This window comes from Lotus japonicus, chromosome 3 (assembly GCF_012489685.1).
Source record: "Lotus japonicus ecotype B-129 chromosome 3, LjGifu_v1.2".
In the NCBI taxonomy this organism is placed as follows: Eukaryota; Viridiplantae; Streptophyta; class Magnoliopsida; order Fabales; family Fabaceae; genus Lotus; species Lotus japonicus.
In genome coordinates this window covers 33,275,950-33,348,038 of record NC_080043.1, presented here as the reverse complement: position 1 = coordinate 33,348,038, position 72,089 = coordinate 33,275,950, and the positions used below count along the sequence as shown (strand labels likewise).

The window sequence follows — 72,089 nt, the reverse complement described above, 5'->3', positions numbered from 1 at the left end:
TCTATTGAGAAACTAAACATTAGTTAAAGACATTTTTGTCAAATAAAATTTAGCCTTCAAATCGCCTCACATACATAGGTGAAATAACATTAAGTTAAAAAGAGTTTTACCCCTTATGTCTTTCTAAAATTTAAACCAAACATGAAAATTTACAAAAGGAGAAAATCTTAATTTCCTCCCTCCTTTCCATTCTCATCCAAGCAAAATAAAAAGTTTGATGGAAATCTTATAAATTATACTTAGAAGTTTTAACTTCATTGAACCGGTATACAAACAAAAACCAAAATGAAAATGGTATGTCTCCAAACAAGATCCTTCCATATCCACAGGTAAAGTATATTTGTCGGAGATTCTAATATCTAGCTACTAGTACATGAGAGAGGGTGTACCCCACGCGCCATATATGAGAAATGAAAATGATGCGAGTAACATGCGAAAGGGGTGTGTGATTGTGTGTGGGTGGAGGCGCATGGTGATGGGTTACAAGAGACAGAAACTGGGGCCACATGGTGTGTTTGTCGATCAAATCTGCGTGGCGGCATAGGGGCCCCACTGTAGTGGGCGAGTACGTGACTGCATGTTAGCGGGTCACATGCCGAAACTTGACACCTCATCACGTAACTGATTCCGCCACGAAATTACCCGCGATTAGAGATGTAATTGCACAAGCTGCTTGTGAAACGTTGTGGCATAGGATCCACTCACGTTAATTTATTTAAAAATAATGTTTCATTATTATTTTTTCAGTTTATTTTGTAATGTGTTAAAATTAAGTGTGATCGCGCTGTCTTTTCACCCAATTAATTATGGGGAGGATCAACCCTGACCGACCAACCAAGTAATTATGGATCAGTAACAGAGGCAGAAACACAGAACTCGATGATGTACTAGACACTCATGACCACTTCAAATCGTGTAACACCCCCTTTTTCCCATTGTTTTATTTAAAAACGTTTATCAGAGTTTAAAAACATATCAAGGGAGTATTACACTTCTTCACGAAAACTCATTAAAATTAACACTGATTGTGTTTGAAAATTTATAAGTTCATATGCTTTCCAAAGAATGAATTATTTCTGCCAATAAAATTTCTAAAACCAGCCAGATAATCCTAAGATGCATAAAATCACTTTTTTTAAATATGTTTATCTTCCTTGATATTCCAATAAAATTCATCATACTCAAAACTGAATTTCATAGACACTTCGGCCATCAACAGTACGACATCGCCATAATTTAGAAAATTATTCAACAACTTCCATAAGGAGAGGTTATAAAATCCTCTCAACCGAAATGTAAAAGTAACGTAAAGTATCTACCCAGTATTACATTACAGAGCAAGACACTTATTTTATTATAATAATAACATAAACTAAGACTCTCCGAAGCTACTCCTCATGAGCCACATCTCTACCTCCAGTACCTGAGCGATATCGCATAGAACATCATTCCAACAGAAGGGTAAGAACTTACATTGTATAAAATATAGCATAACAAAGAGCAAGTAAACAATTCAGATTCTACTCTATAAACTCTTTACCTTTTCTTTAACATCTGAGTGATTATAATATTTTCTCTCAAGACAGTTTCACAATTCTTATTAATGTTTAGGAAAATTATAAGCTTTAAGAAGAATAATAATTCGACTTTACCACAACAGCAAAACAATTCACCAACAATTCACCAAACACATAAAACCACTGAAAACGTGAAACTTAGTCTGTGAGACTCTAATGTATGCATGTGGTACCAATTGTTAACCTTAGCGGTATCACCGCGTCCACTCCAGACAGTTAACCACCAATGAAGTCCACGCCAGACTTCCAGAACCACTCCAGTTCCGGGACAAACCTCAGTTTTCCGATGAAAACCGACACGTTGCCTCTTGACTAAATGAAGTGTATTTCGTGCAAAAACTCATAAATTAAAACATGCAATTTGATACCACTCCAGCCCCAAATATATAACATATTTTCTCACCAAATTCCATAACGGAAATCACACCAAAATTGCACAAAATAACACTTCAATATAATTATCAAATCATTCACTATTCCACTGACAAAATAGCAACACAAAATCATCAAATGTCTCATATCAATTACTAGAACCAGTTCCAGAATCAATCACAGAAATAAGCAGAAACATAGCAAACTTGCAGATAATTCCGGTACTAAAGGTGCACTCCAAAAATTATGAAAATTTAACCAAACATAGCTTTATACTTTAGCTTTCATACAAAATTGGTTTCACCCAATTTGGAATTCTGTAGAGAGAGTTATGCTCTCTACAGAACAGGCTGTTAGGGTGTCTGCGAGCAAAACAGAGTGAACTTGCAGATAATTCTGGTATTGAACCAGCAATCCAAAAATTATGAAAATATTACCCAATATAGCCCTATGAGTTAGCTTTCATACAAAATTGGTTTCACTCAATTCGGAATTCTGTAGAGAGAGTTATGCTCTCTATAGCACAGGCTGCTAGGGTGTCTGCGGGCAGAAACAGAATGAACTTTCAAATGATTCTGGTATTGAACCAACAATCGAAAAATTATGAAAATATTACCAGCATAGCCCTATGAGTTAGCTTTCATACAAAATTGGTTTCACTCAACTTGAAATTCTGTATAGAGAGTTATGCTCTCTACAACACAGACTGTTAGGGTATCTGCGGGCAGAACATAACCGAACCCAATTTTCCCTAGAACCTCAATTTCGCTCAAAATCAATTTTGCTTACCACATGTTAACACTCAACACAATCTCTCAGTTCTGAATTTTCAAAGAAGATGGGGGTTCCTTCATGTTAAACTCAACCTCTGTTATTCTACAATTATACAAGGTAAATTCAAACCCTTACCTTCTATGACACCAGTACAAAGCCTCATAGACCCTTTTCTTCTTGAAGATCAAATTCTAGGTTTTCTCCATCTTTTCTCCTCTTCTTCACCTTTCACGTGTTTCTCTGTTCTGCTGCTTCTCTAATCCTAATTTTCTTTCTTTCCTTCTACTTATATCACTCCTAACCCTAAACTAGTAATCTTAGCGGGCTCCACTCCATATATCACAATAAAATCCAAAAATCATATTTATCTATATCACATAATTATTTAATAAAATCACTTAATGACCTTATCATCTAATTAAATCACATAATCAAATAATCATCAAATTAAATCACATAAATTATCAAATTACCATATAGTATAATAATTAAAATAAAATAATAAATAACCTAATAACGAAAAGAGGGGTGTTACAAATCGCGCAATCCTAAACTCTATAAAAGTCGGGTCTGGAGAACATAAGGTACACATTAATTTGTCACATTTCTCAGTCCTTAACCCACATTCTAACTTGAGCGTCAGAATGTCATCGTAGGGACAATCCCGAGCACAACGAACAACAGGACACTGTCACGTAGTGGCGGAAGCACAGGGGTGACTTCCCTGTGCTTAGTCACCCCTGGCTTCCAATCATTTCTAAGGAAAAAAAAATTTGAGTCTGAATTTAGTCACCCCCATGGGACACAACACGTGAGTGAGAGGGAAGGCAACATTGCACCCTTTGTTTTCTTATATATCCAGTTACTGCACCGCTGCACGTGACTACCTGAGCACTTCTTCTTCTATTTTTTTTCTTTTAATAACATGTATGTGGGTCCACTCACTAGTATATAATTTAAAACGAGTAATTTTTCATCCACACCTCTCTTTTGAGGTGGAGAGGTGGAATGGTGAGAGAGATAAGAAGAAAAGAAAAAGTATGAGAGAGAAAATATGAGATGTGATAGATGATAAGATAAGAGAGATAGAAATAAAAAGAGGTGGAAATGAAGTGTTTAAAAAATGAGGTGTGTATATATCATTACTCATTTAAAACAAAGACACTACCATCTAAAAAAGAAACAGAAGCGTGGTAAGGAAACAGGAAGAACAGAGAAAGGAAATAAACAAGGGAAAAGGCCAAAGGCAAGGAGAATAAAACTTCATTGTCTCATTGGATTTATGACATTGAAGAAACAACTCAAATAAAGCAAAGAGAAAGAACAAGAGATTTTGCTGGTATAACATTTAGAACCTCTCTATAATCTACTTTCTTTCTTGCTAATACTTTTTCATATATCACTTTCTATGGATATTCAAATTTTCATGTGTTCAAACTCAAATTTATTGGTTTAATTCTCTTTTTTGTTGCTTAATTGGTCTGATTATATGAGATTGAATTTGTGGTGCTTGTGTTTTGCTTGAAAAAAAGTGATAAAATATATGCACACCAAGTGTTTGTAAAAAGTCTCCTTTAAGATTTAGCCTTTAATAAAGAGTTTTTGCTTTCGTTGCTTCCTTCTTGTTATGTTATTGCTTTAATTTGTTGTTTTTTGATGAATTTGTTAGTGTTAATTGTTTATTTGAATGTTAAGAAAAGGATTAAATATAGAAAGAACTTCGAAGTTATAATCAAAGTCATGTATTGTGTTATTATAATCAATTTTGTTCCACTAGTGATAACTTTATTACTATATAATTCATTTTTTATTTGCACATTCTATTGTTTTATTTAAACTTTATTGTTTTACTCAAATTATTTATTTTATTAGCTTGAAAAATGACGAAGAAGAAAATGATTGACTTTTACTTTAAGAGAAAAGAGAGAGATGATGAAGAAGCACAACCTTCACTTTGTTTCACCAACTTCAATAGATATTAATGTTTCAAATATCTTTGAAGTTGGACAACCAACACAATCAACCGTAGAGCAACTTGTCCAACCACCTCCTTCAAAAGCTTTGAGAATTGAACAAGAAAGAATCAATATTGATGCTTTGATTCGTGAAACCGTAGAGCAACTTGTCCAACCACCTCTTACTAAAATACTTATGAGCCGGTTAGTATCTTTTTCACCCAAACTAATCTTATATTTTTTATGCTTTTATTAAATATGTCTTGCACTTAAACTAATTTTTTGTTCACACCAAAATACCTATGTGTTTTTTTTGGCAAATTTTTTATTTGATAAGAATTGAAATTTTCATACAAATTATATTCCTTTACATCCTAGTCCCCCCTAATGAAATTCCTGGCTACGCCCCTGCTGTCAAGACCTTCATCTCACCACCCCTCATCGGAGTTTTATCGTTCCTCCTCAACCTCTCCCCGGGTGATTTGGTCGGCTTCCCCAATCATTGAGATTATTTAGATTTTTTTGTAGAATTGTTATTTTTATTTAAAGATTTAAATGTATTAGTTAGTCTATTGTACCAAAAAAAATTGCACTAGTCTATATATAGATTTCACCTACTAATCTAATTAGAAGTAAATTTATAATGTATTTAGTTATGCCTTATTATTTTTTTTTATAAGTTATGGGGTAGTGTTAATCAGTGTCAATTTGGCCTAAACGATTATAAATAAATAATTTATTTTTTATGTTAAGAATAATAACTATAATTTGAATAAAAAAAAAGTTAAAAAATTCAATTTAAAAATAAAACTTTACATTCATATTTCTATCGTTAAAAATAGTTTTAAATTATTTATATTTTATAATCCCCATTGAATTATATTTACAAAATGAGGTTTAAATTTGCTTTAAAAATTTGAGTTTATTCTATTCCAAGACATAAAAAAATTGGTCACAAGAGGAAGACTATTCCAAGAGAGTTTTAAAATTTTCCATATATGCATATTTTGTTTAAATAAATATTTATATCCTTGTAGTTAATACTATTTCTACAACTATTTTACAAAGCTAATTTGGGCAATAGGATCAATGTACAAATTTGAAAATGACAAAAATGGTCAAAAGTGAAATGCAGATAATGTGAAAACTTTTTTCGGTTACATGTGGAAAGCAAGATAATGGGAAAACTTGCAAGCAAAGGATGCTTAATCAAGAAGACGAAAGGCAATAAGGAAGAAAAAAAAGGATAAAAGCAGAATAGAAATCCTATATTATTATGCAATAGAACAAGGGTGCAGTGCCAGGTGGAGACCATATGACCAAATCAGTGTCCCAAATTTAAAATTTTGCGATGAAAAAGATTTCACAGTTTTTTTTATTATAAATAAAAAATAATTTATTTTTGTTGCTTTTTTACGTGGGCCCAGAAAGCAGTGCTGTTTGTGTGTAGTGTGCTGCTTGCACAATGCTTCAACCGCTATACAAACGAGAGAGGGGTGAGGGGGGCAACTCAGTCACGTCGTGGTGCCGAGTCACTCGTTTTTCATAACTTCTCGTGGTTGTCATCTTCGCACCTCACCTCACGTGTTTCACACCTTCTATATCTTTTTTTTTTTCGATACACCTTCCATATTGTTATGAAATTATCTTTCTAAACCTCATGGTCGGGTTCGGGTCGAACCCGGTTGGATTATTAGATCATGTTATAAATGTAATTATTTATATGTATTTATACAATAGTTTAAACTTTTAGGATTATTGACTCGTGCCGGGAAATCATGTCAGTACATTTATATTTAAGTGGTCTAGAGTTCAATAATTATAATTATATTGTAGCCTCCAAACACATAGTAGGTGATATGTTTATAAGTGTATTGTTCTCGCATCAAGTCTAAGTAGAATTAACTTATTAAAAATATAATCATTCAAAAAAAAATACAATCATTTATATCATGTGCTTACACAATCTAAAATTTTGAGATAATTTGTGAGATGCTCACAACAATAATTATCTAAAACAAAAGGTAAAAAATTACAAAGATGAATGGATTTTCCTATTTGATAAAAATCTCCAATAACTAAGTTTTTTTATTTATATTTTGGCATAATTCCACTTTGAGCCCCTGATGTTTCACAAATGTGCAGTCTGCATCCCCTGTGTTTAAAATGTGCGGTTAACATCCCTCATGATTCCAGAACGATCTATTGAGGCTCTTCCGTTAAGTTCCGTCAGTTGACTAAATAGAACTCGTTAACGGTCCATTTTTTTTAAAGCGGAATTATTAAATTCATTAATTATGAAAAAGCAAATTAGTGACGGAAATAATCTGTCACAAACTTAATTAACTTCGTAACAAAATTGATCTTCATCTTCCTCAACTGAACATCTCAAAACAAAACATCAAACACCAAAAGTACGAGAAGATTGAGATAAGAGGATGGGAAAATGATGCTATCAACGCAGAGAAAGGGGGCGACATTAGTTTTTTTCATCAAACGTCCCTTGCTTCATCAATTTGATTCTTCATCCATGTGCTTCTTCATCAAAAAAGTAGAAGAGGTTGTGGATCTGGGTCTGGAAGGAGAAGAAGAAGTAAACTGAGAGAGGCCGAGCTCGATTGTCCCCTGGCCTTACCACTGTCGTCCCTTCTTCGTCGATCCAGTGACATCGGTGGTCCAATTCGAATCTCGCACCGCCGAGCTTGAACCACTTCTTCTGTTTCTCGATTTGGTCTCAATTGGTTTGTATTTTTTCATTTACTACTCCCATCGCATTCCTTTGTTTCCTTTGCGTGAAATTTTTTGAAGGTTTAGTCATGGTGTTTTGGGTCTGGGTTAGATTTGAGAATTTTAATTTTAGGGCTTTTATTTTTTACGGTAGGGTTTAATTTAGGTTTTTCTTTACAAACATTACATTTTATGGAGGACCAAAATCGTGGTTTTGGTAAACATGGGGGACTAAATTTGCAATTAAGCCAAAATATATTATACACGTGGTGAGGCCACGTCATTTAATGAACGCACCGTCAGCAAGTTCCGTTTACTCAACTGACAGAACTTAACGGAAGGGCCTCAATAGATTGTTCAGGAATCATGAGGGATGTTGATTGCACATTTTAAACACAGGGGATGCAAACCGCACATTTGTGAAACATCAGGGCCTTAAAGTGGAATTAAGCATTTATGTTTTAACTTTTTGTATTTAAAAACAGGTTTTAGAAACAACTTTGTAAATGTGTTTCGAAAGAAAAAATCTTGAGATGAGATATATCTTACAACGTTAAAAATAAGAACGACTTTTGAAAAACATGTTACCATAAATTTCAAGGCTCGTTCGGGGTGGATGCCAGTATTTCAGTTTATCATTTTCAAATGTAATTTTGAAAATAAAAATGTATGGCAAAAATGAAGATGAAATAAAATTTTAACTTAATTTCAAAACAGTTTTGGTCTAGTTTTTAAAACCACAAAATATGATTTTGTGATATGGTTTTCATTTTTAATGACATGTAACATTGTTGGTCAATTCGCAAGTGTACGAATACCTCCGGGTTTTAAAATATCGAACCACAGGGATTGTGAGTGAGAATTGTTGATTTAAGCCTAAAGTTTGCAAGTTCTTAAAACAGTAAAATTTAGAAATTGATTTTGGTTGATTTAGACAAAAGATTTGCAGAAGAGCAAAGTTGAAAATGATGTAAATAACAAATGATGGAAAATTGCCTCGGGTTGTTGATCATCTAATCCATTTTAGTCCACCTATCCTATGCATGTGAATCCTTGATTTAACTCTTGTTGATATAGCCTATGTACTTACTAGTTGATTCCTCACAAAAGTAATTCTCTCAAATTGAAAGTTAAGCCCAATTCCTTGTGTACTTAATCATTCATAAGAGGTATAATATCATGTATAATCAGGCCAACAAAACCCTACCCTCACTCTATGCCTAGAAGCAAGTATAGAAGGATCTATTCCAATTCATGTCCCTAAATCATAAGAAATTTCCATTTGATTATAATCTAGCCTATAGCAAAGGTGCACCAAAGCTAAACATGCAATAAGGAATTGAAATACAAGATTAAATCAAGACTCATGCATAGAGATAGGATTTACAAACTAAAATTTCATAGAATCTCTTAACCCAAAGCAAAAAAGTAAACTAGCCACTCATGGCTAGTGAATTCATAAAGGAAATGTAAAGAAAACCTGAGAAGAAATACAAGTTGGAAGCCTCCCTTGGCCCCAAAGTTCTCCTCAGCTCTCAAACTTGATCAAAAATGAGTAAAATGTCCAAATGTATCAAAGAAATTGGCCTAAGCCTTATTTATAGGCAAAATGAACGAAACTGGGCGCTCAGGCGCCAATTCAGAGCGCCTGAGCGCCAATTGCATGTTGAAAAAACATGCCTCTGACCCTATTGGCGCCTAGGCGCCCATTCCCAGCGCCTAGGCGCTTAAGCTCGCCTGAAAAGGACTTTTTGGCTTCTGAAACTCCTCTTTTCAATCCTCTTTAAGTTCTTCATCAATTCCATGCTTCTTGGTCTTCTTTCTCCTTCAGTTTCTGCTCTCCAAACCTAACCAACAAGTCAAGGAAGATTCTAGAAGCTCCAAGAGCTCATTAGCACAAGAGGTCCTTCATAAAACACAACAAAACCATGCAAGTCCTAATCTTTACTTAAAATGCAAGGAAACTACCTATAAAACTACTAAATTACCAAAACAAAATAAAGACTAAAGAAAAGAATAAAAATGCATGAGAATGCATGAAACACTACATGAGACTCAACAAAAAGACTCAAAACAACCAAAGAAATGACCCTAAAAACACTACTAAAACAGGGTCATCACACCACTATACTCAACGACAGCTCGTCCTCGAGCGTGAATAACACTCGCTTGCCCTCAAGCGCAAGAAATGCTCCCACACAAGTGCTCTCAACAAGGAATACTTCACAAAAACAGGGGGACAAAGTAATCACAGTTAGTTTCAAGAGAAAGACTCGACAACCTACTTCATGCATCTTTTGAAAAGAGAAGAGTGTAGAGTCCATTCATGAGAAGCATATAGAACTAAAAATCCTAGGACAAGATGTTCATTTAGTGCACTGAGCACACAAACAAGTTCATAGATCCTGAATGTCATTCACTCAATAGCAACAAAGATCAAACAAGCAACTATTCAAAGAGACTTCCAAAAGGGTTGAAACATTGGCTAGGTAAAGCATGATGGTGGTTGGTCCCTAAGGGAAAACTAGGCTTTCAAGCACATTGAGTGTGGTCCTCTTCTGTTAACCCCGGAGCTTTTCACAACAAATACTTTAGCACAAGTCTCTTGCACCCCCTTTTCAAACTCTTTTTTCCTTTTTTCCAACTCCAACTTTTGTTTAGGAGTTCTTTTTCTTTCCCCTTTTTCTTCACTGATTTTTCTTTTTGGGGCAAGAGACTATTTCTCATTTTTCCAGCTCCATACAACACAACAAGGACCATCATTCCCCAATATTCCAACCAAACATCCGTCCCAAAAACTTGGCTACAACAAAATCTCCAATAAGGCTCAAATGGGACAACTAAGGACAATGTTCAAACAACAACATCAGAATCTCAAGAAATCCTACAAGTCTCCAGAATAAAGCAAGAATCACAAAGCACACTATGAGTGAAATTAACGCAGAACCAAGAATTGCAAGTGAGTCAGGATCCTCCAGGGAATTTTTCTGGTGAAGGGTCAAAGATAGACCCTTAATGGACTCACCTCGACTCCTTTCTCAATAAACACTCGGAAGACCGAAGTCTCCTCCTCTCTTCCCCAACATGCAATCACTCATCCCCAAAAACAACAACAAGTATTCACAAAGCATTTTCAAAAACAGCACAAGTAGGGAAGCAAATCTATAGCTAAAAGCATGTGAGTATAGGGAAGTAAAGACCCAAAAATAAAAACAAGACCAGCTAAAACAATGCATGATCAAAAGAAAACAAAATCTACAAATTGAAAATATGCTAAAAATGCATGACCTAAACTAAGAGTAGAGATACCTCAACATAGTCACTCCATGGGGTCATGGTCACCCCTTCTATCGCCATAATCCGGATGAACACCGGCATCATGCATCAAACTCAAGTCTATCATCCCCTGCTCCAAGGTATTAAAATCCAAGGGCCCATTATACCTGATGTCTGATGTGCTACCTCCCCTCCAATGGAGATCAAGATCCCTGTGTAGGCGATCTTGCCTCAAAAACATCCGCCCGAAAGAGGCCTCCATCCAAGCAGGAGAAGGGTCAGCACGTGGTGGAGTAACCACCTCATTCACCACCTCAACATTTTCTTCTTCCTCCTCTTCTTCTTCCTCTTCCTCCTCTTGAGGCATCCTTGCCGTCCATTCCTTATAAAGTTGAGCGATCCTCTCCTTACTGAGTAGAGGTGCCACAGGCAACCTCTTCTCAATAACATGGACTGGCCTCCTAGCTCTGTCCCTCACCGCATGAATCAAAGAGCAAATCAAGTGAGGAAAGATGGGCCGATGTTTGTCTTTACTCATGTTGTAAAGGGAATAAATCCGACCAGCAATGATGGTAGCCACATCCATAGGATAACCTCTCACGATGCAATAGATAGCAACCAATGTAACCTCTCTAACTTCAGACTTGTTAGAGCTAGGAATGAGGGAATCCTGCAAAAATTCAGCCCAAACTCTAGCCAGCGGCGTCATATCCTTCCTTCTCACAAAAATGATCTCATCTTCAACTGCTTCCCAGTCCCGCCCAGGCCTAACAATCACTGCCTTCATGTCTTCCAAGATCTCCGGTGACTTCTCCTCTAAGAGCTCATGATAAGTGGCCTTCTCGGGGAAAAGCTCCTTCTCTTGCTCCTCCGTGAGGAGGCCAAGATGCCTGCGAATGACTGCTGGATTGTAATCAATCACATCTCCCCTGAACCAAGATGAATTCACCGGTGGCCTGGACCTGTCCTCTTGATTCTCACAGTAGGTGTTCACGTAGAACTCCCTAACCATGACCTCACAAGCGAACTGAATGGGGTTGACCCAATTCTTCCACCTCCTAATCTCCATGGCTTCTTGCATGCCCAAGAGGTCTCTCCTTCCCTCCCGATACAAAACTCCCCGCTCCTTCACACACTCCTTGTGTGCTAGGTGAGCTCGGTAAAACTCCTCCTTAATCGCTGATAGGAAGCGGGAGCGATCAAAACTCCGGGAGGTGGAGGAAGAAGCTGCAGCTCTTGTGTTGGTTCTTGCTCTTTTTACAGGCATCTGCAAAATTGTTAGCCCATACACAAGCCACAAATGTTAGAAATGTTAGTTCGAAAATAAAAAGAAATGAGAGGAGAAACTTTGTACAAACACAAAAATAGAACAACCTAAGAGCACCCAACAAGTTTCTTAGTGATTTTGGCAAAGAGAGAAAAACAACCACAAGCACTCCGGCAAAAATCGACTAAGAGAACCCATTGAGGCATTCTATCAAACACCTTATAAGCAAAAGCTAAACTAAACTAATCCACAAAATCCTAACTACCCATTCCTCACAAATTCACAACCCCTTTCTAATTAAGCACAAAATCAACCCATAATGAACAAATACAACCCAAACCCAACTTGCACTAACACAAATTCACTCACCCTTACCCAAAAGAAGCATGCATTGCCAAACTCATGAACTATGATGAAGGAAAGTGGAAAATGATACTTACCTTGACTTGAGAGTGAGTGGGTGCAAGTGGAATAGACTTGATGCAATGCAGAACTTTGAAGTAAAAGGAAGAGCCAATGTGTGTGCAAGTGAGAAATGAGAAGTGGAAATGGGGTATGGAGAGAGTGGGGTGCGTTTTTTATGGGAGACTGGGAATTAAGAGTGGGAAACTAAAAGGTTGGGGTTTTAAAACCCAAAATCTGGCAGAAACAACGTATAGGAGCGCTCGAGCGCTCATGGGGAACGCTCAGGCGCTCGTGCCAGATACAGAGGCAGTGCCTCTGCCACTAATTGGCGCCTAGGCGCCCATGAATTGGCGCCTAGGCGCTCAACCCAGTTTTTTCTACAAAATTTTTTACTTTTTTTCTTTTTTTTTGAAATTAAACACCTAAAATACTACAAAATTAAAAGATAGGAAATAATAAAATAAAAAGAATGGGTTGTCTCCCATTTAGCCCTAGGTTATAGTCCTAGGTGGACTCTCCTTCCGATGGTGTTAGGAAGGAAATTCCTTTCCATTGATTAACTTACCACAAGTGCAAGAAAGAAACCTTGCACAAAACCTCTGGAGTAAATCCTCCCATGAGGCTATGTCCTCTTGCTCATCAAACCAAGCTCTAGCCTCCCTCGTCAAAGAATGAGGGAAGAGTTTAATCTTCACTTCATCACTTGAAACACCCTCAATCTTAGCAAGGGTGCTAGCTTGGGTAAACTTCACCATATGAGCATGCAAGTTCTCGTACTTGGACCCCCCCATACTTGTTACCATTAACAAGCTTGATGAGAGCCGGATGGAACTCATCAATTTGGGCATTAACTTTGGGGATCTCTTCCGAAACCTCCGACCTGCTTCTAATCACATCACAGACAAAGTCATTGTCATGGTTAGTCTCAATCATAGGATTAAAAACAGAAAACCGTACCTTTTCCTTACCAACACGGAGAATGAGGTGACCCTTGTCAACGTCAATCTTAGCTCTACCAGTAGCTAAGAAAGGTCGACCAAGAATGAGAGGAATCTTCTCATCCTCCTCCATATCAAGCACAACAAAGTCCACGGGGAACACATACTTGTCCACCCGCACCATTACATCCTCCAATATCGCATATGGAGTCTTGAGGGATCGATCTGCCATTTGCAAGGAGAGCATGGTTGGAGTAACCTCTCCTAGGTTAAGCCTCTCAAACATGGTGAGCGGCATCAAATTGATGCTCGCTCCAAGATCACACAAGGCTTCCACATCCGCCATGCCTTCAATTTCGACCGGAATAGTGAAACTTCCGGGGTCCCTTCTTTTCTTAGGCATCTTCCGCTGCAAAATGGCACTACATTCCTCCGTCATCAACACCGTCTCATCTACTCCCTTCAATCTTCTTCTCTTATGCAGAATATCCTTCATAAACTTAGCATATATAGGCATTTGTTCCAAAGCATCGGCAAAAGGAATACTAATGTGGAGCTTTTTGAAAACATCAACAAATTTTGAAAACTTTTTATCTAAGCTCTTCTTAGCCAATGCTTTAGGGAACGAAACCTTGCTAGTTTCAGGAGTAAGATAAACTTCCTCTCTCACCTTAATAGGTACAACTACTTCTCCTCCCACTATCTCCTCTCTCTTTTCTCCCTCTGTTTGTTTCTTCAATTCATTCATCACTCTCCCACTTCTAGTGGCTACAACAGAGGCATTTTCTTGCTTAGGATTGGGGATACTGTCGGAAGGAAATTTACCTTGAGGTCTCTCGGCTATTTGCTTGGCCAGCTGGCCAAATTGATTCTCAAGATTCTTGATAGCCGCCTCTTGATTCTTGTAATTATTCTCCGTCCGGTTGATGAAAGTTTCCACCAACTCTTCTAAGCTCTTCTTGGAACCACTACCTTCACCTTCTCCTCGCTCTTGAGGTTGTCTTGAGCTTTGGCCTTGGAATCCTTGGCTAGGAAATTGTCTTTGAAAACCACTTCCTTGCCCATTATTACCTTGCCTCCAAGAAAAATTAGGGTGATTCCTCCATCCTGGATTGTAAGTATTTGAAAATGGGTCATTCCGAGCTTGACCCATAGCCTTCACTTCCTCCTCCGGTCTAGTCTCTGTGCATTCTTCGCTGTCATGTGGCCCTCCACAAGTCACACACTCCGCCTTGGCAACTCGACCACCAATCTTGGTGGTCTTCATTTGATTTTGAATCTCATTCATTTGCTTGGAGAGTTGCTTGTTGGAGGCCATAAGTTGATCATAAGCTTCAACCTCAAGGACTCCTCTTCGGGCTTGGCGATCATTACTAGAGTTCATGGCTCTTATAGCCATCTTTTCAATCAACTCATACCCCACTTGTGGAAGTAAGGCATCGAACTCTCCACTTGAAGCCGCATCCAAGCCAAACCTCGAAGAATATTGGAGACCATCATAGAACTTTGCTACTTGCTCAGCTTGAGTAAGGTTATGTTGAGGACACCTCCTCAAGAGCTTCTTGAACCTCTCCCAAGCTTCATAGAGATTCTCGTCGGTGGATTGAGCAAAAGTCATGATGTCGTTCTTGAGCTTCCTCAAGAGGGCTCTTGGAACAAACCTTGTGGTGAACTTCTCAGCCAAGTCTTCCCAAGATGTAATGCTACCTTGGGGCTGTGAATTCAACCACTCTTCAGCAGTATCCCTCAATGAAAAAGGGAATAACCTCAAGCGGATGGTGTCCGCTGAAACATTCTGAACTCTGTAGGTGTTGCAATTGCGGATAAACCGCTCCATGTGTGCATGAGGATCTTCAAGAGCACCTCCACCATACTGATTTTGGCTCACCAAGTTGATGAATGCCGGCCTCAGCTCAAAGTTTCCCGTGCCATCGGGGGAAACTATGCTGCCCGGATAATCGTAGCTCATGGCAGCCGAGGTGAGGTCTCTAAGAGAACGATTGACATTCTCCAATTCTTGCTCTTGAAGTCTTTGAGCAAGAGCCTCATTCACTCTTTCTTCAATGTGGGCTTGCATCTCCTCTTCCGTCATTTGAGCAGCCATGGCTTCAAGCCTTTGCTGGGCTCGACGACAGCGAAGAGTACGTTCAGGCTCCGGATCAAACAGCAATGGATCCGTGCCAAGCCTACTGTGCATAAACTGAAATCACAAAAACAGAGAAAAGGTTAGTAACACCTATTCAATGCAATGCTTAGTAAAACAAACAAAAAAACTCTTTAACTTAAACCGAAAACCACAAACAATCCCCGGCAACGGCGCCAAAAACTTGTTGGTCAATTCGCAAGTGTACGAATACCTCCGGGTTTTAAAATATCGAACCACAGGGATTGTGAGTGAGAATTGTTGATTTAAGCGTAAAGTTTGCAAGTTCTTAAAACAGTAAAATTTAGAAATTGATTTTGGTTGATTTAGACAAAAGATTTGCAGAAGAGCAATGTTGAAAATGATGTAAATAACAAATGATGGAAAATTGCCTCGGGTTGTTGATCATCTAATCCATTTTAGTCCACCTATCCTATGCATGTGAATCCTTGATTTAACTCTTGTTGATATAGCCTATGTACTTACTAGTTGATTCCTCACAAAAGTAATTCTCTCAAATTGAAAGTTAAGCCCAATTCCTTGTGTACTTAATCATTCATAAGAGGTATAATATCATGTATAATCAGGCCAACAAAACCCTACCCTCACTCTATGCCTAGAAGCAAGTATAGAAGGATCTATTCCAATTCATGTCCCTAAATCATAAGAAATTTCCATTTGATTATAATCTAGCCTATAGCAAAGGTGCACCAAAGCTAAACATGCAATAAGGAATTGAAATACAAGATTGAATCAAGACTCATGCATAGAGATAGGATTTACAAACTAAAATTTCATAGAATCTCTTAACCCAAAGCAAAAAAATAAACTAGCCACTCATGGCTAGTGAATTCATAAAGGAAATGTAAAGAAAACCTGAGAAGAAATACAAGTTGGAAGCCTCCCTTGGCCCCAAAGTTCTCCTCAGCTCTCAAACTTGATAAAAAATGAGTAAAATGTCCAAATGTATCAAAGAAATTGGCCTAAGCCTTATTTATAGGCAAAATGAACGAAACTGGGCGCTCAGGCGCCAATTCAGAGCGCCTGAGCGCCAATTGCATGTTGAAAAAAACATGCCTCTGACCCTATTGGCGCCTAGGCGCCCATTCCCAGCGCCTAGGCGCTTAAGCTCGCCTGAAAAGGACTTTTTGGCTTCTGAAACTCCTCTTTTCAATCCTCTTTAAGTTTTTCATCAATTCCATGCTTCTTGGCCTTCTTTCTCCTTCAGTTTCTGCTCTCCAAACCTAACCAACAAATCAAGGAAGATTCTAGAAGCTCCAAGAGCTCATTAGCACAAGAGGTCCTTCATAAAACACAACAAAACCATGCAAGTCCTAATCTTTACTTAAAATGCAAGAAAACTACCTATAAAACTACTAAATTACCAAAACAAAATAAAGACTAAAGAAAAGAATAAAAATGCATGAGAATGCATGAAACACTACATGAGACTCAACAAAAAGACTCAAAACAACCAAAGAAATGACCCTAAAAACACTACTAAAACAGGGTCATCAAACATCACTACCATCATCTACCGCCACCACCCTCCACCACTTCACTGGCATCACCTCCACTGCCACCACCACCACCGCTACCTCCCCACCCCCACAACCAACTCCACTGCCACCACCCTCCATCGTCGCCACCACCACACCATATCCGTTGTTGCCACCACTGTTGCTACCTTCACCGCTAGCACCCTTCGTCCTTTGTCAGCTCCTTCATCGCCATTACCGCCATTGCTACCTCCACAACCACCACCACTTCTACCATCACCAACACCACCCTCCACCACTGCCACCCCTACCGCCTTCACTACCACCATCATCCTCCAACACCACAATTTCCACTTCCACCGTCGTCGCCACCATCACGGCCACTACTGTGACCTCCACCGCCATCATCGCTCCCACTGCCACCTGTAAGACCCGGGATTTTAGAATTAAATAATTATTTAATTTCCAACTCACGCATAGGATTCTGTGTAAGCGTGAGAGGAACTTGACTATGTGTTTGGTGTTTTGACAAGTGTTAGGAAGACGAAAGTTCACAGTATGTTTAAGGATGACATTATAGTCATTTTGTTTGATAGCACGAGCCATATTCACACCCGACTTAGGTCCAGAGTGTCCGAAGAAGGCTATATCCGCTCCTAGAGCATTTAGTAATTTTATCATTATTAGTATTCCAATACGAAACCCTGGACTGTACGCACGTTAGGTTTTGCTTCCCGGAGGTCCGTCGAAGCTAGACTATAACTTCTCAAGGACTTTAATTAAGACCCTGAATGAAGAGTTTCTCTATTCGGAGCTTCTAACGAATTTTCCATCCGCTTTGTCTCATTCCTTTCGACGTTTGTGACATTTCTTCAGAAGGAAGTTTCTTCATCTGACGTCGACAGCGAAAAGTAGTTTTTCGACGTAAATCGACCCATACATTGTTTGAGACGTTTTCTTCAATTAAAAGAACCTCGTTCTGAGTTTTGGCATTCTGTTGTCAAATACTCACTTAAAATCAGCAGATGAAAGTACCAAAACGACCAGAACCGCAAAATCTCGATTTTTCGGATTTTCCCCTCACCTGTAAAAAGCGAAAAAATGATAATTTTCTCATTTTCTCCCGAAAGTGACCGCAGCTTAGAGAGAGAGAGAGAGGATCATAGCTTTTTCATTCCTTGCCCGATCGTCTTGATTTCAGTTTCTTTGGATCGGCACCGAGGTAACCTTCATCATCCTTACCTCTGTTTCTACTTTCTATTGGGTTCTTTCTATGTCTTTCTGTGCTCAAAGTTTGGAGCAATATGTCAAAATGTCTGATAGCTTTGAATTTTCTTTTCAACTACCTTCCCTACTAACTCAACATGCTATATTCATCGTCGGTGCACTCGGATTTCCACCGAGTCGCCGTAGATCTGAGTTTTAAGCCTGAAACCCATTTTTACCTCTACTTTGCTTTTTGATTCAAAAATTCTTGATCTTGCTTAGTGCCCTTGAGATTAGTTGTTGCTAAGGGCCTTGTTTATTGTTATTCAAAATATATTTCGAAAAATATCGACTTTGAGATTTTAATCATTAAATCTTGACCAAAGTACTCCTATTTCACATTTCAAGTCCTTAAATTTTTCTGCGAGTTTCCCTGACCTAGATATCACCTAAGATTGCCTAGGAATTAAATTAAATCGAAAAAATTTGGGAAGCTCTATTTCTAGGGGGTGGCCGCGAGCACCATTGAGGGGGGGGGGGAGATCATTTTCTTTCTCGCGTTTGCTTAGGGACTAGGCGCGAACTAGGTTTAGTTTTACAATTGTTCGCTTCGTGTGGAGTTTTTTTTATAAGACTGTGTTTCCTTATTTTAGGTTCGCAACTTCCATGCACTACTTCTACTCACGAAGGTAAGGATAATTCGGTTTAGAAGCTTCTTCAAGTCTTGCATGTTTTAAATCACGCTGCTTGCGTTTGAGATGAAGGTGTTTAATTTGATTGGCGTTTGATTGAAATATTGGTATGCTTGCAATGTTGTATGCTTGCTTATGTTGACTGTTTTTGAGGCTTGTGTCAAATGTTCTCTGAGGCTTCGGCCATTGTTAAACAATAGAGACATGCGACTCTGTTTTCTGGGGCTTCGACCATTGGTTATTATTGATACTCTGACTGTTGTTATGTTGAAATATGGAAATGAGTTAGTATGCATTTAAATTGATTTATGTTTTGTTCAGATTATGAATAACATGTGGTTACTCTGACATGACTATTGGATTGGAAATTGTTGATTGATGTTGGCATATAAGGCTGAAAAGTGGCAATGGAGTAGTTTCTTTCCACACGACTGTCCCGTCTATCAAGAGCGTTATTAAGTGGAATTCAGGAGTTATCATTCTCCGTTTGTCCCGTCTATCATGGGTGATATTAAGTGGCAGTTCTGTGGTTATCGTTCCATGTATGTCTCGTCTTGCGAGAGGTCATTGATCGATCCATATCGGTACTAGCATATAGTCGCATTATAGGACACTAACGTTCGATTATAATGATATTTGGTTTGATGCTATGTTGTTCAATGGTTCATCATTTAACTTGATATAAGTTGTTAGTTTAATTATCATGTTATATAATTAAATTTGAATAACATGTTTTCTCTTTTATATGTGGTAATTGCATGGAGTTAACCTTTTATGTTTGCTACTTGTTGTTTGGGCGCCACTATTAGGCGATGAAGAGCCTTCCGACGATGTTTAGTCATGCATGAGATGGAGGAGGGATAGTAAACGACGGAGCAAGATGGAAGAAGTTGTTTGGTTTTCTTTTAGTAGTTTATGTTTTGAGTCTTCTTCGTCATCTGAAAACTCTATTACTAAAACCTTGTTTCCGCCACTGTTTAAGTGTGCGCACTTACTTTGAACTCTGCTTATGATATTGTAAGTAACTATTACTCTATGTCGGGAACGGGTTGGTTAATAAAGGCTATGTTATGTTTAAAACCCTATGGTGGAAGTGTTTAGTTTGTTTTCAAAAAAAAATACCCTTGTGTTTTAGGATTTGCAAAATAGTCCTTAGACTTTGTTATGTTACTAATGTGATTCCTCAGTTGAGAAATTTGGGCATTACATCACCACCGTCGTTTCTACCACCACTGCCTCCACCTGCTAATATCTACCTTTATCACTGATGTCCAGGGTTTGAGGCTAGTTCTTAACTATGTCTCCCAATTGAGAAGTGGATTGCCTAAAAAAGGGAAATAAAGAAGAAAGGATTGTCATATGTGTGCTTGCTCATAGCAAAAAGACTGGTGGCCATTATTAGTGGATTCCCAATATGGGGTTGGGGGAGTTAGGAATTGATTGTAAAACCCTCAATCTTGGTAGTCTTTGTAATTCTCATTTACATCTATTGAAGGTCATTTAATCTCTTCACTTGACTGTTAGCATGAACTATTTTGAGAATCTCATCTCATGTATCTTGTGTTTGGAAAGTTTGTGCTTGCATCTGACTTAGAGTGTTGTGTGCTTGAGGACAAGCTATCTTGTTTTTACGCTTGAGGACAAGTTGTTGTTGAGTATAGGGGTGTGATGACCCCAGTTTGAGGCTAGTTTTTTTGTTTCTTTTCCATGAAGTTTGTGTGGTTAATGATCATATTTTGATATTTTTAGGACACTTTAATCTTATTTCATGCATTATTGATATTCTTAGTCATTTTAGGATGTTTTTAGCATATATTGGGTATTTTTATGTGTTTCGTGCTAGAACATAGATAGGGAAGGTAGTACCCAAAGTGTAAAGAAAGCGATGTGAATGCTTAGAGAGAGGAACTCTAACCGCTTAGCGAGAGAAAATATAACTGAATTTCAATGCTATTATTTCTCAAATGAGCTAAGAGTCCCTTACAATTGGTATTTCCCTCCTATTTATAGAGGTGGAGTTGGGCTTTGGCGCCCTTAGTCTGTCCGTATGGGCCAGTTGGGCCTCGGGAAGGGAGACCCAAGGTCATGACGCGTCCCATGCCCAAGGTCGGGTCTCCTGGGTGAGGGACCCTGGGGTCTCGCCCAGTCCACAAGTCCACAAGACACCGAGCTCAAAGCATGAGAGCTAAGTGTGTCTTTAACCAAGAAACAAGGCGAGAGCCCTAAGGATGCCGACTAAAACTTAGAAACTTAAAATCTAGAAGTAAAAAACGATGGCCAACATAGCCTGATAAATAAAGCCTTTTGCAATCGACACTTTGGACCTTCAACTGCGCCCTCTTCTTTCGGGCGACCCTAGTCCACAAGCAGGCTTGTGGCGGCGGCTTCTAGTTCGCCCGCCTCAGCATAGTTATGCACGTGCCTTGAATCGTGACACTCTGTCGCGTGTTGTGTCCATCCCACACGTCGAGCCTTGAAGTGACGCCAGGGTCAGTGAATCCACAAAATCTCAACCGCTACCTTTGACATGTCCCTTCCAGTCACGTCACAACTTTGACAATTTGAATTTTAACCAATCGGCAGCAACCGTTGCAGCTTTTCATTTAATGCGTCTTTCTCACTCCCCAGAATTTCGCAGCTGCAATCATGTCATTTCCTGACGTCATGTGGCACAACCTCTCTTTTTCCTCCACATCTCTCGGTAACCGTCCACAACTTCTTCCTACACGTTCCCCTCTGCACGTCACTCCTCGCTTATAACAGCATTATCTTACTAACCTCTTTCGTTCCTTTACGATTACGAACCTTTGCTTCTTCACCCTTACACGAACTTGTCCAGTGTTAAAATTACCTTTATTCCTTGCAATCCCTCTTCAATGACTCCAAAGCGCCAGACCAAAAGTTCCAAACGTAATGTCGTCGCTGCCACCCCTCTCCGGTGCGTTCCTCCTGTTCTCTCGTCCCCTCCAGGAGGCGTTCCTCTTGAAGAAAAGACGTCATTGCCTTCCGAACGAGGACTTGGAAAAATTTAAGTGCTCCCGCCACGAGGGCTTTGCCCGCCGGGACAATGCCTAACCAATGGCCAAGTTTGGAAAAAGAATCGTCCATTTGGGGGATTTCCACAAAATCCGGCGGATTTTGCCATGAGAAACCTCTTGACAAGCTTCTGTATGTCAGTGCCTGCTCACCCCTTGAACGCCCTTGGCTTCATCCCAAAGACGACTTCGTGGGTGCTCCTCACTTCTTTTACGTGTATGGGTATATGTTCACAAATTTGAAGATTAAATTTCCTTTTTCCCCTTTTATCTGCTCCGTTCTTCACAATATCAATGTGGCTCCTCGTCAACTTCATCCCAACAGTTGGGCCTTCCTCCGGTGTTTCGAAATTCTCTGCGACGCGATTCACCAGGAACCTGAACCTTCGACCTTCTTTTATTTCTATCGCGTATCTATCCAGCCCTCCCCGCAACGCAGCTGGGTTTCCCTGGAAGCTAGGCCTGGTCGCCAGCGCTTCAACCCTATCTGGCCTAGCATCACCGTCGATTTAGCCCAGAAATTCTTCAGGGTTGTGGTGTCCCACGAATATCCTGAGGTTTTCACACACAGAGATGGCACCACTCGATTTCCTTTCTACTAGACTAAGGGCGCGCGCCAGATAATTGACCTGTCCGAGGACTCCCTCACTCCTGAACACAAGGCTGTCGTCGACTTTCTGGCCCGTCTCGCCGTTTCAGACTGCTCTCGCGTGATTGGTAAATCTTCCTCTGCTACGCCTCTCGTTCTTTCTATTTTCTACCAGCTTACCTTTTCCTTTTTTTTTTTTTATTTTTAGGGTAAACTCACCGTGCCGATGAGGAGCTTCTGGCGGCCTTTGAGAAGAAAAATAACGTCTCCTTTCCCCCTCGAATAAATTTGAAAGGCGACAAGGCGTCTCTGCTGAGAATCCAGGCGGGCGGAAAACGGCCCCTTGGCGAGGAGGATCCTCGCCCTTCCTAAAAAAGGTTGAATTCCGGCGAGCCTTCAGGGACCATTCCAGCCCAACACGGTCTTGTCGACGGCTCACTTTCCCGTCCAACAGTTATCTTGTCGCCGCTTGGTCCAAACCTGACGTCTTCCGCCAACGCCCCTCCTCCACCTGTTCATACTTCCACCCTCTCCTCAGGTTCTGTGAGTCGAGGATTCCCGTATTCTCTAACTTTGACATCAGCCCAAATGGCGCGAATGGATGAAGTTGTTAAGCAGCGTGGTTTGGATAATGTCTCTGAAGGGGCTGTGGCGGGAGTGCTCCACGCGTTCCACTGCTATAGGCGCTCCGCCCAGGATGCTGACGAATTACGATCCGAAGTGGCGCGCCTCCGCGCTCTCAATTCTCAACTTGCTGAGGATTGCGAAGTGCTCACCGCTCAACTGATCGCCAAGCAAAAATCATTTTCCAAAGAACTAGCCGAGCAGTCCGCTCGTGCTGAAGTTAGCTTAGAGTTCCGAGATAGGAGGATTTCTGAATTAGAGAAAACTCTTGCAGAGCTGTGGCAGGAGGCGCAGCTAGAATCGAGCGCGAAAGCAGACCAAATAGCTTTGATGGAGGCCGACCTTGAAAACCTTCGATCTGACCTGGCGAAGAAAGATGATCTTCTATCTTCAGCGAAGACTTAAGCCCTTCTTGACGCGAAGGCCTTAGAAGAAAGATTGAGGTCAGAGGCTGCTGTTGCTGCCGCTTCTGAACGCGGCCGAGGCTTCTTCCTTGCCAAAGCCTAAGTCGAACATCTCCATCCTCTGATTGCTCTCAGCCAGATGGGAGCATTTAAGAGGGTTACACCCACAGGATTGGTCGGGTCCAACGATCCTCCAGGCTTTGTTGCCGAGCGTTTCCTGACGGAAGAACACGTAGAGCCAACTCAAAATGTTAGGAGTCCTTAGATTATCTTTGTTATCTTTGTACCAAGGGTCTTCCTTTTCTTCTCTTCTTTTTTTTCTTTTTTTTAACGAGGACCCCAAGTTTTTACTGCTTTTGCTATGAGTCTTAATTGTACGCCTCCCGCCGGGAAATAAACTATGCGGGACGTTCCTCTTAGGGAATTTCAAACGTCTGCCCAAGTGCTTCTTCCCCACGTTCCAATGGTTCATTGTTGACCACCGGCCACGAACGCTCAAGCCTTTATTGCAAGTCGCTCCTTTTCTAAGAAAAACTCCTCGAGAAACTGCTCCATCAATAACTTCCGGAGACTGAACCGGGCTTATAAATAAGAACCAAAACGCACAATCTTCACATCTCATCTGCTTTCTAAAACATCAAGGAAATGGCATCCTACATTGCCTGTTTGGAAGAGCTCAGGAAGAAAGTTTTTGATGAAGACCTCTTCATCAACGTCAGGCATCCGGAAGATCCCAACGTCTACGACCTGACCAACAAACTGTTGGGAATGGATCTGAGTTCTGAGATGAACGCTATCCTCAGAGATTTTCTCTGCTTCGTGGAGGAAATTCAAGAGCTCTGCCGGCGGGAGCTGGATCTGCTAGAGGAGAAAGAAACGGTTCGATCCCCACAGACGGCGCCAAATGTTCCGTGCTAGAACATAGAGAGGGAAGGTAGTACCCAAAGTGTGAAGAAAGTGATGTGAATGCTTAGAGAGAGAGAGAGAGGAACTCTAACCGCTTAGAGAGAGAAAATATAACTGAATTTCAATGCTATTATTTCTCAAATGACTCAAATGAGCTAAGAGTCCCTTACAATTGGTATTTCCCTCCTATTTATAGAGGTGGAGTTGGGCTTTGGCGCCCTTAGTATGTCCGTATGGGCCAGTTGGGCCTCGGGAAGGGAGGCCCAAGGTCATGACGCGTCCCACGCCCAAGGTCGGGTCTCCTGGGCGAGAGACCCTGGGGTTTCGCCCAGTCCATTATGTGTTTTTGTGGTTTTTTGGTATCAGGTTACTTCTAAACAATATTGTTGTATCTTGCGTGGGGTGGTTCTCATGGCACATATTATTATTTTGACAATTTGACCTGTCAGATTGAAGATCAATGGTTCTTGAACAACATATCAAAATTTATGCCCGATCCAATGGTTAACGATTTCATACGGGTTTTTTTAACAAATGAGGTCAAAGTTGTCATCTGCATGAAACGAGCACCAGAGAAGCTTCTGGCAATGGAGGGCCAGTGCAGCTGTGTCAGGCCACTAGTCTTCAACACATATGCCCCACTAAGCCAGCGCAACTGCGTTGGGTTTGTGATTTTACACCAGATTTCACCCATGTTCACTATTTAACCTAGTTTTGCAAGAGGGGAAATGGGCAACAAAATGGATAATCAAGGAAGGATACTTTGGAGATAATTAAGCTCTTCTAGGGCAATGATTTTATCATTCTAGTTCATTTATGATATTCTCTATTTCTTTTGCTTTAGTTCCATGTTTGTCATGAGTAACTAAACTCTTTTGTACTAGAGATGATGTAGTTTTCTATTAGTTATGCTTTGATACATTCTTGGATATATATCAATCATTCTTTTTTATCTATGGTTCTCTTCTTTATTATATTGAACATGAATGCATATGAGTTACCTTTCTATTTTCTACGCAATTGGGACTGGTATAATTAGGGATTTGGGAAGATATTGAATAAGAGAATTTCTATACCTTAGGGATACAGGTGGAATTATTTGTGTTGGTCTGAATAAGAATCGTGTTTTATCTTCAATTAACTAAGATTAGGTACTGAGGAATTAGTTATCACTAGTTAATTGAAAGGTGTGCTTACTTAAGGAATTAGTAAGTGTATAATTAGGCAAAGCACCTTAGATGAATTGAACTGATGTATTATATAATCAGAGTGGGTAGAAGCATAGCGAGTAGTTAACGAAGTCAATTCTCTAGTAAGTTTTCTCCAATGTTTTTACCAACAAGTTTAATCACTTTCGTTTTATTTTCTACAATCTTTGAAACAATCAACATTTATTTTCTCTTTAATTTTTGTCCTTTCATTACGAAATGAGTGAATTTAGAGTGTAAGCTACTGCAATCCTCGTAGATCGATATTATTACTTCAAGAAAGTTTGTACACTTGTAGCTAGCTATAAATCACCACCTTTATCACCACCACAACCACATCCATTGTCGTTGCCATCACTATCGTTGCCACCTCCACCCTCTATCACAATTGTTGCCACACCTGCCGCCCCTAGGTAACATCGACCTTTACTACTTGCCCCTACAGAATCTTGTCTCTTCTACAACCCACTGTCGTTAATTTACAAAGTTGATGATTGTAGTGACTAAAATGACGCCATAAGTGCTTAATAACAAGAAAAAAACGCAATTGAACATATATTCATGGTTTCTTTTCCTTCAATGAGGTTTTAAAACATATTTTCACTATCCCAAAAGGGAGAAATGGGTTCCCAGACAGAATGACACTTCATTTCATAAAATAAAATCATACTCAGAAGGAGAAAATATGTTCAAACAAGTGCTTAGTGGATTTCCATTTTCCCACAAATACAAGAGACTGTTAGGTGGGGGTATATGCGTATTTTGTTTTATAATTTAAAAACTGACAACTTTTTTTCAATGATCTTGAGTACTTTTTACATGATTAAATCACCCAAAAATAGAAATACTCAGGGTCCCTATTGAAGTAGGAAAAAATAGAATTAATTGTACTCCACACTACACCCAAAAATAACACTTTGGGCCCTATAAAATCTGACTCACATACTCTCCTTCGACCACAATATCATACTCACATACTCTGTAGTTAACATTTCACCCTCAACCATTCACAACAATTCCGGGCCCTTTCCTTTTTCATTTTCACCTCCTCCTAGACTCTACGGTTGCATAGACGCAGCCTCCGCCACTAACCCTTAGTTTATTTTAAAGGACATGATTGAGTTATCATATCCTACGATACAACAATCACTAGATTAGAGTAGGGTATATATGTTATTATATTTTATCTTTTTACCCTTCCCAACAAACAAGTTACAAAAGAAACTACACAATTATTAGATCATTAGTCCTGAATTTTGCATGGCAAAAGATTCCAATCTAACTAACTATACTATTTCACTATAGATACATATTGGGCTGCTCGAGGCTTTAAGCTACTATGACATGAAATTAAAAATCATTGTGTGGTGTTAATTTAGGAAATTTTGGTCATTTGTACACAACTTCTACACAGTTCCTGCACAAGCAAAACCTAGTTTTGAAGCTAGTGGATAACTTGAGTGTTTGTGAGAAGGGTTAAGACCGGTTGTGCTTGAATTTCATCTGGCCCTAAATATTGATTGTGTTAGATTTTTAAACCAAAACTCATTCCTAAACCCAATGAAACCCAATGAGGTGCTGGTTTAATGGACATGACCCACGACCAAATAATGGTAGGGTCTTGTACGCCCCTATATTTTTTTTTTTCACTTTTTACCTTGATTTTAAGTTTCATATTTTCCAATACATATTTGTTTATTTTATAAAACATCACTCATTATAATTATATGATTTATACTTAAATTTTAAATAAAGGAAGTTTATCATTTCCTTTAAACATTTTCCATAAAATAGGTTAACTAGACTATATCATTTGTTTGTTTGTGTACTTTTAGATATATATATATTAAGGCACACTTATTATTCGTATTTGTAATAGTAATTAGTATTCAGTTACATCAGTTATAAAATAATTGTTAGTTTATTCAGTTTTCAAATATTTACCATAAAAAACAACTCAAAGTCCACAATTATCTGAGAAAGCAGAAGGTATAAAGTTCATGCAAGTATAACATGAAATAAAAAATCATTGTGTGATGGTAATTTACAAAATTCTAATCATCCGTTCATAATTTTGGTACATGCAAAGTCTTATTTCGAAGCTAGTGGGCAATTTGAGGTGTTTGTGTGACGCGTTGGGATATGTTGTGCTAATTTTTCACTTGACCTTGAATATTGGACGTGTCAAATTTTTAAATCTGAACCCATCCCTAGATTTATTGAAACCTGACATGTGTATAAGGAGCATGCAACAATGATATATACATACCTCATTTTCTAAACACTTCATTTTAACCTATTTTTATTTTTATCTCTCTCCTCTTATCATCTATCACATCTAATAATCTATCTCTCTTACTTTTTCTTTTCTTCCTATCTCTCTCTTCAATCCACATTTTTCCACCTCAAAGAAAGGTGTGAAAGAAACATTATTCAGGAGCATAGCCACGATAGATTAATTGTCAGGTCATGTACACTCCTTTAATTTATTATGTCACTTTTTTTTACCTTGATTTAAAATCAATAACTACTAAATTTCTTGCTTGCGAATATAAATTTATTTATTTTATTAAACCTTCACTCATTATAATTATATAATTTGTATTTAAATTATAAATAAAGGAAATTATCATGAAAAATGTTAACTACACAATATTTTTGTTGATTTTTTTTTATTTTTAGATATGTAATAATTAGTATTTGTTATAATTAGTTATCAGTAAATTATTAAACATTTGTTAATTTTATTCATTTTTTAATATTTATCATAAAAAAACTCATAATCAACAATTATCTAAGAAAACAGATGGTGTAAACTTGATGCAAATATGACATGAAATTGAAAATCATTGTGTGATGTTTTTCTTTTTGAAAGACATCATGGTATGATGTTAATTTATGAAAATTTTAATCCCATATGCACAATTCCTATACATGTCAAGCCATATTTTAAAGCTAGTGGGTAACTTGAGGTGTTTGTGAGACAAATTGATTTGAATTGTGTTTGTATTTTACCCGACCATAATATTAAACATGCCAAATTTTTAACCTGAAACTATCTCTATGTATCCAATGAATCTTGATAAGGTGCATATTTAGTGGACATGAATCATGACCGATTAACGATGAGGGCCAATACACCCATATCAATTACTATGTCACCTTTTACCCTGATTTAAATTTTTTTTGTACATCAAAGATATAAATTATACCCTCCAGGGATTGATCCCTGGACCTTCCCCTCCCAACCCACATGTCCCCCAACTTTTACCACTTGAGTTATCATTTGGGGACACCTTGATTTTAAAATAAAAAAACTTCTAAACTTTATTTTTGCGAATATAAATTTGTTTCTTTTGTTAAACTTTATTTTTGCAAATATAAATTTGTTTCACTTATTTAAACTTTAACCAAAGGAAGTTTATAATTTACTTTAAACATTTTTTCATAGAAAAGATACCTAGACTACATTATTTGTTTGTTTTTTATATTTAGATATATTAAGGCATGCAGATTATTGCTACTTGTAATAGTAATTAGTAATCTTTTTTTTGAAAAGAAAAGATTGTATTAAGAGAGAGTACAAGTGTTATTTTATAATTTTTTTGTTTTTTATTTTTCAATATTTATAATTGAAAGCAACCTAGAATACAAGATTACCTATTAAAATGGGAGGTATAATTTTTTTTTTGAAAGACAAATATATTAGGGTTAATCGTCTACTTGGTCCCTGTCTTTGTCTCGCCGTCTGAAATTAGTCCCTCCCCGGAAAATTTGCAAATCTGGGTCCTCTCGTTTGCAATAAGTCTGGAGCAGGTCCTCGCCGGAGCTCCGGGCTCCGGCGACTGGTGATTTGGCTAGCTGACTGGGCTAATGTTGATTATGTGGATTTTTTTAAAAAAATAATAAATAAAAAACAAAAACAGGTCAAAAATTTTAATTTATTTAAAAAAATAAAAACAATTATTTTAATCTAAATTCAATTAAAAAAATCTAAATTCATCTTCATCAACATGAAACTTCTTCAACATCATGTTTTTCATCTACTTTTTTTTACATTGATCTCATCTTCATTTTCTTCATCATCTTCTTCAAAACATTATAACCCTAACAATAAACAAAATAAAATCCCAAAAACACCAAATCTAATTTCCCAGGGTCTTCATCATCATAACCAAGAGTCCAGAAATAATCAAAATCCAGAAAACTAAACTCATCCCCACCATAACCGCCCCAAACATGTACATAACATGAAAAAGAAACTCAGGAGAACCCAGAAGTGGTGGGGGTGGCCGAGAAACCTAGAGATGGTGGTGGTTCTGTTCCTCTTCCTCACTGCACCATAAATCGTCTTTCTTTTCCTCTTATTTTCCCCAACAATTTGCAGAGCAAAGAAGGTGAAGTCCAAAATGAACCAGTTGCAACATAAACCCAGAACACCAACCCCAACAACATCAACCCCAATCCCCTCATTCCCCTATCTCCTCCCACTCTCCCCAACCCAAACCCATCAGCAGCAACCTCTGACCCAAAGCAAATCATAGATAAAAAAGGGAAAGGAGCAAAGGAAGAAGGTGAAGAAACGGTTGCTGTGTTCTCTGGATTGAAGGAGAAGCGGAAATCTGGATCAATGAAGGTGAACCCAAAAACTAGATCGAAGGGGGTGAAGCTGAAATCTGGACCAAAGCAGCCAATCCCTCGCACTATCGATCTCCTCGTCACCAACAAGGGATCCGACGCCTCTAGCCTCCATCATCGTCGTGAGCCCCTTGGGTCGAATCCTTGCTCATCTTCCCACCCTTGAGTCAGTGATCCGCCACACCTCTGATCTCATGGTTGAAGGCGTCGACAAACCCTCCGCCGATGGTCATGGAAGGCGCCGTCAAACCCTCCGCCGCGAGCGATTCGCCCTCCGTCGCACCAAGCCATCGCACCCAGCCTATCCCTCTCATTTTCTTCCTTCGTCCTCCGTCGCACTCAGATTCAGATCCAGATCGTTGTTGCAGTGGTGGTGGCTGTTGGGGTTGGTGGTGGTGAAGAAGAAGAGAGGATGGAGAAAAAGAAGAAGAAGAAGAACACGATCTATGAATGAGGAAAGGAGATGACATTGAAGAAGAAGAAACTGTCAAATTGAACACGATCTATCTAATTTGGGTTGCAGAATGTGAACCCTAATTTGATTGGGAATTTGGGTTGATGGAAATTAATTTGTGGAATTAATTTTGTTAATTAATTTAGGGTTATTTTCATTAATTGGAAATTGTATTTTTTTTTATTTTTTTTTCCTTGACACGTCAGCCTCATTTATCCAGTCAGCATGCATATTCATCACTCGCCGGAGCTCCGGGCTCCGGCGAGGACCTGCTCCAGACTTATTGCAAATGAGAGGACCCAGATTTGCAAATTTTCCGGGGAGGGACTAATTTCAGACGACGAGACAAAGACAGGGACCAAGTAGACGATTAACCCAATATATTATATATATATATATATATATATAATATTGAGAAACAATCCCTCTCAAATGGGTATAGTTATCAAGCCAACAAAAGCTGACATAAACACAAGCACTATAGTCAAAACCATCAAAAAACCTCTAAAAACCCCCCACAAAGCGCCAAACCAAACACAGCTAGGAGAAGTCTCTATTAAAGTCGAAAAAAACTCTAGGCTCAATCGAACGGGGTCCTACTAGTCGCACGACACCAGGCAAGATAGAGAAACAACCCAAACATGCAAAGCACAAAACCCAACCACAACACCCAACAACTGCCATAGAGTCCGCCACCCGAAGTCTAAAGAACCTAAAACAATAAAGGTAACAAGAAAACTAAACGTCGCGACCATACGAGTAGAGCACTGGCAAAAACTCCAACACAACCTCCAAAGCCTCAAAGCCCAAGCAAAAAAAATTGCCACATACAAGACAACCAAAACCTACAAGAAGTCAAATGCCTTGGTCGGAAGGGAACCACCGCCTCAACGATCTTCGAGAGGAAATGGGAAAGCCGAAGCGCCTGCCATTTCCGTAACCACTCAGAACGAAACCTCAGCTAACGAACACCAGTTCTGTTGTCGAAAACGACGACGGGAACCACAAACAACAACCCACCAGCCAAAACCACGGGACAAAACACTATGGCGACACGCCAAGAAGCACACCCAAACACAAATCTGAGAATCCGGATCTGTTGGGTAAGCGAAGAGTCACTGAGAGGAGTAACTGCTGAAGGGAAATGGGAATGGAAGAGCACGTCGACGACACGACAAGTTGCGAAGCCGAAGGGAAGAAGCCGCCACACCTGAACCGGAAGAGGTCGGAGGAGAAGAGGAAAGGCTTCATCTTTCTAAGACACCAGAACCCTACCTCCTCGCCAACCAAAAAGCCAACACGAGCACGAGAGCAGATTTGGCCTCAGCAGGCTAGCACAGATCTGGGCAAGGCAAGGCAAGGCTTACCTGCGACAGCGCGGTGGCAATGAACCTGAGGTCGTGGTTCGCCGGAAACACTAGAGAGCCCTCAAATGCAAGCTACAAGGCGGAAAGGAGAGGAAGGACCGAAAGGAAGGGGTTTTCTCCGCGCCAAACGGCGGCCTGGTGGCCACCCAGTCGAACAGAGAAGAGAACCCGTGAACAGGAAGAGGAAAGAAACAGGGGCGGGTATGGCAAAGGTAACAGCGAAAAGGAAAAGGAAAGGAGACGAAGGGAGAGGAAGGAGGTTGTTGCCGTGCGCAGAGGCGGCGCGACGACCACCCTGGTTTAGAACCCTAAAAGTCAAACCAGAAGTCTATAGAGGTTAAAGAGAGGAGTGTTTTCTCCCCGCAAAATGGGGGATGATATAAGAATGTAAAGGGATGGTGCGAAAATTAGTGACAGGATGTATAAATATCGTGCAAATAATTCAAAACAACGATTAATAAATAAATATTTTTTTTCAAAAAAAAACATTTTATTATCAGAGAAATATGAGAACAATCCTCTCGTATGAGAATTAGATGCAATAATTCCATGCAATCCAAATTAATTGTTTTGTTATGTTATTTCTTTGAATTTTTTATTATTAATACTTTGAGGTAGACAAAAAAATTTCACTTTTCTTTTATGTCAAAATAAAGTATAAGTGCTACTAATAATTTCTATAGGTGTCACTCCCTCATGCAATGTTTTTTTTATGTTGTTTTCTCTCTCATGCTATTATTAGTATGTTGGTGATGTCATATTTATGTTTTCAAAGTTTCTAATAATTTCAAAATTCATTAAGGCCTTGTTTTCAGGACAAGTATTTAATGTAAAATAATTAACAAAAGGTCAAATATTATTTGCTTTAATTGCTTTGGTATTTAATGTAAAAAATTATCAAAAAGTCAAATGTTATTTGCTTTAATTTCTCCAAAATCTTATCTTATCTTATACTATAAACTAAATTTGAACCCAAAAAGTGGCAAGTCCCTATAGGTGCCACTACCATGTGCAATGCCTAATTTCACATTATTTCTCTCTTAGCCCAATTAGAAAAATGATGCCACAAATCATCCTAAGCTGACATTTAAATCATTTACAATAAAAAACTCTATACAGCTATATTAAAAAAAAAAATTAACACCTATTTATTCTAATTTGAATTCAAATTCACTTCTAATACTATATTGTATTAACACATTTAAGTCATATTATTTCAAATACAAATTTCAGGATAAATGCAATTATGGAAATATATTACACTCTCAAATAAATTCTATTTATTATAGTTTACAATTTAAAAAGAAATAATCAATTGTGTATTCAATTTAAATGATTATCTTATATCACATTCCCAAATATAATCCTAACATAATTCGAAATTTTAATTTTCCTAATTTTAATACTATATAAAATTATGATCTCATATTAATATATACCTTCAAATATTAGTATTAACCCCTGACCAATTGTACGTGTAGCTTTCTAGAGTTACAAGCAGGAAATGGTTGGAGATTTTTGCATAAAGGAAATTCATCTTCAACAGCAAAATGTAGTTTATAAAGATGATTTTACCAACATTTGATTAACGATTAATCATGTTATGGATTTATATGCGTGTTCAATTTAGCTTTTCTTTATTTATTTGTGTCCTTCATATATCAGTCGTGCATGACGCGAGCTCAATACTAGTATTACATTTATAATAAAATAGTTATAAAATTTCATTGCTCTTAAAAAATAATACATTTTTTACATAATCTATGAGTCAATGCATATGCATAAATCTTTAAATCCATGAAAATACTGGTTAACAAATTGAAATCTCTAATTCTGTTGAAGCTTTTTGAACAGTCGAAATTAACCATTCTGCCATGTCATGGTGGTAGGACTCTTGCCTCGTATCATCCTTTGATATATTGATGGTCATCTTTCTCAAGACTCTCCCATTAGTGATGAAATAGGTAAGTGCACGAATCTCATTCACTAATCCTTTAAAGCCCTTAATTTCCACCTCTCTAAGAGTGTATACCATGCAAGAATAAGCTCTTGCATGATCAGTCCAAAACCTCTCCATATTAAGGTTGTCTGGTGACTCATAACCCTACAACATGAAAAATAAAAACTAAGCAACTAAAATTCACACGCAGGAGCGAAACTACTTAATCCAAAAAGGGGCAGTCGCTTCGCCATGACATTTATATAACATTATATTTGTCCAGCTTAAAAATTTTATATCACCTTCTCCTATTAGACATTGTTGATTTAACTCAATTTGTTAAATTTTTTCTTCAACACATGCTCCATTTTTTCAGATCCTTATCAACATATGCATAGGATTACAAATTCTATGTATGAAATACTTACCATAAAATTTGTTGGAAGACCCAATTCAATAGTGAGATGCTCTAATTCAGAGCATCTATTAAGTAAGAACGTGATTCCTAAAAACTCGCTATGATCCAAAGAGGTCTTTATTATCAGAGTCCTCACGCTAAAGCTACGTGGCATTCTGAGAAAATATCCTCCGGTGGGAACAACCTTTGCATACAAATCAACCCAAAATGTTAAATAATGAATATATATACTAAATAAACATATATCATCTTCTTATCACATGTTTTAGTATATTCAAATAGAAAAGTAGCTATATTGAAAAAATAGATATAAAATACCTGGAGGAAGTAGTTACCCACAGTCAAAACATTAACACCAGAGATATGTTCCTCCAATTTGTAGAGAAACAAAGCATGTCCTTTAAACTCAATGCAAAACTCAAGAACTTCCTCTTCCAGAACTAAGGAACGTACGTCTATGACCAAAAAGTTATTATTCAACCCAGAATAATAGAAGTATTTTAAATTTGGAGCATTGACTATAAAATAAGTACTACTAGATCTAAACATGCATCTATCCACGACCAACTTTCTTAACTTTAGGTTCACCTCCCCTAAATCAAATTCATCTGAATTCCAACACCTCTTGAGACTTAAACTCTCAAGTGCTTCACAATTTGACAACAAGGTCTTAATAGTACTGAGCTTCACTTCCATCCAACCCAAAGAAATTTCTTTGAGTGCATTATAGTTTAGAAACTCAGCCTCAACAAAGTTACATGAAAACAACTTCAAAGATTCAAGGCATGTGTGACCATAAACATGTGCAGGCAATTCAAACAAGGCCACATGATTAATATAATTAGTAGTAAAGTAAGAATCCAATGTTGGATCACAAAAGTCCAAATTCAACGCCTTCACCCTGTGTGTTGTGGCGAATGTAATGCATTTTCTCACAACCCTCTTAACATTTTCAGGTATAGATAATTTCAAAGAGAACTTATCAATGACAGTTTCTGTGTGATTAGAAATCCAATACATCATGAAATCTAGAAAAGCCTTTCTTTGGGCTCGTTGGATTTCACATATTTGATCACTTTTCACAAAATAAATTTCATCAAATACTATGTTGGATGTAGACTTAAAAATGTCTATCCAACTTTTAGAGAGGATTGAGGTTCTTACCGCTTCCTTGAACGGTATCAAGGAAACAATGGTGGACAGTAAAGACTGAGGCAATGAACTAAACCTATCTGTGTTAGGTGCCATGGGTATAATATTGGAATTGCAGCAAGTTTTTTCTATAGAATTACTCTAAGGTATGTAAAATGAAGAAAACAGGAGTCTGCAATCTACAACTTTATATAAGGAGAAAAAGAAGAGAGAGGAGAAGAAAAAAGAAGGAGAAATAGATTTAGAAAATATGTGTAGTATACAACAGTCATAAAAGTATATTCATATCTTCCTATTCATACTTTCAAATTAATTTCAAAATTCTAAGGAATTCAAATCTGAAAAAATAATTTTATTTGGAATACTTTTCTAAATATATCAAATATTTCATTAAATAAGATATATAAAATATTCTAAATGTAAAATAAGAAAATTAAAATTTAGGATTAAAGATTAATATTTTCAAACAACTAAATAACTAATAATAAATAACAATAAAAAGTAAAATGAATTTTGTAATAATAAATAACAATAATATGTAATATCAAATTCAAATTTCGTCCAATAATTTAAACATCCAAAATATTTTGAAAAAATCATTCAATATAAAAACCTATAAAATGAATTTTTATAATTAAAATATGAGAAATTTAGTAGAAAAGAATATTCAATAAAGTTTAAATTAATTCTTCCATTGACTTTTGGATTCATTAGTTAGTTTTAATTTATTTTAATTCTGAGTCTAAAATTAAACATTATGACTTTTAAATTAAAATATAAATTTAAAATTAGACTAAATTTATTTATTTATTATTTATTTTTTATTTATTTTTTCTTTATTATTAAATACCCAATATTAAAATTAATTCTATATTTCTGATTCAATGAATTCTTTATTATTGATTATTTTTAATTAATTCTAAATTATGATATAAATTATGAAATTCAAATTTGACAATAATTTTTACTTGGAATAATTTTTAAATATATCAAATTATTCAGAAAATATGATATGTAAATGATTTTAAATGTAAACTAGGAAATTTAAAATTTAGTAATAGAGGTTAAATAATTTTTATGAAACAACTAAATAACTAATAATAAATTAAAAAATTAAAGAAACTTATCCGAAAATAATATGTAAAATAAAAATAAAATTTGAAACTAAAATAAAAAATTAAATTAATCCAATAATTTTTAAGATTCCAAAATATTTTAAAATCAATCAATATAAAAACTATAAATGGAATTTTATTTAGTTAAAATATAAGAAATTTATTAGATAATTTAAATTCATTCTTTCATTGACTTTAATATTCATTAGATAGTTTGAATTAATTTTAAATATGATTTTGACATAATTATTATAATTTTAAATTAGGATAGAAATTTATAATTAAGCTAAATTTATTTCTTTTTAATTCAACACTTTCTTTCTTATTAATTAATCAATCTGAATATTATTACTTTAATTCTTATTCTAATGAATTATTTCTTACTCATACTTTTTAATTAATGCAAAATTCTGAAATAAATATAGAAATTTAAATTCTATAATCAATATATTTAGAATTTTTTTAATAAATATTATATTTAAAATTTATGGTTGTAGATTAAATTTTTCTAATTCAACTAAATAACTAAAAAGAAAAAAAGAAAAACAAATTAGAGAAATTTATCAAACAATAATATGCAATAAAAAATTAAATTTAAACGCCCTGTAATAATTTTTAACACTCAAAATATTATAAATATATCAATATAAAAACTATAAAAGGAATTTTATTAAATTTCAATATGAGAATTTTTTTTAAAAATAGTATTAAAAAATAAATAAAGTAATTCCTCATTGACTTTAAGATTCAATATTTGTTAGTTTTAATTTTCCGATGAAGAAAAAAAATTGTTAGTTTTAATTAATTTTAATTCTAATTCTGAAAAAAAAATATTTTTTTCGAAAATGAAAGTATTATTATAAGGATTCAAACATGAGATAAAGGTTCCCGTAGCATAGTACAAAACAGTGGTTCCCAGACAATAAATAGAAACAACACCCAAGAGCTTCCTCACAAAATGGTTAAAACAAAATTCTAAGAGTATGCCTCATTAAAACGTTGCTAGGAAAAACTCATTGAGATAAAAATTTAATAAGAGAAAAAAGTACAACACCCTTAAGAAAGCCAATTTTGCATTCCTAAAACAATGCCACTTCCTATGAGCAATTACAAACCCAAATACACCCAACAAATCCCACAATACATCAATATATTAGCAACATTAAAAACACAGCAGCAATAACTCCTAATGCACCCACAGCAGCAGCAAAATTAAACTTCAGACAATCTGCCGGTTGAGGGACCCATTCAAAAGAACGAATGTGGACAACGCTAAAAAAAAGATTAGCTTAAAATTCAGTAGAACGTTCTATAAAGCATAGGGACATTCCTTCCACCAAGTTTTAACCCACCATAATATCCTAATTTATCTCAATAGTTAAAATGCTATCACATACTTTCATATTTCAAACCAATTTTTTTTTTAAAAAAAAAACACATTCAGCCAAAGAAATCGGCATTGAAGCCAATACATACATCTAAAGAAATTTATTTCATTAAAAAGTAAGAGCAACTCCAACGCTGGTTTCTTAACCAGTTGGAGGTGCTAAGAAACCAAGGGTCAGTTTCTTACCCATTGGAGCAGGGTTCCTAACGGTTCCTTAGCTAAGGAAAAGTGGGCAGAGTTGCTTAGAAGCAACTCTACTTTATCAGTTCATTAATTAAAATATCATACTTTCTCTCACATTCACTTCCAACAGATTTCAGAGGGAAGAAATAGTAGAAACAGATTGCATGAACTACCTACAATTTTATTCAAACAATAAAAATAGAAAACAATTACAAAGCTTCAGAAGATTAAATTTTTACAAAGAAAAATGAAAAAAAAAAAATTACAGAAGCTGAAGGGTGTAAGGAAAGTTTGATCCGGTTGTTTTTCTCCGATCTGGTGGCGGTGGCGGTGGGTGGCGCTTGAGGAAGGCCTGCATGTCTCCGATCCAGTGCTTGAGGGGCGATTTGGGTCCAGATTGAAGCTTTGGTGGCGGCTGGGGTAAGTTTTGGTTGCGGTGGTGGGTGTTTGGTGGCGATGAGGAGGCGGTGAGGCGGGTTTGGTGGCGGTGAAGGTTGTTTGGTGGCGGGTCAGTGGCGGTGAGGTGGTTTTGGTTGTGGTTGTGGGTGTTTGGTGGCGGAGAAGTGGGTTTTGTTTGAGGTTGTGGGTGTTTGGTGGCGGTGAGGAGGCGGTGAGGAGGGTTTGGTGGCGGTGAGGTGGCGGGTCGGAGGCGGTGAGGAGCCGGTGAGGAAGAAGAGAAGAGGAAGAAGAAAAGAAGAGAAGAGGAAGAAGAAAGGGGAACGGTGCTAGGGTTAATGAGGGAGGGAGTGATAAGGAAGTATTTATAGTGGATGACCGGGTTAGCCGGTCATCCAACCGTTTGGGACCGGTCCAGACCGGTTTTGACCGGCTGGACCCGGTTTTCTGCCCGTTTGGGCTTTTTTTTTTAATTTTTTTTGAATTTACCGGTTTGACCGGTTTTCTTACCGTTTTTCTTCAATCTTTGATTTTCCAGCTTCTATATAGTGCAGTAGACCATTTGAAACACCAACCTTTACTCCCACAATTTCTCTCTTGTCAAAAAATTCTCAAATTTCTCAAAATGAATAATTCTTTTGAGCAATATTATCCACTCATTCAAAATGAAACTCCTCCTACTAGTGAAGGTTTGCAACCTTCGCCTATGTTTCCACCACAAAACCAACCTCCACAGATGATTCACCCGCAAAGTCAACAACCTATGCCGGTGTTCCAACAACAAAACCAACCTCCGCAGATGATTCACCCTCAAAGCCAACCTATGCCGGCGTACCAACAACAAAACCAACATCCGCAGATGTATCAACCACAAAGCCAACCTCCGCAGATGTGTCACCCTCAGAACCAACCTCGTCACACCGGTGGTAATTTTCAAAATCCTTCATATCAAATGTTTCCACAATCGTTCCACCATCAAAGCCAACCTCCATGTCAAATGGGACCATATTCACCACAAATGCCTTATCCAAACAATCCACAATATTGCGTGTATCCACCACAATACCAATTTCAAAACCAAGCACCTTCTACTGGTAGCAGCAGTTCAAAAGTCTCAGATACACAATGTGAGGCTATGCCTGATGAGCCTGAATTTTCTACTCAACGGGGTCTAGATGATATTGAGCTTGAAGAAACCGGAAAGAAACGCACCAAATGGAGTGGTAAAGATAATATACTTCTTCTTCAATCATGGCTCAACGTTTCTACCGATCCGGTCGTGGGAAATGATCAAAAGGCAGCATTGTTTTGGGATAGGATCCAAGCCCAATATGAGGAGTACCGCGACCCTGCCTATCCTTCGAGGTCAGCAATCTCCTTAAAGTCTCATTTTAATAAATTGAATGCTGATATTCAAATATTTGTCGGTTGCCACAACAAGGCTACTAGTCATTGGAAAAGTGGACACTCAGATAAGGACATCATGGCTACGGCGCATTCCATATATCACGTAGATACGGGTAAAGATTTCAAACATGAGAATGCTTGGCGGTTGGTGAAAGATGAACCAAAGTGGAAGGGAACATTTATGACAACCAGTTCAACGAGACAGAAGAAGTCAGGAGATGGGGCGTATGCAACATCGTCTGACCCGAGTGCATCAATTGAGGGCGACGAATATGAGGCCACACAACCAGCAACCCGCCCAAAGGGAAAGAAGAATATCAAAAGGAAAGCCAAAGTAGGAGACACTGCTTCAAGTGAGCCGTTATATGTTCCTAATTCTGATATGGTAGCCATCGGGAATGCTAAAATAGACTTACTGGCGAGTTTCAAGGAGCTGAAGACCCAAGGACTGGAGATGAAGAAGGAAAAAACCAAAATTAAAAAGGAAAAAACCCAAATTATGAAGGCGAAGTTGCTTAGGGAATACCGGGATATCCTTATGCAGGACACATCTAACATGAACGAGGTGCAGTTAGCAGCGCATCAGCGCCTATGTCAATACGCCATGAATGAACTAGGAATGTCTTAGTTCTTGTTGTGTTTCTTAATGTGTACCAATGTTGTGATTTTAGCATTTTTACTTATGTGTACCGCATTAGTGTTGTAATTTTAGCATTTCTACTTATGTGTACTTCATCAGTGTTGTAATTTTAGCATTTCTAATTATGTGCACTGCATCAATGTTGTAATTTCAATATTCGAGTTTTTCTTACTGTGTACTTCATCAATGTTGTAATTTCAAGAAAATAGACGTTGGGGAATATAGTCGTTGAGGAATATAGTCGTTGGGGAATATATCCGTTGGAGAATATAGCCGTTGAGTAATATAGCCGTTGGAGAATATAGTCGTTGGGGAATATAGCCGTTGGAGAATATAGCCGTTGGAGAATATAGTCGTTGGGGAATATAGCCGTTGGAGAATATAGTCGTTGGGGAATATAGCCTTGTTGTTTCTCTTATTTATACATGTCATATTTCACTCATCTCAACATTCCAAAGTTCTTTTGTTCCCTCATCTCGTCTTCCTTCTATCAAATTACACCGATAGTTTCTCATTGTGTCATAGAATGGATCCAAACAATATGGCCGAATGAGACATTTACGACGTTGTCATTGACGAACTTATCAATGACACGACTATAGAAGATATGATGCAGGAGGAGATGGAGTTTTATCAACAACATGCGAACACTGTTAGGCCCAAGCGAACAAGAAAAGTGATAGAGAGAGATCGTGAAGCTGGGCACGAGCGGTTGTGGATGGACTACTTCTCTGAAAATCCTGTATACCCGGAGGAGCTTTTCCGGCGAAGGTTTCGAATGCGAAAGGATGTGTTCCTCAGAGTTGTAGACGCCCTTGGGTCTCATAACTCGTATTTTTTACAGTCTGTTGATGCAGTTGGAAGACAAAGTTTGACACCATTACAAAAGTGCACTGCCGCTATTCGTATGTTGGCGTACGGATCACCTGCTGACAGTGTTGACGAGTACGTTCGAATTGGTGAAAGTACTGCAATTGAGTGCCTAAAGAATTTTGTAGAAGGTGTGTGTGCAGTATTCGGTGAAACATATTTGAGGCGCCCGAACCATGAAGACATTACCCGCCTACTTCAATGGGGGGAGTCTCGTGGATTTCCAGGTATGTTGGGTTCTATTGATTGTATGCATTGGGAATGGAAAAATTGTCCAGTTGCGTGGAAAAGTCAATACACTCGAGGTGATCATGGAAAGCCCACAATCATGCTTGAAGCAGTGGCATCTCAAGACTTGTGGATTTGGCATGCATTTTTTGGCATTGCAGGTTCTAACAATGACATTAATGTGCTAAACCAATCTCCTGTGTTTAATGATGTTTTGAGTGGAAATGCTCACATGGTGAACTTTAGCGTGAATGGAACAATGTATCACATGGGATACTATCTAGCAGACGGCATCTATCCCCCGTGGTCTACATTTGTGAAGACCATCTCAATGCCACAAGGAGAAAAAAAGGCAAAAGTTTGCCAAAAGACAAGAAGCAGCAAGAAAGGACGTTGAACGTGCATTCGGCGTTCTCCAATCTCGGTTTGCAATAGTTCGTGGTCCATCACGCTTTTGGCATCCGAATGACATGAAGTCAATAATGTATGCTTGCATCATATTGCATAACATGATTGTTGAAGATGAGCGCAACACGTACCAAGGTAATTTTGTTTATGAACAGGTCAATAATGACATATTGGATGCTGAAGTATTAAGTGGTCCTATTCCCGCTTTTAGAAATATCTTGGAAAGAAGAGCACATCAAATTGAAAGGTCAATCCATCACCAACTTCAAGCAGACTTGGTGGAGCATATTTGGCAGCTTCCCGAAAACGAGAATAATGAAAATTAATCTTCAAGTGTTATTATGTATTTCATTTAAAATGTATTGTTCTTTATTTTTCATTGTCATGTATTTTCTTTCGTTTTTATTTCTATCATTCAATAAAATTGTTTTTGCTATAAAAAACACAATGTACTTTTTTATTTTATTTTAAGTTAATATGTCGATATTTAAATTTAGTTGTTTTAAATATTAAGTAAATTTAAATTAAATTCGTATAAATATTAATTAATTTATGTTGTATGGTGGGACACGGGTGAGACCCTTCAAATAGTAATTTAAGAAATCACGGGTTGGAGCAAAATCTGGTTCAGTTCCTTAGGAGTTTCTTAAGTCTGATGTGGCAGTACGGACCCACAAGAATAGTGCAGAATAGTGTGTTAAGAAACCAGATAAGGAACCAAGGGTTGGAGTTGCTCTAATAGGTAACACCAACATTTTAGACTTAAAAATGGCTTAATACATCAGAAGGCCCCTGAAATTGTAAAGGGAATCAATTCCAGGGCCTGTAAAATTTTTGCATCAAATTGGGTCCCTAAGAATTTTTTTTAATTCAATTAAGGACAAAGTGTGCCAGCCGCTGATGTGGCTCGATTTTTAGCCCGTCACATTATCCACGTGGCTTTTATAATTTTTTTAAATGACAACTTATGCCACATGTTTTAATTTTTTAAAATCTTAAATTATTTTTTATTCCAACTCATTTCAATTATAAAAAACTAACCTATCTTTAAAAAAATAAAATCCTAACCTAATCTTCTCTGGAATTATCGATGAAGAAGGAAGAGGGAAGAAGAAAAGGAAGAAGAGAAGGAAGAAGACCATGAAGCCGCCCTTGCCTACGACGGCGTCGCTCCCTCCCTCCGTGGCCTTTGCCTCGACCTTAACGCCCCCTCCTCCGATCTCCACCACCATCACTGGCCTCTGCTCGACCTCAACGCCCCCTCCCCTGATCTCCACCATTACCGCTGGCCTCTGCTCTACCTCAATGCCCCCTACTCCGATCTCCACCACTACCGCTGGCCTCTGCTCGACCTCAATGGCCTCTCCTCCTATCAAGGTCAGATTCCATTTCAATTTCTTCTTCATAACTTGTTTCTCAATTTCCCCCCAATTTTTGATTTTGGGTTTACATGGTTATGTCTCATTGGTTTGATTCTGGGTTTGGTGGGTTTTGCAGGTGGGGTTTTATGAAAATTCTGCTGGTTTGATTATGGGTTTGGTGGTTTGATTCTGGGTTTCATGGTTTGATTCTGGGTTTAGTGGTTCTCCAATCCAAGAGTATATTTGATTTTGGTTTGATTCTGGGTTTAGTGGGCAAAAAAAAAAGAAGTTTTCCTTCACAGTATACGAATGGATTTCCAATCCAAGAGTATGCTTGGCCAGCCTATGAAGCTTTCATCTGCATGTTCTATGCGTGTTTCTAGTTCTCAGTGGAAAGGTGGGCATCTTTTCTACTATTAATTGTTGCTGGAAATCTTGTTGATTGTATTGAAGGCAACTCAAGGAATTTTGCTGTATGCGTGGAAAAGCTAGGGAGTTTAGTTAGTCAGATTGGAGGTAGTTTGGGGGTTCTGAAATTCAATGGCCTTGGGGGTTCAATTTGGGGGTGAAAATGTTTAAATTAGGGATTGGTTATAGGGATTATTAGATTAGATTAGGTTATTTATTAAGTTTTTAAATTTTTTTTCTAATTATTTAATTGAGTTGGAATTAAAAATAATTTATTATTATTTTTTTAATTAAAAAATAATAATAAAAGCCACGTGGAATTGATGACTGGGATAAAATTGAAAGCTGGCACACTTTGGCCTTAATTGAATTAAAAAAAAAATTCTAGGGACCCAATTTGATGCAAAAATTTTCTAGGTCCTGGATTTGATTCCCTTTATAATTACAGGGGCCTTCTGATGTATTAAGCCTAAAAAAACACCCGTAATATTTTTCCTTTAGAAAAAAAAAAATTCACCATCAGTAGACTGTAATGTGAGAGGGAATCTGAAGTGAATCCCCCCTCCCCTTCACATGCTCTCCCATTGTCACATGTTTGTAGACGGCAGAAAGGAAAAGGACCAAACGCCAAACACACCCTAGCCTGCATGGAAAGCGCGTGCTTTCACCCCTACCCCACCGCGTGTACCCCCAAAAGCACCGCTTTTTTCTCTCTCCATCCTTCTACAAATACACGCTTCTTCCCTCTATCACTCTCTCCCCACTCTATTTCTCATTTTTAAAATCCCAAAGTTAAAAAAAATAAACCAATAAACCGTTTCACAGTGCTTGAGTCTCTCACACACTCACAGTACAAAATGAAAATGCTTTTCTCCTCCAAAACCCCCCTCAGATCGCTGCTAATTTCCCTCTCTTTTTTCATTCTTTTTCTCTGATCCCTCTCCTTCATCATTTTCACTATTAAAACCCCAAATCTAAACCAAGATTCAAATTCAAAACAACACTCTCGTTATGGCTGATAATCTAGACGACGGTGAGTTTTGGCTCCCTCCTAAGTTCCTCAACGACGACGACACGTCGTTTAACCTCCAAGACGTCACCGTTTCGAGGGCTATGTTCCCCTACCTGATTTCTCCGGTGGACTCTTGTGAGACCGAGAGCGACGAGGAAGAACAACAACAACTCGCTGAGTTGACTCGCCAAATGGCTCGCTCCTCACTCGGTCTCGATCTCAGTAACCACCACTCCTCCGCCGCAGAAAAACCCAAGGTATTCAATCAATCACTGGTTCTTCATTGTTTGATTTTGATTTTGATTTTTGATTTTTTTTTTTTTGAATTTTGAAGGGTTCGGTGAAATCTGGTTCGCCGCAATCGACGCTGAGCGCGATTGGAAGCAGCGGGAAGGGTTCGAGCCCGAACGACGCCGTTTATGAGGCGAACTCGCAGGAGGCGACGTGGGATCTGCTGCGTGCGGCTGCAGGGGAAGTTGAGAGGATGCGCCTCAACGAAGAACAGCGTTACGCGTTTGTGAAGCAGCCCTCACATGGTGTTGGATTTTACTCTCAGCAGCAGCAGCAGCAGCAGCAGCAATTGCAGATAGCACAAGTAAGCAGCAAAGAGAACAACAAACAATGAATGATGATAATCATTGTTTTGTTGATTTCATTTCACCGTGTTTGTTGATTGGTGGTTAATTTTGTTGTTTTGTGTGCAGTTTGAGATGTTGAGGCAGCAACAGATGGCGAAGAATCAGCAGCAGCAACAGGATGTGGTGTGGGCCTGTGGTGGTGTGCAGGGGAGGAATGACCAGATGGTCCCCAACAGAGGAAGGAACAACAACAGCAACAGTAACGTTCGGGGTGGTGGTGGCGTCATGGGTTTGTCTTCATCTGCATGGCCTCCACTGCAAAACGCCAAGCATCACCAGAACCAGCAGCCATTTGGGTCTGGCATGAGAGCCGTTTTTCTTGAGAATCCCTCTGTCAAGAAGGAAAGAACTGGCACCGGTGTCTTCTTGCCTCGTTCTGCTAATGCTCCCTCTGAATCACGCAAAAAGCCAGGTGAAATGAAAATCCAACACCCAACACGTTTTTTCTCTTCATTGTGGTGATTCTTTTTTTTTTTTGTTTGTAAATTGTAATTCATTTTTGTTTTTTGTATTTTTTGTTTCAGGGTGTTCAACTGTGTTGGTTCCGGATAGGGTGGCGCAGGCTCTGAATCTGAATTTGGACGGCGGCATGGTTGGCCGTCAGAGACCCCACCAGCATCATCATCATGTCAATGGGGTTTCAAATATTGAAAATGGTCAGTGTGAAATGGACTAGTGTGGTTAATTTTTTTTCAATGTATTTTCTGTGTATGTTCATTGATTTTTGGTTTTGGGTAGTACAAGTTAATTGTGGCGTGAATTTCTGATTTGTTTGAATTTTATTATTTTGCAGTATCATCTGTGGTACCAAGGGTTCGGAGCAGCAGTTATGGTGTTTCTCAACAGAAGCGGAATCTGAGGCCGCAGCCACCGGTGAACCATGAGATCCATTTGCCTAAGGAATGGACTTATTGATCTTGGGTACAACAAGTTTTCTGCATTGGATGGGAAAAAAGGGTTTTTTTTAAGGGACTGGTTAGAAGATAGGACAAGTTTGATGACAGTTTTTTGGGGTTTTCTTCTTTTAGGGGGAAAAGGAATATAGAAAGAAGAAGAAATAGTTTTATTTTGTTGTTTGGAAGGAAGGAAAATTAGGGGTGCTAAAAGAAAGAAAGCACAATAGGGTTTTTGGTATTTTTATTTGGTAGTTAAAGCAGAAAATAATTCTGGGCCTCATGAAAAAGCAATGTGTGCAAGCAAACAGTCAGCATTAGCAGCAGAAAATGGCAGTGATATGAGTAGCTTTTTTTCTTCTTTTCCTGATGGCTTGGGAAATGCAACAGCTGTGTAATGTGCTGGATGGGTTAATTTTTGTTTTTAGTTTAAATAAAAAAATAAAATTTGGGAAAGTTGATCAAAGCCTTCACAAAGAAGGTTGGGGCCTAATTTGTAAGGATTACAGCCTATCATGTTACTGAATTTCTCTGTAATCATTTGGGGGAATTACTTTATCAGTAAGATCTGATTACAGCCAGTCCACCCTATATAGATAATAATGAAATGAAATGTTTGAATCTCTTTTATTATTTTTCTGAGTTTAATTTATATTTAAATTTTTAACTTACGCGGTCACACCCATCACTAGTATGTTTGATTATTTGGAAAATTAATGAGAGTTGTTAATTGTGATTAATTACCGTCTTAAATAAGGCTAAATGATAGGTTTGTGAATCATTGTGACCGTCCTTAATGGTATAAATTAAAGTTGCACTTTTACTTACCCAAAGAAGCGGTGGCAGCTGTTCAGCTGGATTTGTTATTTATACAGTTGTTCTCTTTGGGCTAAATTGCTTTTAAAACAATTTTGATTTCCGTTTATATCTGATGAGTTGCGACTTTTTACTTATCGAATACTATTATTTAGTGTATTTGAATACGAGTTCAGCTAATATGGAAGTATCTCAATTCACACACTTGGACATTTGCTTACACACATTTGCTAATAATGCAATGCACATACTTGGACAAAATATTTGTTATAGATTCTTCTATAATAGGTCATAGGTGAGTCTATTTGGATATTAGTTTTTTTTGTATGATTGGACCCATAAGGTACCCGTAAAATGTACCAATTATAGGTAGCGTAAAAAATAAAAATCTACTAGATGGGTTGGTTAAATAAAAAGTACTGTAGTTGATGAGTACCACACACATTATTTTTATTAATTATTATTATTGTTATTATTATTAATTATTATTATTATATTATCACATTTGGTGATATATTAACATTTTTATGACTGTCAAAAAAAATATTAACATTTTTAACTTAAGATATAACTTTTTAAAAAATAGCTGATTAATTAAGGTGTTGATAATCGTTGTTAATATACTTTCATTTATATAATAAATAAGTTTATAACCTATAATTTTAGGACTATATTGAAAATTTAAAATTTAAAGTTATAATGTTCTCGTTTATTCCTTGTAAAAAAATATGTATAATTGAATAATTTTACATATTAAATATTTGGATATTTTTTTATTATAAATGTTATTGCATTTTTAAAAATAGTGAAAACTATATATAGGTTAATCTAAATTACTGGTAAGTGGGTAAGTGGTATAAGTACAGACATATAAGAAGTCAGAGGGTACCAAGACGTATATTCAAGTTGCTACTCACTCGAATATGAGAATGAGAATGGATAATTTTAAAAAACACGGATAAGAATAAGTACTATAGTACCATACCCATCGCCATCCGTAACTCAAAGATCAGAATTGTATGGATAAACATCATTTCTAAAGGAATATTTTTCACAAGGAATCGAGTGAGAAACTTCCTTTATGACTACTTCTGTACACCCTTTAGGCTGGATGTTTTTTTTTTGGGTCCTTTAGGGAATATTATATTGTGAAGTTTTACTTATAAGTGATATAGCTCTCAGTTGACAATACAAGTTGAATGGTTGGCCGCGTAAGTTGATTATGCGAAGAACTTATGGGTTTAACCTCATTACAAGGGATAAAAAGTCTTAACTAGTATTAAATGTAAGATTCATAATAATTGGCATACTAGTGGTTTATATAAAACAAAATAAAATAAAATAAAAATCTATTTGCCGATATTTTTATGATGTAAATGGAAAATTAAAAACAACTTGTCATAAAAATTTATAAATGAAGATTTTTATTGAATTAAGAAAAGCAAAGTAGTGAGAACTGGACCTATTTTATAGCGTGACGACCCTATAGTGCCTTTTTTATGTTGTGCCCCTTTACTTGGGAGGGAAGTTTCTGTCAACTAGACAGTCTACACTAGATGAGTGGCCATGTAGGCGTTGATGTTAAGTGGGCCAGTTTAGACACGTGTAATATGGATAGGGTCTGTTATATTTCTCCTTTTTTTTAAAGAAATGTCCATTACATTGATTTTAAAATGTTGCTTCCATTAATGGCAAAAGATATCAACAAAAAAAATGGGAAAAGATCTTTCCCTATCACGGAACTCACTCTGCAGTGAGAGGTTGCTGTTGATGATGGAAATGGTGCTATCTATCTATGTTTTTCCTGCGCCTGTGCCAGTGGCTCGGGCATTCCTCCTCTGTTCTCAGGACATGGACACATTGTTATCATCATTTATATATTCAGTAATGATGCTTATACATCTTACCTGTAACAGTAACACTAGGAATCACTTTGGGTGTGTTTGGTAAGGTTTTTCTCATAATTTAATGTTTATTTAACTAATTTAAAAGTTTTTTAAAAAATGGTTGATAAAAGAGTTTATTTCATTACTTTATAATTTTTTAATAATCTTTAAAAGTATATAACTTAAACCTAAGTTCAAAAAAAAACTAACCTTAATGAATTATTTTCATTTTAATAAAATTTCATCATTAATTTTTTATATTTAAAAAAAGCAATTTCTAACTACAAAGTATAAAATTAGATATAGTAGTAAGCTCATTTCGTCCCTTAACTATCGGGAGTTTCATCTTCATCCACAGGAATGAAGAGCATATTGTGCTCAGTCATTTATCACTTAGTGCGAGCACTTGTGATGAGAGATTAGTCATTAATAATGTTGGCGGTAAATACCCTGACCTAACACTAAGACGATTTCTTTGGTACATACTCAAAATATAGTGCTTGGGGAACATAAGGTACGAATAATCCATCCATCTCTCAACCCCTAAACCCACGTTCTAGCTTGAGCATTTCATCGCAGGGACCACTCCCGGGCATGACAGACAATGCAGCACCGTGAAAGTCATCATCTCGCCATCCCCTCCTCACCGAAGGTTCTCCGTTCGTCCTCAATCAACAACCCTCTAGGTGATTTGGTTAGATTCATCTGATCTGAAACCTTCCAAATTCGTCTCAAATCAAGTATGCCTGGTTCAACTCTTGGGACTCAATTGCAAATGTTCACAAATGTCATGTTGGTACTTTGTATCCATTAACCAGTAAAAAATATAGACCATGAATTGTTTTTAATTGTATCCAATACCCATAATTGCATTTCACCTAACTGAATCATTGTGGATCAGTTTTTAACTAACCCACAGTAAATAAAACCATAAGGTAGATGTTGTTAAAGAGAGCCTATATTTTACCTTTATCCAGGGGTGGAACCATGATTTTAACACCGGGATGGCCAAATATCAAACAAAAAATTAATTTTGTTTTCCTTTGTCTAAACAATGTTTATTTTTTATACTTACTTTTACGTATAATTTCTATACACAGTTAATTTTTTATCCTTTATTTTATCAAATTTTATTATATCAAACATAATTTTATCAAACAATAATCCAAATGTTTCGACATGTGTAAATCCTTCAAAAAACTATATGTGTAAGTCAATTGATATAATTGATATGAAAATGTGACAAATTATCATATTAGTTTTATGTATAAGTACATAAAATTGTCAAGCATGCTTTTAAAGTTCTTCTAGTATAGTGGGAAATATGCGTATGAAACTTTTAGCTTAGGAGTAGAAGGTTCGATTCTCATTCCCAACATTTAACCGTTTTTATAGCCTTTTTGGTCTAAAAATGAAAATAAATGGGGCTAGACAGATTCAAACCCAGGACCAGGAATGAAACCATTCACGCGTAGACCACTACACCATTGAGTGTTATTTGATCTGTTCATATACATAGTATCGAGATGAATATCGAAAAGATTCGGGGGTGCGGAGCACCGGTGAACCACCCCGGTGGCTCTGCCACTGCCTTTATGCTTTATCTCTTTATTTCTTTTCTTATATTTTTTTTTATAGACAAATGTTAGTTGTTAGTTGTTAGTAAATTAGTACAAATTATCCCTCCTCAGGGTTCAAACCCTGAACCTTCACCTACAATTACCCTTAGTTCAATCATGTAAGTTACTCACCCCATCCTATTTCTTTTCTTATATACTTCACTATGCATATATCTCAATAAATGATTTTCATTTTTACAAGTGATAATACATTAATACTTATACCACTAAATAATGCACATATACGATTTTTATTTGTTTCATTGCTTCCAATGTAGTATTAATGCTCAATACACCAATCTTTTTATTGAATTTTTATTTCATCCATTTTTTACTTTCTTTTTTCTCTAATCCTATTTTTTATTTTATTTATCTTTTCTATTTCTGTCTATTTGATAAAGATGTGGGTTGTGTAATGTGTGTGAAAATAACCTCTTATTTCATAGTTAGGGGGTAGCACAAGTATATGGGTGGCAGGGAGCAAGGCGCGTGCAATTAACAGCAGTTATGCGACGTGCCTTACTTTTTTGGGGACAGGGAAGTTGGCATGGGGGCACGCCACGCGCGTGAAGGACGACGGTTGAAGGATTCGATGCTTTGGTGGAAATGTGGTGGTGATGGTGAACGTGCTATGTGTAATGCTGTGTCATGTTGGGTTATGTGTAAAGTGTATTTGACTCGGTCCTTTCTTCGTCATTTCGTGCCTGTGTCTTTTTTCTTCTTTAAAACTGACTTCAAAATAATAGATGTAATGTACACTGAAAAAAAACTTTATTTCATTTTCAACTTAAAAATTTTAATAGATATTCATTAATATTTTTCATATAATAGTTTCATGAGAAGAATAAATAAAAAGTGATTTATTTAGAACAAAGAAGTTCGCGGAAGCCATGGCTCTTCGAGATGGCTTGCTTATTGCTTGGAATCATGGGTCTCGCAACATCCTCTGTGAACTGGATTGTAGGGAGCTGGTGAATATCCTCAAGTTGCCATACCATATTGACTACCATGCTCATGCGTTGATCCTTCAGGAGGTCAGTTGTCTGCTAAGGCGTAGCTGGAGAGTCGAGCTTTTCTTGATTTATCGCGAGGGAGCTGATTGGCTAGCAAAGAAAGGAAGTAGAGCTCAGGTTGATGGCGTTTGTTTGATAGCTAAGCCTCCTTCCGAGTTAGAAGTTATTCTGCTCAAAGATGAGCTAGGCATCTAGTAGTTTTCTTGTTTGGTTTTGTCATTTTCTGATGTATCAAAAAAAAAACAGAAGAAGAACACAACACTAGGACCTAAAAAACGAGGTGTCATGGTAGTAATCCGTCAACAAAGATCGGATGACCAACAAATGAACCTCAAGAAAGCTCAAATAAATAGACCACTGCGCTTCGTCCTTCGCAAGACAGTCTGCCATTGCATTGCCCTACTGAAGAGTGTGCTTTAACTCAATGCATCAGTGCTACCTAAGAAGATCTCGGGTCGAACTAATGATATGATCATAAACATGAAACCGAGACTCCCTGTCCTGGAGCAACGAAAGAACAACCATGGAATTAATGTATAGAACAATCTGCCTAAACTCACGATGTCTTCTTATTCACAAGTTGTTCTTTAAAATTGATTCAGACTTTAGAATTAATTGTAAAAAGATTTGTGAATTAAATATGATTATGATTATGAGCAAGGTTTAGAGAAGAGATGTTTATTTTGTTGCAAACTTTAAACTCTTTAGAAAGGAACTCTTTTTATTAGTAGTGTTACATTAACTCAAACCAGAGCCGGCCCAAGGGTCAAGCCACCCAAGCAAGGGCTTCAGACCTCCAAAAAAAATAATTTTTTACTAAGTAAAAAAGGCCTCCAAATATTTTTTACTAAGTAAAAAAAGGCCTCACAAATTTTAATAAACAAATATTTCTTTAGGTAAAAAGGCATCACTCTAAAGTTTGTTTTAGGCCTCGTTCAGTGTTGGGCTGGCCCTGGCTCAAACTCGTAACTTTGGTGGTTAGAATTCGATATATGTGTGCTGCATATATGTAACTTTTAAGAGTTAAGCTACCCACAAATCAAGTTTAAACTAAATCTATTAATATTATCTCTGATTGATTTAGGTTTACTAGGCCTTTTACTAATTTTGTTGAACAGAACAAATTGAATATCTTTTTCTTATTTATAATGGAAAATGCTGTGTGGCACGAGGTGGGTTCTCGTGCACCACACACGAGGCATTTTCTGGCGGTTTGAAACCGCCAGAAACTGTAGCTGTTCTATTTTTTTTTTACCGTTGTAATTTTGTGGAACCGCCACTAAATGAGACTCGTGCATCTCTTGTGCTTCTTTTGTCGTGCCACGTAGCATTGCTCATTTATAATTGCACGGGCAGGACTGCTATATCCCACGACACATAGACGCACTACACTGCACGAATAAGTTTCTCAACCAATAAGAATTAGGTTTTCCCGGAAATCATGGGAGTAAGTGGTGAAAGGGTGAAAGTGCACATAAACTTCTACTGGTCGTGCCTTGTCGTTGGTCTATTTGTCGTGCAAAGTAGCAATTCTCTTGCACGGGGCTTTGATCTTTATCAAGTTGCGAGGCATGGAAATACCAAATTGTAGTTAGTAATTCACGAAAAAAACACAAAAATGAAAAAGATTAGAGTCGAGTGATGTATGTATTAGGACAATGTATTTTATTTTTTATTTTTAGAACATTTCAATTTTATTAAATTATATATCCAATTAAGATTTAAGTTAGATTCAAGAGTTTATACAGACAAATAAAACAATTATTTTGATAGAAACTCTGAATTAAACCACCATTAGAGTTCATTATACAATACCTAAGCCTGGATAATACGACTAGAAATGTAATTTATTTTCAAGTAATAATACATTGCAGTTATCCAACTTCATCATCCACCATTCATTTTTTTTTTAACTAAACCATTCAATTCACTACAAAGAAATGTTGTATTATTACAAAATCACCAGTAATTACGTATTTTACTAGAAATTAAACCCGTGTTTAAGTTATGTGTCTATTATTTGTTAAAATAATTTGTGTAATATGAAATATTATTAAATAGTAGATAGTTAAGAATATGATAAATATATGTAATGTAATTACATTAATAAAGCTCAGTAAAAAAATTATTGTTGTTTACACCAAATTTTGGCAAACACAAATAAAGAATCCAAAGATCAATCTGGGACTGGATTCGAGTCCTCTTGGGTTCTTTGGTGAAAATGAATTAAATTTAATCAAACAAAACTAAAGAAACTTAATAATAAATTAGAAATGAACCAGTAAACTCGACTTAAATGAATAAAAACATAAGTAAACTTTTTGAATCTGAATAGTAATAATGAACTATAAATGCAAAGTGTTACACGAATCCCTACTTTTTCACTCTAACTTGGCTTGTAATCATTATGATCGATTGTAAGCGCTTGAGAGTTTTCGAGTAAAGATTGTGAACCCCGTTTCTTTCTACAAACCTGCTATTTATAGACTTAAAATGTAACTAACTTCTAACGGTCAATTAATACAACTATTACAAGTGTCTTCTGAACACGGCTTCGTCTTACACGTGTCTTTCTACTCCATACGTGTCCCTCGTGAATTATCTTCAAGAGACAACCGGCTTCTCGTATGGAATTTTCCGTGTCTCGAAAAAATACTTTGCAGTCGAAGTCGTTGAACACTTGATAAATTTCCTTGATTCTCTTCACTTTCGACTTCTTAGGTCGAATCTAGAGTAAGTCCCAATCGAAATATGCGAACATAGGTCGAAATTATATGCAATTAACAGATGCCCCCCAAAATATCATTTGTTCGATCAGAAAAGTGATATTTTCGTCTTACATAATTTCGACCACATACTATATGTCAGTTTTTCCCTTTTTCATTCCTGACAAGTAAAAGTCTCTTTTAACCTTTAGCAACTTCCACACTCCACTATCATAAATGTCTAATCATGTCAGACACGTTCTCCAAGGAAAACTGCCATACCCCACTCAGAATTCAAACGGATCACAAATGAATTCTATTGAACAAAAGTTTGGCATCCGGTCTAATCTCAACCGTTCATCTTGCTTTAGCTCCAGACTTATAAATAGGTGGCACTACGCCAGAAATGATATTCTAAAACGCCTCATTTAAAGCGCTTATTAGACAGAACGCTTTAAAATTTTGATGAAAACATTATAAAGCGTTTCTGATAAAAGAGCGCTTTAAGTATAAGGCTAATTATAGCGTTTTTTACGAACAAATGCTTTAAATAATCGGGGAAAAATCCATAGACGGTTTAAATCATTTTCTTATATAAACGCTTTTAAGTCTTTTTCTCTTAATAGCGTTTATCCTGTAGAAGCGCTTTAGAATTTATAGGTTAGGTTCCGAAAATAAAAATCTCGAAACCTACTCATCACGACGCACCCCCACTCCCCCCTCACTTCCACCATCATCACAGGAAAAAAAAGACCCTCCCCACTCAATGTCCTCCGGTCCCCGATCCCTCCAACCGCCGTCAACGACCCATGTATTATCAGAGGCGCCGACCCACTTCGCAACATCGCAAGTTCTCCTTCCTTCTCATTCGCCTCTTGCTCCACTCTCCCCTGTTTTCAGATTTGTCTCGTGAGAAGCTCCAAAGTCCAACCGCTCAAATTTGCCTGCTAGTCAGGTTTTCTCCCTCAACATCGACCACCTCTCTTACGGCGCAGAGGTCTCGTGTGCCATTGACAGAAGCACGTGGCGCAGCAGGACGCGGAGAGGTGAATGATTTCAGACGTGAAAAAAGCCACCATCATACACGCTGCGATTGCGAGAGAGTGATGTTGCGAAGCTGATTTCAGATGCGATGCTTATGAAGCCTCGCAATGTGGCTTACCTCCGTGGGGGAATCAACTTGCTTATGGCTCTTAATGCTCGGTGTTGATTGGTGTGGGTAATTTAACTCTATACGTTCCAAATTCTCTCAGGTTCGTTCAATTTTGAAAGTTTAATCCACTAAGGAAAAATGTCATATTTACGGCTACAAGATAGTTTATGATTTTGTTTATGCAGGGATTAGGCAAACTATGTCAAAGGTTATGATTCTGGGATTAGAAAGTGTTGGGGTATTATAATTGAATTAGTAGTTGCTATAAGGAGAAGACCAAAGAAGAAGACCTGAAAGCAATGGTAATTCATGTTTATTAATTTATTAAGATACTATAAGTTTCAGGAATTTGATTTAAGCCTAATACTGCTTCATCATTTAGCAAGTGGATGCGACAATTTTAGGCCTTTCATACATTTCTTCCATGGGAGTGTACAGATTCTAAATGGATATACTTCTTAATCTGTTTTAGGATAGACAATTATTTATAAAACTGTGATAGATTTTTTTACAGTTAATGAACTGAACTATAAGAAAATAATATGATCCTGTTTCTAGCTAGTCATTTCATTTAGGTGACACTTTCCAATTGCAAATGACTTTGGATTAGGGGACATTCATGCGTCTGTTAAGGAGTTCTAAATGAAGAAATGATTGGAAATGACTTTGGAAAATTCAAATAATGTGATGGTCTGTAAATTTACTCATCGTGCTCATCAATAACATGCTTAAGTGTTCGATATGGAGTTACTTGATTAAACTGTTACTTGTTAGCCTCTTTGTGGTTGGAGATTGGGTTAGCTTCTACAAAAACCTTTGAGTAATTGGTTTGTCACATAAGGAAGGTATTCTAAAGTTATGATTTCTCATTTACAAGTCTTCTTGGACATTATTCATAGGTAACATCAATGCTATCTCTAGGACATTGCTATTTAGGATAGGGATTCCCGGAGTATCAGATTTCAGTTGTATTAGCCTTCTTGAGAGCTAATGTTTTTTTTTTATAGGCTCTTGAGAGCTAATGTAATATGCACAATGTAATGATAAAAAGTTGGGTCATTGAATGGGAACTTGGCCACCTTGGTCATTTTCTATAAGCAGTATTATAAAGGAAGACAAAGGATTCAGGTTTCATCCAACCGTTGAAGAGCTCATAATTTACTACCTCCCACAGGAAGTTCCTGACAACTATTTTTGTGTTATAGCCATAGCAGAGGCTGATTTGAACAAGTGAAAACCATGGGATTTGCCTTGTGAGTCTCTTCTCAATGAGTTTTAATTCTACTATTGTTTTTATTTTTCAGCATTTTGGTTTATTATGGTGCCTTCAAATTATGCAATTTTCTTTTCCTTGCTTTTCAATGTATGGAGGGCCAAAATGGGTGAAAGGAGTGGTATTCTTTTCTGCATGAGAGATAGAAAATACTGAACTGGTCTAAGGACAAATAAGGTTGCATGCATGGACAAAGAGATGTACAGGGCAAAGACACTAATTGGTGGAATGAAGAAAACATTGGTCTTTTCCTAATCATTATTTAACCGTGAGTTCTTGTTTGAGTTATCTTTTTCTATATGCTAGATTATTATCATATTCATTGTTTGAACTCACTTCATGTCTATTGCTAATGTTTCTATGTTGTGATGTTGTCGAATGCATGCTGCTAGGCTAGCACGCTGCTCTTGTTATTGATGCAAGGGAGCTTCATTTTGAGTATCTTGACAGATTTTTTGTTTTCCCAATTATATGTGAAATATTAATTCAACTCTGTCTTCTGCATTCAGTTTGTGCTCTGACTGAAACTTTTTGAGCTTCTTTTCTCTTTCCTAATACTTGTTTTAGTAAATAAGAGATAATTTATAGATTAATCAATAGCAGAAATAATATGTATATACACTTCATGTGATGTGATGCTTTTGGCTATTGTTATGCAGGCTAGTTAGAGCTGCTCATAGAATGGGTGCAAATATCGTTCGTATTCAGGTCCGCATACTAAACTTGGGATGCATCTGGCAGTGCTTTCTACTTATTTTATGTATCAATAATATAACATCTAATGTTTGACAACCTTTGTTAACTTTTTCACTTTCAAGGCAGCATGTTGCATTGGAAGGAAGAATTGTTGCTGGCTTTCTGGTGTTGCTGGTACTATTTCTCTTTTCTTCGAGTAGCATGGTGAACTGATGCGATTGTTGATCCTATTCTGTTTTGGTTCTCTCTCTGATATGGTACTGGTATGCATTCTTTGTTCATGACTGGGGCTGTGTATTTTTTCCCATTGGATTCTTTCTGCAAATCTGATTTGCGAATGGGAGGGACCTCTTGTGCTCTTTGACAGCGTCTTTCAAGGCTTCTGGAGTCTCTAGTCCTTGCTGTTTACTCTCTGCCTTTGTTTTTTCTTCCGCTTTATGTCCTAGTTGCCATTGTATTCCTTGCTAGTGTCTTAGCATGTTTGTGTGCTTTTTATTTTTTCTTTGTTGTAATGTCTGCACCTTCCCTTGTATTGTTTGTTGTACAAAACTCTCATGCTCATTTCAATAAATCCGTGCTTTGTCGCAAAAACTTAGGCCAAGGAATAACAATAACAAACCAACCTTATCCATCTATGGATTATAAATATTTTGTTAGTTTTGTACTTTTGTTTGGTGAATTGGAACTGTCACATGTGTTTTGACAATTGATATAGTGCTGCTTAATAGTATCATCAATCTCTAAATGTTTATACTTGAATTTGGATCTAACTTACCATTTTTTGTTGAAATAGGTATAGTTGGCAAACCTGCATTTTTTTTACAGGACACGTTATACTACAGCGCTTCTTTTAAGAAAGCGCTATGAATGCTAACATGCTACATCGCTTCTTTTAAAAATGCATACACGCTACAACGTTTTCTTTAAGGAAGCGCTGTAGAACTATACATGCTACAACGCTTCATTAAAGAAAGCATTATGGAATGTATACATACTACCACGCATTTTACGAAAAAGCGTTGTAGGATATCTCATTTTCTACAGCGCTTTCTAAAAAAAGCGCTGGACAGTACTAAAGCGGTACATGCTACAGCGCTTTCATAAGCGCTTTAAAACTGAAAAAATAAGCGCTGTAAAATGCAATTTCTGGCGTAGTGTGGCAAAACCTTTCCACTTCACTTCTTCTTCAACCTCTAGCTTTTCTCTCTAAAAGAAAAAACCATTTCCAAACTCTGCAACTCCTTAATATTTCAAAGCTCTACCGGAACCGTTTCGGTTTGCGCGAGCTTTCACCGTCACCATCATTGCATCATCATCTTCTTCCAGTTCACCGGCCACCACCATGACTTCTACATCTTCTTCTCAGGTTCCGTCTGCGGTTTCTCTTTCAAAACCCATTGAGGTTGAAGGAAGGACCTTTGTTCCAGAACCTCCCAATGAGGAAGAAAAGATTAAGATCTGGAATTCCCAGGTACTTATTCCCTTCTCCATTGGTGATAAGTTGCATGCATATCTAGGGCCTTACCAAACTATTTTTCCAAGAAATGCATCTGCATTCTTTCCTTCACCTTTACCAGATGAGAAAATCTTGGCCTTTAGGGATTCCTACAATCTGTCCTTTTTAGGTGACCCCCCTCGAGCTTTCCGTTCTTCACCTCCAGTGAAAACGAATCCTTACATTGAATGGTTAAACAAAGTCGAAAAAGTGAAAGGAGATTTCTGGAAAACTACAGGAATTTTCGATATAATTCAATTATCCAGATCGAAAATTGTTTACCATCCGGCGATGTTAGCCAGTTCCTTTTTCTTTTGGGAGCGTTCGACCAATACCTTTCACACTCCACATGGAATGATTACCCCTACTCTCCTAGACGTAGCTGCAATCGCCGGTCTTCGACCTACAGGGTCTTCCTTCACATTCGACCGGCCTGTCAAGAAAGAGATCAAACTGGACTATAACCATCTGACTTACAAAAGCTTCATCTTGAGAAACCATGACAAAACCTCTGCAAGTGTTTCCGACTCGGAACATGTAGCTTTCCTGTTGTTCTGGTTATCTGCCTTCTTCCTTTGCTCCAAGTCTCTTCAAGTTCCTCAGAAATTCGTGCTTCTTGCTCAACTCCTCCATGAAGGTGCTGATGTCTGTCTAGGTAAAGTTTTGTTAGGCGAACTTTACCTCTCTTTGAGTCAAGCCATTACTTCTCTTCAGAAGCCCTCTGGAGCTGAGAAAAACATCCTGTTTGCTGGACCTTTATGGTTTCTTCAACTTTGGCTAAATGCCATATTTGAGACCAAACTCTCAACTCCAAGTCCATAAAATGTTTCGACTTCTATTGCTACTTTTCGACTGAATTGCCTGACTCCTTCTAAAGATAAAGTCGATCCAGAAACCACTTTCCGTGAGTTTTTTTACTGCTTTTATGGAAATGACCTCTTTTACTCCCAACCTTGCTCCATTTGCCGCTCCAACTACTGGTCCTAAATGGCTTGTTCGACCTTTTCCATGCGAATCTCCGGGCGAACAGAGTGAAACTATTAGCATTTGGAGGGAATTTTTCCGACCCCAAGTTCTTCCCCTTGGTTTCAAAAAATCTGAGGTAAACGTGTTGGGCTACCAGCCTCAACTTGTGGCTAGACAATTCAGCCTATGCCAAATTGTCCCTCTTCCTCTCTTCTCAAAAAAGGATGCCATCTGCAATGAAGGATTTTGCGACAAAGATGTCGACTCTTTTTATGAACCCCTCAGCTATTATGACAAGAAAACGTCTGCTCTTCGTCTTGAGCCTTTGTCTTTCGAACCATCTTTTTATTGCACTAGAGAATTTGAAGTTTGGTGGTCGACCTACTACAAGTCTATTCAGACCACCTTAGGAGTTTGTATTGGAAAGATGACTGAAGCTCTTCAATCTGTGCAGAAAAAAGCTACAAAGAAAACTCGAGGTACGCTCATCAAAGATATCCAGTCATTTCAGAGATTCTTCAAAACTGTTTATCTTCCAGGTCGATTGAATTTAACCCTTTCGGAAGCGGCGGAAGTTTTAAAAGAAAAAGTCAAAGCCAAAGTTTTAAAAATTAAACTTTTTCCCCTTTTTGTGGATAATTATGTTTATACTCTTCGACATTATTGTCCAAAATTTCCAGCTTTTCCTACCAGTGATATGGCTTTGGCTTTACCTGTTATTTACCCAAAGTGGCTCGACCATTTTACATACAAATGTTTTATACAAAGTCTTTTACCACTTCCGAAAAGGGTTACTTCGACTAAATATTTCTTGCACAACTACCCCGGACACATTCATGTTAACTCATGTCACGTTCAAGTCCTTACACAAATTCGTCAAGGTTAGATAGACTCGTCTTACTTTTGTTCTCTTCTCATTATTCTCGTACTTATACACTTTTTCCTCAGCCGAACCAATACCCAAAGTTCCATGCAAGGAAGACGAGGGTTCTGACAATTCGACAGGCATTCCAGTTCAACAAAAGAACGTTCCTAAGGTATATTCATTAATGCGTTGTTTACCCTTTATTCGACTCCGAGTTCATATCTTATATATTTTCCAGGCTCGAAAGAGAGGTTCTCAAAGCTCGACTTCAGATGCTCGAAAGAAAATGAGAATTTCATCCGAAAAGGATAATTCAGAAAGAACTTTGGTAATCTTATCTTCCATTCTTCTCATTTCATTTTCCTATTTTTTACTCATCTTCTTCCCCCATATTTTGCAGGTAGATCCAATTCCTGAAGACGAGAACATTTCTTCCAAGCCTGTCGATCCAAATGAAGCTGTACAAGATAAGACCCGCTCTAAGGCCTCGGACGTTAACGAAGAAGAAGAGAATCCACCAATTTCTTCTGCAAAGAAACATGCTAGGGCTGAGCCGAGTCAAGAGGAACCACAAGCAGAAACTGGCCAAGAAGATTCCGGCTCCTCTCAAAGTGAAAGTTCGGGAGCTTCTTCCCCGACCAAACTTCAACAAGAACAGGTATGTATTTTTCGTTCGACACTTCTTTCTTTGTAATCCCTTAGTCTCTGTACTTACCTTTTTTCATTTTTACACTTTTCTTCAGGATATCTCCTCGAAATCAAAGCCTCCTCCTCAAGTAATCCATTTGTCTTCGAACTCTTCTGATTCCAGTTCTTCTGACTGTCAAAGTCTTGATGACTTTTTAAACTTTCAACCGTTACGAATTCAATATCCTTCTGGTCGAATAGTTAGTTATGTTTCATCTGACAACGAGTCCTTTACGCAAGACCTTGGTGCTTCGGCCGAAAAGACGGATACTGATGAAGACCGCCAACCTAACCCTTCACCCATTGCCAAAGTCTCGAAGACCCATGAAAAAACTCTTACAGCTTCGAGCCCTGTTGTTGGTAGGAAGTCTCCTCAGTCCATTCCTATCGAAGACTTTGATGCTCTCGCCATGAATGACCCCGTGTTAGCTCTTGAACAACTCATAAGCGGTCAAGTCTCTTTTAGCACCAGTCGAAGCCAAGAATCCTCCATGCAAAACGAAGGCACAAGCACTTTGAACACTGCCACCATCATAATCAACAAGCTGCGGTCCCTTGCGTTCGAGCAGGATTTATTTTCTGCCCTTGGCTCGAATCCTAACTTAGGCCGAGAAGTTAAACAACTTATCTCTGACCTTAGCAATGAGGACCTCACTGATCAACAAGAAAAAGGCATTCAAGAGTTTCAAGAATTTCTTGACGAATCACTTTCGACCTTCGACCAAGCCAAACTTGTCGATCAAGACTTAGCCTCCAAATCCACTGAGTGCACACATGCAGCTGAGTCATTCGACCGAGCCAAAACTGAAGTGGACTCCATCAAACTTCTCGAAGAAGCTGACTCTATGAAACTGACTGAACTTTCGAAACAGGTTGCCGAACTTCAACAACAGGAAAAATCCCTCAAAGCCAATCTGGCCAAATTCAAGAAACAAAAGACGGAAGTTGCTGCCAAGGCCATCTCTCACGTGAAAGATAAGAATCGACTTGAAGGCGAAGTTTCTGAGCTTCAGAACAAGAAGGCGAAAGTTGACAAGCGACTCAAGAAACTCAAGGGTCGATATGCTCCCATGAAAGCCACTCCACCATTCTAGTCTTCTTATTTCTTTGTTTACGCCTTTGTTTTCGCATGGCGCCTGTGCCACTTTATTTCTCTATGTACTTTCAAATGGCGTTTTCGCCATATTCGTCTTTAGCTTATGAACTACGTTTTGATGTCAATTTTTATTTCATGAATTGCTGGTTTGAACCTTTTTAAGTACTTTCCATTTATCGTCAATATTCGAGCAATTGTTCCAATTTCCTCGATCGAATAAGCGTTATTCGAATAACACTTAATTACTTTAAATGGCCCTTCCCATTTAGGGGCCCATTTACCGTATGCTCGATCTTTTTTATCCATTGGAAGGATCACTTTCCAAACTAAATCTCCAACGCTAAATGCCTTAGACTTGACCTTTTTATTATAACTCTTAGTAATTCGTTCTTTTTGTCGAATCATAACTTCTAAAGCATTTAATCTTTCTTCATCCAATTCGATTAACTCATCGTACAACATATTCCAATAATCGTCGCACGGAATCTCAAATTGCCTTTGAATTCTAACGGATTGTAAGCATATTTCGATCGGCAAAACTGCCTCGTGCCCGTACGTAAGTCGGAAAGGAGTTACTCCAGTAGCCTCTTTGGGCGAATTTCGATAAGCCCATAAAACTTGACTCAAAGTTTCATGCCACCTTTTCGGCTTTTGACTAATGTGTTTTTTAACCAAGTTAATCAGAATTTTATTAGCCGCTTCGACTTGTCCGTTCGCCTGAGCGTAATATGGCGTCGAAGTTAATAGTTTTATTCCAAAATCCTCAGCAAACTGAATCATTTTTCTTCCAGTAAATACCGACCCTTGGTCAGTAGTTAACGTTTCAGGAATCCCATATCTAAATATTATGTGTTCTTGAATAAAACTAATAACCGTATCTTGGTCGACACCTCTCAACGGAATGGCTTCTACCCATTTGGTGAAATAATCGATAGCCACTATTATATAGTCATGTTGTTTGGATGAAGAAGGATGTATCTGACCTATCAAGTCCAACGCCCAACCCCTAAATGGCCAGGGTTTCACGATCGAATGTAACTCGCTTGCCGGTACATGTTGGATGCCAGCATGCTTCTGACATTCGGCACAAGACTTAGCATATTCAATGCAATCTTTTAACATGCTTGGCCAATATACTCCTTGTCGAAACAAAGTCCACTTCATCTTATGGCCTGCTTGATGCGCCCCACATATACCACCATGAACGGCCTTAACTGCTCGAAACGCCTCTTCCTCACTTAGGCACTTTAGGAGGACTTCATTCACTCCTTTTTTGAACAATTCGTCGTTCAAAATCAAGTAACTTAGAGCTCGATACTTTGTTCTTCGATCTGCTGGTGCATTTGGGTCTTGCAAGTATTTTACGACAGGTTTCCTCCAATCATTATCACTTAAATTACTAATGACCAATACCTCTTGCTCGAACTCCGTTCGCCTTTCCTTAAAGCTAGGGACAAACTTTCTTTTGACCTTTATTAGCTCTTTAAACTTTTTCCGAGGTAACCGGTAACCTGACGCAATTTGTGCCAAAACATTCGCTTCAGCATTCTCAATCTTAGGGATATGACATAATTCGATCTCATCAAAACTTTTCAGCATTTTGACTGCTTTCGAATGATATTTTATTAAGTTCTCACTAACACATTGGTATTCACCAGTTAATTGTTTAATAACCAACTCCGAATCCCCACGAATTAAAAGCTCTCTAGCCCCCAGATTCAGAGCCGTTTCGAGCCCTATCAATAAAGCTTCATATTCCGCCTCATTATTCGAACACTCACCTTCGATTCCCAACTTAATTTTTGTCGGGATCCCTTGGGGTGAAATTATTAAAATACCTATCCCGGTACCTTTTTTATGCCTCGAACCGTCAAAATACATTTCCCAAGGTTTCAATGTCACCACCATCTCCTGTTCTTTCGACCCACTATGATCAACCAAAAAATAAGCTATTACTTGGCCTTTCATAGCCCTCAAATGTTGGTAACTTAAAGAAAACTCAGTAAGGGCCAACGCCCACTTTCCAATTCGACTATGAAGAATGGGCTTGAACAGCATGTGCTTTATTATATCATAATGAGAAATAACAGTTACATCAATAGGTTTAATATAGTACTTAAGTTTAGTACATGAAAAATACAAACATAAACACAATTTTTCTACTAAACTATATCTAGTTTCAGCATCATTAAGGATTCGGCTCAAATAATATATAGCCCTCTCGACTCCATCTTCGTCATCTTGAGCCAATACACTGCCAATAGTTTCCTCTGATGCCGAAATGTAGAGTTTCATTGGTTTTACACGAATGAGGGGAGCCATGACTGGTGCCGTTGTTAAGCTGGCTTTTATTTCCTCGAACGCCTTCTGATGTTCTTCCCTCCATTGGAACTCTTGTTCTTTCTTGAGTCGAAGCAATGTGGAGAATACCTTGGTTTTCCCACTTAGATCCATGATAAACCTTCTCAAGAAATTGACTTTGCCCAACAAAGACTGTAACTGTTTTTTATTCGACGGTGGTTGAGTATCGAAGATTGCTTTCGCCTTGTTCTGGTCGATTTCAATGCCCTTCTTATGAACAATGAATCCCAGGAATTGCCCTGCAATTACATCGAAGGCACACTTGAGTGGGTTCATTTTTAAGCCGTACTTTCTCATTTTTTCAAATGACAACTTAAGATGTTCAATATGAACATCCTGAGATTTCGACTTTACTACAATATCATCGATATACACTTGCATAAATTTCTCAATGTATTCATGAAAAATAGTGTTCATTACCCTCTGATAAGTTGCACCGGCATTTTTAAGACCGAACGACATCACCACCCATTCATATGTTCCTAGTGCCCCTGGACACCGAAACGCAGTCTTCGACACATCATCCTCTGCAATATAAATTTGGTTATACCCCGAATATCCATCCAGTAAACTTAAATATTCATTTCCTGCAGCAGAATCTACCATCATTTCGGCCACAGGCATAGGATATTCATCTTTCGGCGTAGCCGAATTTAAATCTCTATAATCTATACAAACCCTCACTTTACCATTTTTCTTAAGTACAGGAACTACATTAGCTAACCAATCGACATACCTGGCTGTTCGTATGAACTTTGCTCCAAGTAAGCGCTCCACTTCTTCTTTAATCTTTGAGAACACTTCTGGGGCGAATCTCCTTGGAGTTTGCTTCACTGGCTTCTTGCCGGGTCGAATAGGTAGCTTTAGCTCCACTAGCTCTCGGCTTAATCCTGGCATTTCGTCATAATCCCACGCGAAGCAATCTTTGTATTCCTGCAATAAACTAACAATTCGACTTTTAAAATCTGAGTCGATCAACGAACTTACATATGTCGGCCTTTTCTTGGTTCCATCTCCCAAATCAACCTCCTCTAAAGGATCCTGAGCCTGCATCTTTAACATGGGATCTAAAGATTGCTCGAATCCAAGAGGTTTATCATCATATATACAATCAAGAACTGGCTCTGATCTGTCTTCATTAAAATGATCCAAGTCTAGGCTCTCCTCTGGTTTGCAAATTTCTTCATATTCGGCTTCCTTTGTTGTCCCTACATATTGTTCGGCCTCCAAGGCCGTCTTTATTCTTATCTCGGCCGCATAGGCCGATATTCGAGCTACGCTCGACTCAATCATCTAATTCGACAATTTTCCACTCTCTAGTGGCATTCTGAGTACGAAAATTCTTATTCCAAAGAAATCCGTACTCTAGGTGAAGGTTCATTGCATAATTAGTGGAACCTTCCATGTGTTCTTTTCCTTCTGATTCATATGGAGCAATGCTTGCCATTCGCTTCTCGAAATTCTTTCGGTCGACAAACTCCACTTCAGCTTTGTAGTAACTCTGGTCAGCATCAACATTTTCGACCACCCCATCTGGCCTCCAAATGGACAGCTTCTGGTGAAGGGAGGATGGAACAGCCCCCACCCCATGAATCCATTCTCGTCCTAGCAGCAGATTGTAGTTCGCTTTCGATGGCACTACTACGAACAAAGTAGGTCGAGAAACAGTACCTATTGTGGTTTCCACCAATAACATTCCCAAAGACTTAGAGGTCTTTCCTTCGTAATCAGTCAACATCATATTATGAGGCTGCAAATCCTCGACAGATTTCCCAATCTTCTTAAGCAGAAACTTTGGCATCAAATTTATGGCGGCCCCGCCATCAACCAAGACTTTATTGACACCTACTCCTTCAATGCGGGCCCACACAAAAAGCGGTTTCAAATGCTTTTTCATCTCCATATCTGGTTTCTTGAAAACAGCACAGTCATCTTCGACCCCTCCTTAAGTCATCACATAATAGCATAGTGGATTGTCATCATCCTCCTCGACGTAGTAATCCTCTTCATCATCAGTGATATCAGTTTTCACGTCGAACTCTTCTGGAAGGATCGAGACCAAGCTGCACATGGACTCAAACTCAGACTCCAACATTTCAAAGTTGTCCTTCATTTCGACATCTTCAGACTGTTTTTCTTTCCCTTTCACCTGGTTCGTAGTCACCCAGTTTCCAGCATTCTTCATACTCTGCTTAATCACCTGAATAGGAACCATAGGAGGTCCTCCACTTTGGCCCAAAAGTTGGTACTTGACTGGCTTCTCAGAACTGGATTGGCCTGCCTCGAAGGCTTTCTCCCTCTGGTAACGCCTCCACTGAGTTTTTGTCATTGGGTTTCGACCCAAATACGGCTTTGGGATATAGGTATAATTCTTGTTGTTTAGAGAATTATCCATATAGGCAGACCCATTTCCCAATTCGACCACCTTAACCTTGGGGTGAGGTGCCTGGCTCCTTGCCATCCACCTGTTGAACGGAACTTGACTTGGTGGCATATAAGTTCGACCACGCCCTCTTCCGAACCCAAAGGATCCCCTTCCCCCCATAAAGGGAGAATCAGCTCGTCCTCTGGACCCAAATCTAGGAGGCCTTTCAGGTATTATTGCGCGACGACGCTTCTTGATTTCAGCATCTTCTATAGCCTGAGCAACCACTTTGTCAAATACGACATTGCACCTTGGGCCCAACATCACTTCAGAGTAAGACTTTTGGCAACGCTGCAGGAATTCCAGCAGGCTTTCCTCCGACCTAGGATAAACCACCTTCTTAGCAGTTTCGACCTCTTCTTCCAAGGAAGGAGCATCCATTCCTTCTTCAGACAGTTCGACCTTCTCCATCCCTGGAGTAAGCCCCACAACTTCGATATCATCTCCTCCAGTAGCAACCTGATTCAAATCAGACAACTCAACCATCATAATCCCGACTGGTTCGACGTAATTGGCGCTGCCAATTTGCATTGGGTCTGAATCAATCTTCATAGCAGCCTTATCCTTTTATTCGAACTTGAGTCGTCCCTCTTTGATTGCAGTTTGCACCAGATCTCTGAAACGCACACAATTATTAGTCCAATGACTGAATACATTATGAAACTTACAAAACTTTTTCCCTTTCCTTTGGTCGAAAGGTACTTCTTTTTGATCAGGAGGGATTTTGATTTGCCCGTCTTTTAATAAAATATCATAAATCGCATCACATTTAGTAACATCAAAATTATACGCTTTCACAGGCAACTTACTAACACCTTTGTTCGTTTCCGCATTTTTAGATTCATAAGGCTTTAACATCCTACAAACATAAGGAGGTCCTGATACCAATTCGGCTACATCAACCTCCTGTTGTTCGACGTCGTCACAGTTGCCTTGATAAGAGTCATAATCGACTTCATACTCGCAACTTTCGACAAACGCAATTTTACCCTTCTTGGGGACTCTATTAAATTTCTCTTTTTCGAGCTTCAAATTTTCAATCTGTCTGACCCTGTCAGCCAGTTGAGCCATGTCCCTAAGATGTTGGGTATCTATCTTTTTACGAATCGAATAGTCCAAGCCTCCAGCCGCCATTTCGACTAACTCGTGTTCTGGGACCTGAGTAAAGCACTTTGACTTCATCTGCCTAAACCTATTCAAGTAATCGTCTATGGTTTCTTTGAATTTTCTTTTCACGCTAGCCAATTCCTTTAGACTGACTTTCGATTCACCCCTGAAGAACTGTTCGTGAAAAACTCTCTCTAGTTGAACCCAATTATGGATTGAATTAGGCAACAAAGTAGTAAACCAAGTAAAAGCATTTTTAGTCAAAGAACTCGGAAAATATTTCATTTTCAGGCTCTCATTATTTGCTATATCCCCTGCTTCTATTTGGTACCTAGCGATATGTTCGACCGTCGACTCTCCAGTATCCCCTGAAAACTTGGTAAATTTTGGGACTTTCCATCCCCTAGGCAGTTCTGTTTGGAGGACAAATTCGGAGAAAGCCGAAGTGAAATGGGGTGGATTTGCATAACCCACATTGAACCCATGTTGGTTCAATAACTGTTCGACTATGCCTGCTATATTTTGATGCCCCCTGACGTTATTTTGTCTGACTCTCTCGACTATCCTATCTGCATCCATATTTCGATTTATTAAAATAGGATTTTCAATGTTCGGAGGCATTTGGCCACCGGGGTTATCCAACTGATTTCGACCACCTTGCACTGCCGCCACTTCGGCATTTGCTTGAAGCGGGACATTCTGAGGAACCGCATTCACTTCGACAAAGTTATTCGCCGCCGCACCCACAGGATTCGCCACCTCGTTTCGAGGGACTCCAAAAGCGTCAGCAATTCGACCCATTTGTCTAGTCAACTACTGATACGACTCATTCGTGTTTTGGATTAAAGGGTTAAACACATTTCCTATTTGTTGGGCCAACATGTTCACCATTTCATGGTTACTATCATCCATTTGTTGCCTCAATACGTTAACGGAGGTATTTGTCAATGAAGTCCCTAAATGGTTGACACTCGCCCCTGCCATCCCCTGAGGGTAAATATTGTTTCGACCCCCAACATTAGAGGCCGAAGCCTGGTGTTGATTCCTCGGGGATCCGACTGACATCACGTTATCTGAATATACAGCAGGGAATGTCCCCACTTCAGCCATTAACCCTGGAGGCATCCCAAATGGCGGATTCACCGGCATGTTCACCGGTTGAGAACGAGATGCCCCAGCAACCATTTGTCATACGACTGGAGTCGTCGGGGATTGTACTGTAGCCGCTTGTGATACCACAGGTATAACATTTTCGGCCACATTAGTCGTTGTTGCCTGTGCCGTTCCAGAATTCAAGGCATTTCCCTCAACATTCACTCCAGCACTGGGATTTCCGGCCTGATTTGCCGAAGGTCCAGTATTCGCGGGTGGGGAATTACCACTTCTTGATCTACCATTCGCCATACTTACTAATCTTCCACTTCTTAAACGCATAAACGTGGGTTAAGTAAGTTTGAATGATAACCGAATTCAACACCTATTTTCACAAAGAAGTCCCACTGGGCGTGCCAATTTGTTTACACCAAATTTTGGCAAACACAAATAAAGAATCCAAAGATCAATCTGGGACCGGATTCGAGTCCTCTTGGGTTCTTTGGTGAAAATGAATTAAATTTAATCAAACAAAACTAAAGAAACTTAATAATAAATTAGAAATGAACCAGTAAACTCGACTTAAATGAATAAAAACATAAGTAAACTTTCTGAATAGTAATAATGAACTATAAATGCAAAGTGTTACACGAATCCCTACTTTTTCACTCTAACTTGGCTTGTAATCATTATGATCGATTGTAAGCGCTTGAGAGTTTTCGAGTAAAGATTGTGAACCCCGTTTCTTTCTACAAACCTGCTATTTATAGACTTAAAATGTAACTAACTTCTAACGGTCAATTAATACAACTATTACAAGTGTCTTCTGAACACGGCTTCGTCTTACACGTGTCTTTCTACTCCATACGTGTCCCTCGTGAATTATCTTCAAGAGACAACCGGCTTCTCGTATGGAATTTTCCGTGTCTCGAAAAAATACTTTGCAGTCGAAGTCGTTGAACACTTGATAAATTTCCTTGATTCTCTTCACTTTCGACTTCTTAGGTCGAATCTAGTGTAAGTCCCAATCGATATATGCGAACATAGGTCGAAATTATATGCAATTAACAATTGTACACTAATTTTTTAGTATATTTTTCTTTAGTATAAACATTTGGTACTGGTCACCCTTTGAATATACCTACAGATTCGAGATTTAGTCATAATTAAGGCTTCTCATCCCTCATTCAGAGTGTATTGTGTGGGATCAAAGCACATATTTTATATTTTATGTTTCTTTAATAAAAATTATTTTCAATTATTTGTTAATTATATGTTTAAATAGTAATGCACTCTCAATATTATGTAAAACGATGAAAATATATAATTAGAGCTGAATAATTTAGTCCGTGTTTGTGTAAAGTCATCTATAAAAGTAAAACGACTTTTATAGAGTTGTATTTATCTCTTGCTTTCATGTTTTGGCCATGAAAGTAGTGTTTTCAGTTGAAACTTTATGCGGAGTGTGTTAATGAAAGTTTAATGTCGAAACGTATTCTTAGTGACACATATAAAAGTTATATTATTTATTGCATAATGAGTATTTAATTAGTTAATATGTAGTTTGTAAGAGCATTTATTTTTTTAACTTATTTATGAATTAAGATAAGAGTTTAATGGATATGCACTGACAGTGTAAAATAGTTTTACACAGACATCCAATTGAATTCTGCCAAATCAGAAAATATATTATTCTTTTAATTAAAATTAAAGTCAAATGTAATTATCTCTCCTATGTGGAATGTTTTGATTGGATGACTGTGTAAAACTATTTTACACTGTCAGTGCATATCCATTAAACTCTTAAGATAATAATTTATCTTATTCGATAAATTTTTATAGTTTTAAAGAAAGTAAAAAATTATAAAACCTCATAAGACAATTTTGCAAACACAAATCGTTCAACCTAATGAATGTCTATTACAGTAGTTAAAATTAAATCTTTGGATCCCTGAGATTTCGTCCTTAAGAAATGCATTTTATGATAGACCTTTAGCTTTCACTACACTTGATAGAACTTGATTCCCTCAGTAGATGATACATGTGGTTAACACAAATAAATTATAAGGACTTAGTTAAAACAAATTTAAACTCGTGTACCATAATAATGTGCAAAAGTGAAAGTTGGTTAAGAATGATTGTTATTTTTTATCCATGAAGAAACATTGTAGCTATATCAAATATAATTTCATTTAGGAAGTTTATTAAATACTTCATTGTATACTACATTTTTAGTCTATTGTAGATGAGTGCAACAACGATAAACTCATAGGAGGTTATGAACTCATATTAAATATTATTAGAAAAAATATTTGAAATCAAA

General features: G+C 37.8%; 5 protein-coding genes and 1 non-coding gene across 6 annotated transcripts; 4 read left to right on the top strand and 2 right to left on the bottom strand.

Annotated features, from left to right (window-relative positions):
- Nucleotides 1-14,820: 14,820 nt before the first annotated feature.
- LOC130709604 (small nucleolar RNA R71) lies at nucleotides 14,821-14,927 on the top strand. The gene has a single exon (XR_009010083.1). It is a non-coding gene; the product is annotated as a small nucleolar RNA R71 (small nucleolar RNA).
- Nucleotides 14,928-33,866: 18,939 nt separating this feature from the next.
- LOC130744002 (putative F-box/LRR-repeat protein At1g56400) lies at nucleotides 33,867-35,661 on the bottom strand. The gene is made up of 2 exons (XM_057596199.1): nucleotides 34,732-35,661; nucleotides 33,867-34,160 (listed from the first exon to the last, which is right to left on the bottom strand). Exons 1-2 carry the CDS (start codon nucleotides 35,659-35,661, stop codon nucleotides 33,867-33,869), a joined length of 1,224 nt encoding a protein of 407 aa, XP_057452182.1.
- Nucleotides 35,662-39,643: 3,982 nt separating this feature from the next.
- Nucleotides 39,644-40,681, top strand: LOC130744001 (glutathione S-transferase T3-like). Its single transcript, XM_057596198.1, has one exon. It carries the CDS (start codon nucleotides 39,644-39,646, stop codon nucleotides 40,679-40,681), a length of 1,038 nt encoding a protein of 345 aa, XP_057452181.1.
- Nucleotides 40,682-41,300: 619 nt separating this feature from the next.
- On the top strand, nucleotides 41,301-44,129 carry LOC130744000 (uncharacterized). The gene is made up of 4 exons (XM_057596197.1): nucleotides 41,301-41,562; nucleotides 41,707-41,790; nucleotides 41,953-42,026; nucleotides 43,944-44,129. The coding sequence occupies exons 1-4, from the start codon at nucleotides 41,301-41,303 to the stop codon at nucleotides 44,127-44,129; spliced, it is 606 nt and encodes a 201-aa protein (XP_057452180.1).
- A 590-nt stretch (nucleotides 44,130-44,719) lies between these two features.
- LOC130749496 (uncharacterized) lies at nucleotides 44,720-47,144 on the top strand. The gene is made up of 5 exons (XM_057602861.1): nucleotides 44,720-45,237; nucleotides 45,315-45,575; nucleotides 45,685-46,030; nucleotides 46,143-46,274; nucleotides 46,412-47,144. Exons 1-5 carry the CDS (start codon nucleotides 44,980-44,982, stop codon nucleotides 46,531-46,533), a joined length of 1,119 nt encoding a protein of 372 aa, XP_057458844.1. The 5' UTR covers nucleotides 44,720-44,979; the 3' UTR covers nucleotides 46,534-47,144.
- A 20,990-nt stretch (nucleotides 47,145-68,134) lies between these two features.
- Nucleotides 68,135-69,475, bottom strand: LOC130743999 (uncharacterized). The gene has a single exon (XM_057596196.1). The coding sequence runs from the start codon at nucleotides 69,473-69,475 to the stop codon at nucleotides 68,135-68,137; it is 1,341 nt and encodes a 446-aa protein (XP_057452179.1).
- Nucleotides 69,476-72,089: the final 2,614 nt, after the last annotated feature.

Bases quoted from the DNA above. Each gene is read 5' to 3' on its own strand.
- LOC130744001 (XM_057596198.1), top strand. From the start codon at position 39,644: ATGGGACCATATTCACCACAAATGCCTTATCCAAACAATCCACAATAT.
- LOC130743999 (XM_057596196.1), bottom strand. From the start codon at position 69,475: ATGGGTCGAATTGCTGACGCTTTTGGAGTCCCTCGAAACGAGGTGGCG.
- LOC130744002 (XM_057596199.1), bottom strand. From the start codon at position 35,661: ATGGCACCTAACACAGATAGGTTTAGTTCATTGCCTCAGTCTTTACTG. The intron at 34,161-34,731 runs GTATTTTATATC...TTCATGTTGTAG, and splicing joins TGGGTAACTACTTCCTCCAG to GGTTATGAGTCACCAGACAA.
- LOC130749496 (XM_057602861.1), top strand. From the start codon at position 44,980: ATGGCTGATAATCTAGACGACGGTGAGTTTTGGCTCCCTCCTAAGTTC. The intron at 45,576-45,684 runs GTAAGCAGCAAA...TTTTGTGTGCAG, and splicing joins AGCAATTGCAGATAGCACAA to TTTGAGATGTTGAGGCAGCA. The intron at 46,031-46,142 runs GTGAAATGAAAA...TTTTTGTTTCAG, and splicing joins TGAATCACGCAAAAAGCCAG to GGTGTTCAACTGTGTTGGTT.
- LOC130744000 (XM_057596197.1), top strand. From the start codon at position 41,301: ATGATGCAGGAGGAGATGGAGTTTTATCAACAACATGCGAACACTGTT. The intron at 41,563-41,706 runs GTTTGACACCAT...GTGTGTGTGCAG, and splicing joins TGATGCAGTTGGAAGACAAA to TATTCGGTGAAACATATTTG. The intron at 42,027-43,943 runs GTGAACTTTAGC...GCGTGTTTCTAG, and splicing joins TGAGTGGAAATGCTCACATG to TTCTCAGTGGAAAGGTGGGC.